The sequence below is a fragment of the Quercus robur genome, chromosome 4 (assembly GCF_932294415.1).
Source record: "Quercus robur chromosome 4, dhQueRobu3.1, whole genome shotgun sequence".
In the NCBI taxonomy this organism is placed as follows: domain Eukaryota; kingdom Viridiplantae; phylum Streptophyta; class Magnoliopsida; order Fagales; family Fagaceae; genus Quercus; species Quercus robur.
In genome coordinates this window covers 22,587,891-22,659,979 of record NC_065537.1, presented here as the reverse complement: position 1 = coordinate 22,659,979, position 72,089 = coordinate 22,587,891, and the positions used below count along the sequence as shown (strand labels likewise).

General features: G+C 34.5%; 3 protein-coding genes, 1 non-coding gene and 1 pseudogene across 8 annotated transcripts; 1 reads left to right on the top strand and 4 right to left on the bottom strand.

The window, feature by feature from the left end:
- Positions 1–13,588: 13,588 nt before the first annotated feature.
- LOC126720885 (putative callose synthase 8) lies at positions 13,589–35,596 on the bottom strand. The gene is made up of 41 exons (XM_050423730.1): positions 35,043–35,596; positions 34,063–34,163; positions 33,008–33,126; positions 32,810–32,897; positions 32,565–32,663; positions 32,308–32,427; positions 32,035–32,127; positions 31,868–31,959; positions 31,429–31,555; positions 29,326–29,463; positions 29,136–29,212; positions 28,897–29,056; positions 27,884–28,009; positions 27,674–27,791; positions 26,196–26,524; positions 25,491–25,543; positions 25,344–25,404; positions 24,412–24,493; positions 24,266–24,315; positions 23,957–24,043; positions 23,762–23,893; positions 23,581–23,675; positions 23,412–23,496; positions 23,170–23,330; positions 22,805–22,928; positions 22,611–22,702; positions 22,363–22,498; positions 21,850–22,001; positions 20,226–20,332; positions 19,941–20,132; positions 19,764–19,832; positions 19,413–19,581; positions 19,194–19,305; positions 18,944–19,063; positions 18,758–18,873; positions 17,262–17,345; positions 16,815–16,927; positions 16,507–16,736; positions 15,149–15,997; positions 14,147–14,332; positions 13,589–14,056 (listed from the first exon to the last, which is right to left on the bottom strand). The coding sequence occupies exons 1-41, from the start codon at positions 35,293–35,295 to the stop codon at positions 13,826–13,828; spliced, it is 5,928 nt and encodes a 1,975-aa protein (XP_050279687.1). The 5' UTR covers positions 35,296–35,596; the 3' UTR covers positions 13,589–13,825.
- A 7,736-nt stretch (positions 35,597–43,332) lies between these two features.
- On the bottom strand, positions 43,333–51,127 carry LOC126720884 (uncharacterized). Of its 4 annotated transcripts, none has more exons than XM_050423729.1 (6): positions 50,918–51,127; positions 48,706–48,869; positions 48,447–48,604; positions 47,895–47,961; positions 46,684–46,785; positions 43,333–43,671 (listed from the first exon to the last, which is right to left on the bottom strand). In XM_050423729.1, exons 2-5 carry the CDS (start codon positions 48,838–48,840, stop codon positions 46,687–46,689), a joined length of 459 nt encoding a protein of 152 aa, XP_050279686.1. In that variant the 5' UTR covers positions 48,841–48,869; positions 50,918–51,127; the 3' UTR covers positions 43,333–43,671; positions 46,684–46,686. The 4 variants fall into 4 exon arrangements, with proteins under 4 accessions (XP_050279686.1, XP_050279684.1, XP_050279683.1 ...); XM_050423727.1 differs by lacking the exon at positions 43,333–43,671 and adding an exon at positions 46,209–46,552; XM_050423726.1 differs by lacking the exon at positions 43,333–43,671 and adding an exon at positions 46,209–46,547.
- Positions 51,128–54,221: 3,094 nt separating this feature from the next.
- Positions 54,222–61,590, bottom strand: LOC126720883 (uncharacterized). 2 transcript variants are annotated; one of them, XM_050423724.1, is made up of 5 exons: positions 61,290–61,590; positions 56,996–57,075; positions 56,780–56,838; positions 56,325–56,373; positions 54,815–54,938 (listed from the first exon to the last, which is right to left on the bottom strand). In XM_050423724.1, exons 1-5 carry the CDS (start codon positions 61,578–61,580, stop codon positions 54,821–54,823), a joined length of 597 nt encoding a protein of 198 aa, XP_050279681.1. In that variant the 5' UTR covers positions 61,581–61,590; the 3' UTR covers positions 54,815–54,820. The 2 variants fall into 2 exon arrangements, with proteins under 2 accessions (XP_050279680.1, XP_050279681.1); XM_050423723.1 differs by lacking the exon at positions 56,325–56,373 and having other exon boundaries at positions 54,222–54,943.
- Positions 61,591–66,283: 4,693 nt separating this feature from the next.
- On the bottom strand, positions 66,284–66,355 carry TRNAW-CCA (transfer RNA tryptophan (anticodon CCA)). The gene has a single exon. It is a non-coding gene; the product is annotated as a tRNA-Trp (tRNA).
- An 850-nt stretch (positions 66,356–67,205) lies between these two features.
- Positions 67,206–71,772, top strand: LOC126721569 (uncharacterized; annotated as a pseudogene).
- Positions 71,773–72,089: the final 317 nt, after the last annotated feature.

Genomic DNA, 72,089 nt, shown 5'->3' with positions numbered 1-72,089 from the left:
ACTAAAAAACTGGTTTGTTTTTAGTATTTGTATTCAATTTTCATTTTTAGTATCCTAATGGATTTGAATACAAAAAATGAATACAACATTTTAGCGTTTTCGTTTTCTTTGAATACGAATACAATGGCATATTTGTAAATATTGTGAAAACACAAAGTTACTTTTTTTTTTTTTAGTGATGTGATGTGTGTGAGTGAGAAAAGTTACTTAAAAAATAATAATAATGACCAAACCCAAGTATGATATATTCTATATCCAAATTATGTATTGTACGTGCCAGTTAGGTTTGAACTTATATGAGAGATAAAATAAGTTATCTAATGGTATATCTAAATGAAAAAGCTTATAAGTGACAAAGCTACAAGCTTTGACATCACAAAGGTTAGAGAAGGAGAAAGTGATTGCAAGAATGGTAAAGTTGAATGTACATGGAAAACCCTAAGAAAGGGATGAAAAACCATGGTTTGAGCAAGAATTCTGTTCAGCTTTGTATTATATGAAAAGAAGAGGTAACTCTTGTACAATAAGGGTATTCTTCCTTAAAAGAGAAACATTGTTTTCTACCTTCCTATCTTATCAATTTTCTACTCTCTTCTTAAAAGATCTACTTAGGTTCTTATACCAAAAGTCCAACTGCATGTTCCTCTTATAATCTGAAGAATATGGATGAGTACAAAGACAGGTGTCAAGTCATCATTTTCCTATTTTTGGACCTTTCCATAGCTAGGGTACTATTTGGTGACTAGAGGAGAGAGAATACGCCAACATGGAACTGTGGCATGCGGGTAGGTGACTCTGCCACTGCCTGGGGAACAACTCTTAAGTAATAAGAGGGACATCAGAAGTACTATAGGTGATACGAGTATCTCTGAAGTGGTCCAACATGCACTCAGTCAATAAGGGTTGTTCCTATATCTATTAACCTTAGAAAGTCACTATCTCCCTTTTGTGAGTGCTTGAGTACCATGTCAGATGCATATCTTATTTCCTTCCCAAGGCAGTCACGCCATTGGCGCGGGCCAAGGATAGGATTTTGTAGCTAACGTTTCCTCTTCCTCTACTCATAGCCACTCCACGTGTAGGATCTAGATCCAACCACATAGACATTCCCTCATGCCTTGGTTGGTGTAACGTATATTAGCCCCTTGACTGTCAATGGCATTTAATGGCTAAGGCCTTTGATAGTCACATTGGTTCAGGCATTAACACTTAGGTAATCATACCCCGTGACATTTGAACATGGACATGTGGCCTGCAGGGGTGCTTTTAGTCATTTTGGCGTCTCTCCATTTCTTGTGTTTTGGCAAACAGACAGTACTCCTCGTAAATGTAGTGTCTCTTCACTTAACTGCAGCTAGTGATTTAAATAACGAAGATCTCTTCTTCATTCTTTATTCCTTCTATATCTTCATATTTTCTTAGAGAAAACCTTAATCAACACAAAAATGTTAAACCTCTCTTTTGCTAGTTCTAACTCCCTAAAACACACTTCGAGTTCTTCTGAGGGTGCTCCGGGCTCCCCAGACAACAACATTCTCTCACGACCACCGTCCTACATATCCTTCTCTCCCTTTTCCCCATATTCCCTCTGCCTCCTTAAGTCTTCATCCCTGAAGAGGTTCATCCTTTTAACTAGAGTGAGGATGAAGAAGAGGACTTTGAAGAACTTCGGCAGCAGGCTAAAGAGGAAGATGAAGAGGCAGAGTACAATGCTTTCATGGTGTCTCTCTCTAGGTGTAGGAGAAGGTGTAGGCCTTCTCAGTTAAGTTCCAAGTCCAGTGCTTTGGACCTTTATGGTTTAGAGAAGGTGGATTCCTCTTATATCTTTGATTCAGGGGACGATGAAGGTGAGGAAGAGGAAGAAGAAGAAGAGGATGAAGAGGACGAGGAGGAGATGGAGTATCTGGCTCCAGATTATCCCCAAGAGAACTATAGGGATGACTCAGATGCCTCTGTGCCTCGGTCTCCTTAATTTGTTCGCCATCAACCCTACAGCTTATTTATTTATATGCAAGCCATATTATTGGCTTAGGTTGTAGGATTTTAATTTTATTTTGAAACAGCTGTTATTTTGTTTTGTTTTTATTTGCATTTTTGTATGGGAAAGGGGTAATAGGAAACAAGGGCCAAATCATGTAAATCCCCCTTTCCAATTTTGTAATATTTAAACACAAATTAAATATATAAGAAAGGTAGTTTGTTTTCATTATATGTTTACAACTGCATATTTGCATTTATGTTATGCCTTATGTTTATTTTATTACATATAAAATCCCTACATAAAAGGCACATAATGTAAACATGTCAGTTAACAAAAATGAAATAAAGTAAACCGAACTTGTTGGTGAGGAGTAACGCCTTTCCACTTTGTTTGTGAAGGTGGTTTCCTTGATTTTATCACCATTAACTGCTCCCTTGTTAGAGATTCAGTTTTTCCCCTTGTTGACATGTGTCAATTTTGAAAAGACACCTCATTTTTTGAATAAGCTCTTTTTAAAGGGAAAAGAAAAACTTCTTAAAGTATAAAAGGAAAAGAGATATTTTCCTCCCTTATTTATCTCATTTCTTCCTTATTTTCTTCTTTTTCAACCTGAAACCTAGAATCCTTCCCATACACAAAACCATGGGTGTTAAACGTGGCTTGAGATCCAACTCTGCAAAATTTTCAAAACCTTCACCTTCAAAAATCAATAGGCCGCTGCTAGGGGAAGATGAAAATCCTTCCACAAAGGAACAATGGATTATTCCCTCCTTTTTTGAAGATTATCTGTTTGAAAAAATTCTTGATTAGGACTCGGTTTCTTGTTCTGAGGATCCTCCCTACACAGCATGTGGAGAGCCTGATGATCTCCTAACAATGGATCTGGATTTGAAGCACATTCCTAGACTCAGCACTTGCAGAGGAGACTTTGCTTCCACCATAGATGTGGTCTTCAAATTCCACATTTTTGTTTCTAGAGGTTGGAGAAGTTGGTGTCGAAGGGTATTGGCTAATCCTCCCTTCATGGACATTTTGTAGAGGGTGCATCTTGTGCCCACAATACTTTTGTTTTCTGGTTTGGAGATCAGTAAGGACAGTGAGAGCCTTCTCTCTCTTCTATATCAGTGGAATTCCACTACTCACACCTTCTTCACAGGGTGTCAAGAAATCTCTCCATCTCTAGAAAATGTCTATGAGAAATTGAGACTTCCCCTGTTTGGAGATGGTGAAGTAGTCAATATTTCTTTGTCTCCTAGTGAATCTAAAGTCATGAAGTTCCTCGAAGACGTAGTGAAGAAGAATTTAAAGAAACCAGTTTTGAAGGTAGCAAGAAAAGGGAAAGCCTCTAGCGAGGAAGTACTAGAAGACATTAGTGTTGGCAGAGACAAAGGCTCTACAGCTAACTTTTGGGGATGGATCAGGTACTTCTGGAGGGAGCATGCAGATGGCGTGGATGAGGAAACCAATGCAAATTCCCTGAAGGAGGGAACTGACTTTGTTGTAGGAGAAGGTAACTTAAGCCCCTACGAACTTGAAGCTTTTATTGCTTTCTTATTATCTCATCATCTGTTTAAGGGATATACTCATGAGAAGATTTTAAGTAGACATTTCCCTTTAGTTGTTAAATTAGCCAAAGAACATTCCTTTCTCCTTGCTCCTTACTTTTTAGGAACTCTGTATTCTCACCTAGATCATTTCACTCTTGACTTGCAATGCTCATGGGATAGATTTCAAGTAGAAACCTTTATACCTGTTGCCTTTTTGCAAATATGATTGCGGGAACACTTTAGGAATTATGCTCCTGTCCCTAAGGTGTTAAGCTATTATAAGATCAATTTGCCACACTCTTAGCATTGGAATAAGATGATAGTGTCTTCAAATAGTTTTTTTTAGCAAAGTGTGGACAGCCAGACCTTACTCTGCCTTGGAGGGTGGGCTTCCTCCACTATTTACTTCTTTAGAGAGTGTCTTTGTTTCTTGTTACAAGGATACTCCTTGGACTGAAGAAGAACTTTCTTTTGTTGCCTGTGCCTTTCCTTCTCACATTCAGGCACGTTTTCAAGAAGAATATGAAACCCAAGCTTATAATCCCCATAGGTTTTCCCTCTAATTTGGTTTTGACCAAAGGTGTAGTGGGGCACCTTTCTACTTTAACCTTGCCTATCGTAGTGGCCTCCTTAGGCTTTAAAAAGGAAAATCTCATTGGGACATTGGTATCAAGTCCTGAAATCTCTTTTACTTCCCAACCCAGAGCTGGACTACTCTCACCTAGATTTAGGTCATGATGGTCTGATATTAGGGAACGTGTTAGGAATTTTGGAGAGAGTGGTGCCCAACGGGTGGATGTCCCACCTATCTTTTAGGGTGATTGACTTTGTAGCTCCCTACCAAAGCCAAACTTTCAAGCACTAGGAGGAAGAACACTACAAAAGTTTCTTTCGTAAAGAAACCTAAGGTACACACTTTCTTTTCTATGATAACTTTGCTTTGTAATGTACTCTCTTAACCAATGGCATAAGTAACTGTTTCTTTCTTTCTCCCTTTTAACCTTTGACAGGTTACAGAATCCGTTCCTCGAGCTCAACCCAAAACAAAAGTCATTCCTTCAACCCAAAAGGCTTCTGTACAAGAAATGACTTCTGATGAAGAAACAGAATCCAACGCTGAAAGGAGGGATTCAAATCGGGCGTATGTCGAAAGTCCTTAGGAGAAAGAAGACTTTACAGAAGTTACCTCCAAGGACTAAGAAAGTGAAAACACCCAAACAGACTTTGATCCACTGTTTTCATCACTTTCTCTTGATTTGAGAGCAACATGTTCTCAACTACTCTCAAAATATCCTAAGACGATGTAGGATACTAACAAGTGGACATTGTCTCTAAAGAGCTTTCTTTTAGGACAAATTGGGTCCATAGTGTCCCAACTGCAGTCAAAGGTTAAAAAGGATTATCTGGCTTTTCCCCTTGATGACTTCCTTTCCACATTGAGTGAGGCCGAGGGCTTAAGTGTCAATGTCGGCTGGCTAAAGAGCCATGTCATTGCATTGAGGGACTTAAAAGAGGCAGGACCCTCTGTTCATGCTTCTTTGTCCTCACTCCGCGAGTTGAGAGCCAAAGAAAGCTCTTGTATCAACAAAGTGAAGGAGACAGAGTCAGCTTTAGGGGTACATGACACTTCAATCACTTAGTTCCAAGAATCTATTTACAGACTTCAAGTGGAATTAACATCTAAGCAAGAAGTTAGTTCTGCCCTTCAGGCTCAGTTAGAAGGTGTCACAACAGAACACAATTCTTTGAGGCAAGAAATTGAAAAGTTGGAAGTGAGCTAGGAGCTCTGAGCCACCCAGACTCCTCTTTTGAAAACATCAGTTCTCTCGCAAACATTATTTAGTATTCAAGTTGTAATATTTTATGGTCTTGAAGGGCCACGTGATTGTATTATAAACTTTGCTACACTTTATTTAGTTAAGATATTAAACTTTGCATGCATATCATGAACTGTAGAATATGAAGTAGCTGAATAGAAAGACTTTGTTTATAATAATATGAATACTGTGGAACATAACATTAGTTTGACATCATGGCACCAAAAAAATAATTTTACAAGATTAAGCATGGTACTTCTTAAGGTGAGCTCCACTAATAGGGCTATATGCCTTTATACCTGCCTGATCCTTTAACCAATAATGTCCAGTCTGATGTGCTTCTTCCACTATGTAGGGTCCTTCCCATTTTGGGGAAAACTTGTGCTTGACAGCTCCAGCTACTCTTCGTACATGAGGAGCAGTTTCCCAAACAAGTTCCCCCATTTGAAACCTTCTTTCTTTATTCCTTTCCACAGCTACTCTTTGTTTTTAACAATCTTTTGTTGGAGGCCTTAGCTTGACCATTTCCTTTGGGATAATAAGGTGTCAATGTCATGTGAGAAATGGATTATCATTATATTAAACGACATACATCCTTATTCAGGAATAGTGTGCCATTGTCAGAAATAATTTTACTTGGTACCCCAAAATGACATATTATATTCTCCCTTAAGAAATTAGCCACTGAGTTTCCTGTTGCTTTTCTCATGGCCACAGTTTCCACCCACTTGGTAAATAGCTCAGTGGCTACCAATATCCATGTACATCCTTCAAAAAAGGGATTTATAGGTCCTATGAAATCCAGCCCCCAGCTATGGAAAGGATATGAAGCCACAATTGGATGAAGATTCTGATGGCTGGTGTGTATCTCATTTCTCACCTTTGGCATTCTTGACACTTCTTAGCAAATATTTAGGCATCTCTTTGCATTGTAGGCCAATAGTATCCCTAGTGTAAAGCCATTTGCCATAGCCTTCTCCCACCTGGGTGTCCTACTGGCTCTCCTTCAAGCAAATCTAAGAGAATGCCTTTGACCTCTTTAGTGGAAATACTTACCATCCACCTTCCTTAGAAGCTTATTTTGAACAACTTCCCTTCCACTACTTTGAATCTTGTAACATATCTCTTCAAATTTTCTCTTTTCAACCGATCAGCAGGTAGTACACCTTGTAAAAGGTATCTCAAGTACGGATCTTGCCCATCTTCTTCTAGCATTTCGCCATTAAGCACTTCTGCTTGGTTTAGGGGAACAATGGAACAAGTCTTGCAACTTCTTTGCTCTTCCTTAGCATCATTGTCTATTTCTGACCAAAAAACCCCTAGCCTTTGCAATCTTTTATACAGGCCAACATTGAGGTCTACACCGTAAATATCGTAGTGTAACCTGTGCAACCGTGTCAACCCTTCCTGCCTTAAGACACACTTCATTAGCAACCCCTCTGCCCCTCTGAAAAATAGATCCCCATTAACCTGGAGGAAGTCCTTCATGTTTGATGGTAACTTTGACCTAATATACTTTCCCTGAGTCATTGCTTTCAACAAGGGTTCTCACCAATTTTGTGGGAGGCATAGCTCATCTTGGACCAGACCAGGTTGTTTCTCCACTCGAAGTGTCATCTTCTCTTTCTTTAGCACAGACTTGGTGGCTAGGGTAGCTAGCGAATTAGCCAGCTTATTTTCATTCCTACTAATCACCTTGCATTCTATGGAAGTAAAGTGTTTCATAAGCTTCTGGACCGTAGCTTTGTAAGTAGCTAGACTAGGATTCTTTACTCTATAGGTTCCCCCAACCTACTTAATGACTACTCGGAATTCCCAAAAACCTTCAACTTCTTTATGCCAAGTCTTTCGGCAGCCTTCAGTCCTACTAACAAAAATTCATACTCTGCTTCGTTATTAGAGCAGGGGAAACGTAGCTTGTAAGCAAACATATGTTCCTCCCTTGATGACTTTAATACCAGTCCTATCCCTCCCCCCTGAAATGTAGACAAGTCATCAAAGTGCATTGACTATTCTCTTTCCTTTGTCACCAAGACCTCCTGTTGGGGGAGTGAAAAATAATTTGTCCCAGGAAAGTTAGCCAGCAGATCAGTCACTACCTGGCCACTGATGGCAGTTGGTCTTATGCACTCGATCTCAAGGCATGCCATCAGGATGGCCCATTGCACCATTCTCCTCGACAATTGAGGGCGGTTTAAGAGATACTTCACAGGATTGCTCTTTGTCACCAACTATACACGATGCCCTAAGAAGTAATAGTTAAACTTTGACAAAGCAAAAGCTAAAGATAAACATACCTTTTAAGCAATTGAATATCTTAGCTCTGGTCCCTTCATAAGTCTGCAAATATAGTACACTGACTTTTCCACCCCTTCTTGATCCTGAGCTAACAATGCTCCCAAGAACTGTTCTATGTTGGCTATGTACAACAAAAGAGGTCTGTCAGGTAAAGGGGCCACCATTATATGAGGATCTGCCAATATTGTCTGAACTTTCTTGAATGCTTTTTGGCATTGATCACACCATATGAAGGCCACTCCCTTCTTAGTTTGCTCCACCAAAGGCTTTAGAATTTCAGCTAAACTCGGAATAAACCTTCTTAAATAAGAAACTTTTCCCACAAAGCGTCTCAACTCCTTCAAAGTTGTAGGGGCACTGAGGGTAGGTATTGCCTTGGCCTTTGTAGGGTCTAAATCAATCCCTCTATGATGGACAAGAAAACCCAGGAACTTCCCTGAAGATACTCCAAAAGCACATTTAGAAGGGTTCATCCTTAAGTTATGCTCTCTGCACCTTTCAAAGACTTGCCTCAAATGCAATAAGTGCTCAAATAGATTCTTTTCCTTTACCACAATATCATCAACATAATTTTCTACTCGCTTATGAAGTATATCACCAAAGATCAAAGTCATAGTCCTTTGGTAGGTAGCACTTGTATTTTTTAACCCAAAAGGCATCACCTTATAGAAATAGTTCCTAAAAGGTGTTCTGAAGGCGATTTTCTGGGCATCTACTTGCTCCATAACGACCTGATTATAACCATAGTAGCCATCCATAAAGGAAAAAAGTTCATGACCAATAGCTTCATCCACCAAAATATCAACATTGGGGAGTAGGAATTCATCTTTAGGACAAGCCTTATTGAGATCTCGGAAATCCACACGGATTCTTATCTAATCGCTTTTCTTCTTTACAGGAACTATGTTGGCCAACCAACTGGGACATTCAATTTCTTCAAAAAATCCTGCCTTTAAAAGCTTATTTACTTCAGCTTTTATCTTTTCTTCCACATCTAAACGATACTTCCTTGGTGGTTACTTCACAGGCCTAGCATTAGGATCCACCTTTAACTTATATGTTACCAAGCTCGGACTCAAACCTAGCATTTCTTGATAACTCCAAGCAAAAACATCATTGTATTCCCTCAACAAGGCTATCAGCTTCCTTCTTTCTTCTTCAAAAAAACCCTTGCTAATTTTGACCAGCTTTTCTTCTCCTTCTCCATCGTTCAGATCGATCTCAACAAGTTCCTCTTGCACATTCTTGACAACATCATTTATGTACTTAGTAGCTTCTTTCACAGGCTTCTTAACTACATGAACCTTCTTTGGCTGTTAAGTTAGATTGGGTGGATCAGGTTCGCCATCCTCCTCATTCCCTTCCCCTAATTGTCAAAACTGATATACCACCATGCCATCAGGCCTGGTGGTTCTTCTTATCTTGGAGGGCCTTTCTAGCTCCATAATCTTGCCATCATCTTCTTCTTCTTCTCTTTACAAAGCAATGGGGTTAAATGGAAGAATTGTTTTTTCCCCATCGGGCTCATAGTCTTGATATAAGCCTGCTTCAGCAAAATGGAGCTCTGCTCTATCAAAAGACATCCTAGTGGCCTCAATGACCACCTGTTTATTCCTCCAGACAGCCTTCACACATTGATGATATGTGGAAGCCACAAACTTATATGCCTTCAACCATGGACAGCCTAGAATGATGTGGTAAGAAGTATTTCCCTCCATTACATGCATGAGGTAGGTGCTCAAATTGGCCCAACCCTAAGATCTAGAGACACATGCCCTAGGGTACATTGTTGCAAAGACCTTATCCCTGCTACCTGAAGTGGCTCTGGAATAATTTTTCTCTCGAAATGCCCAAAGCATCAAATGTTGGGAGAGGCAGGATGTTGGTGGATGCGCTAGTGTCTACCAAGGCCTTTTTGATTTGAGATGCTTCCAAAAAGGTAGTAAGATACAGAGGTCTATCGCCATCAATAACTCGGTTGGCTAAATCTCTTTTAGAAAAGGTGATTAAATCTTTTGCTTCTTGGTATGCCACTTGCATCAAACTTCCTTTAGTAGTTGCCATTTCGTGATTTCTTTTCATCACCCTAGCCAAGGCTTGGGCTGCTTCTCTCCTAGCCAATGGCCTAAGACCTATTCCTTCAAGAAAGGAATATTTCTTATCATCTTGCTGAATTCTTGTGACCATTTCTTCATCTTATAAAGGCGAAGGTGCTGAGCTATTGCTAGCCATATTCACAACTTTTTCTTCCATGGGGTCCTCACAACCCATGAAGAAAGTCATTGCCACCTCTGGCCTACGCATTCTTGGGTCTACTCTCTTCCCTTATTTGATAACCAAATCACCCTTGGCTACCCTATCATGGAAAATGTTCCTCAAGACATAACAATTTATGGTATGGTGGTCACACCTCTTGTGGTACCTGCAGTAAAGTGGACATTGTTTTTCTTCCTCCATGGGTTCATGTTTGCATTCAGGCAACACCACCATGCCATCTTTTAACCAAGCTTCTAGGATACTACACAACTCTTCAGTGGAAACAGTAAAAGGAGGAGGAATACTACCTCTCTCCCTCTTCTTACTCTTGGTTGCCTTTTTGGGCTCTTCTGCCACAGCAACTTCTACCTTATTGTCTTCTCTCCTCCAAGGCTGTCTAAGAGTATTTGTAGTCTGCAAAGTCAAGCCCTTTGAAGGCTTCCTTACGAACATACTTGTTCTTCTTGAAGCTTCTACAAGCTTTATAAAGCTGGAAATCTGCAAATTTTCAAGATAAGGTCGATATTCGTACAGCATACCAATGATACAAACATCTACTAGCCTTTCCTCCTCCACAGGGTCATAACACAGCAAAGAAAGGTCTCTGAACCTGCGAATATATGCCAATAACCTTTCAAATACCCTTTGCTTTTCCAATTGCAGATTTGACAACATGAGCTTCTCTTCCAAATCAAAGAACTTCATGAACTATGTTGCCATGTCGTTCCAACTCAGAACCAACCCTGGTGCAAGGCTAGTGTACCAGGTACAAGTACGACCTTCTAATGACTTAGAAAACTCTCTGAGCCTCAAGTCATGTCATAGGAGTGAGCCATCAGTGCATCTACATACCACCTGATGTGTTCCCTAGTGTTCCCTGCCATGTCATCATACTTAGGAAAGATGGGAGGAATATAGTTGACAGGATAAGGCTTTCTAGCTACTTCCTCAGAATATGGAGGTCTGGTGTCAATATAAATAGTACTCTCCGCTTTCTTAGCTTCAAAAAAAAAAAAAAAAAAAAAAAAGCAGAAATATCCTCCTTAGTTAAATAAGGAGATCCCCGAGGACATTGACCACCTTAAGGGACTTGAGGTATAGATGTCTCTTGACGTAGAGATTGGAACTCTGCCCACATAGCAACTTAAGAGCACTGGAGGTCTTCGATGGCAGCCACAATATTCTTGTTCTTGGGCTGACTAGCCTTACCAGAAGACTTTGTGCCCCCAGAATGCATGGATATATGGTCTACGCTTGGTTCTGCTGATTTTCACTTGAACCAGCTAGTATCCCCGTAACTTTCTTTCTTAGAGGCATGGAGAAGATGAAACCAAACAGAGGTATACAAACCAACAGAAAACTCACTCAAAAGTGTATACAAACCAGAGATTCCCCAATGGAGTCCCCAAAAATGTACGTGCAAGTTAGATTTAAGCTTATATAAGAGATAAAATAAGTTATCTAACAATAGATTTAAATGAAAAAGCTTATGAGTGACAAAGGTACAAGCTTTGACATCACAAAGGTTAGAGAAGGAGAAAGTGATTGCAAAAATGGTAAAGTTGACACAAGATATACGTGGAAAATCCTAACAAAAGGGATGAAAAACCACGGTTTGAGCAAAGGATGAAAAACCCTAAGAAGAGGTAACTCTTGTACAATAAGGGTGTTCTTCCTTAAAAGAGAGACCTTGTTTTCTACCTTCGTATCTTATCAACTTTCTACTCTCTTCTCAAAAGATCTACTTGGAATCTTACCTTAAAAGTCCAGCTGCATTTTCCTCTTATAATCGGAGGAATATGGCTGAGTACAAAGACAGGTGTCAAACCATCATTTTCCTATTTTTTGACCTTCCTACAGCTAGGGTACTATTAAGTGACTAGAGGAGAGAGAATACGCCAACATGGCACTGTGGCATACAAGTAGGTGACTTTGCCACTACCTGGGGAACAACTCTTGAGCAATGAGAGGGACATCAGAAGTACTGTAGGTGATAAATGTGTCTCTAAAGTGGTCCAACATGCACTCAACCAATAAAGGGTGTTCTTATAGCTACTGACCTTAGAAAGTCACTATCTCTATTTTGTGAGTGCTTTAGTACCATGTCAGATGCATATCTTACTTCCTTCCCAAGGCAGTCACGACTTTGGCATAGGCCAATGATAGGATTTTGTAGCCAACATTTCCTCTTCCTCTACTCACAGCCACTCCACATGTAGGGTCCAGATCCAACCACATATACATTCCCCCATGCCTTGGTTGGTGTAATGCAAATTTATTCAAAACAATTTACCAAATACCACCATGTGTGAAAATAAATGCCTTTTCTTATATTCAAATTCAAGATTTGAATATAGAAAATAAAAAGTGAATGCACCACTTTTTGAAACCAAACAGGATGTTTAGTGACTGGCAATGGAGGTTAGGGACAAAGAACAGACTAGAGAGAGCGAGAGTGAGGCTTTTTTTTTTTTTTTTTTTTTCCTTCATAAAGATTGAATTGAATTATACTGGGTTGTTATAGTGTGTGACAATGTAATACTATTAGGCACTAATACTATGGTCTTTGAAAAAAATTAAAATCAAATGGCCTGTTTTTGGCTTCTATTAAGAGTGCCAAGAAAATGAGATTTTTTCTTTGTGGCTTATATAGTTTGTGTGTGTGAGAGAGAGAGAGAGAGATCATTTCCGGTGATGATTGGAAAAATGAAAAAGTACCAAGAGGAAATAAGATTGAAGATATGTTTTGTATACATGTGGATTTTTTTTTTAGTTTAGGACACGTGGCATTAGAATAATTTTTTATTTGTATCGCTAGTTACATCAGTATTTTCTATTCTTGACTTAATAACAAACACACAACCCTTAAATGTTATAGACTAAATTGACACATTAGGGACCAAATTGATACACAATACAAAAGTTAGGAACCAAATTCTTAATTTCCACAGAGAGAGAGAGAGAGAGAGAGAGAGAGAGAGAGAGAGAGAGAGAGAGAGAGAGAGAGAGAGAGAGAGAGAGGAAATTTAAGAATTTGAGTTCATGAGAAACTAACACATAAAAACACCTTGCATTCAAGGGAAATTTGCCATATAGCATAATTTCAGAAAATTATTTCGTTAGCAAGCACGTTTTTGAAGCTATTTATGAAATAGCATCTCAAGTCTTTGAGACTCAAGTTTGGTGACAAACTCGAGCCTTTAAGACTCAAGTTCTAGGGCTGAGGTGGAGCAATTTATCCATGTGAAACTCGAGTTTTTTAGACTTGAGTTCTATAGAAGTAGATTTGAAGAAGAAGAAAAGGAAGCCAGAGCCAGAAGGAAGAAGAAGAAAAAGAACAGATTCAAAAGAAAGAAGAAGAAGAACAGAGGAAGAATGGAAGGAAGAAGAAAAATAATAAAGGAAGAAGAAGAAGAACAAATGCAGAGATCTGGAGAATGGTGGAACTCGAGTTACACATGGATTTTTTTCCATGTTAGATTGCCACCACTTGCAGCTCAAGTCTTAGAAACTCGAGTTTTAGACCCTCAAGATACTAGTTTGCTAAATAGTTTTGTAGACTTGACAACTAATTAAAATGTTATAAAAAAGATGATGCTAAATGCAAAAAAAATTCCTTGCATTCATAAATTGTATGGGTTTAAATGATTATACTGGAAGTGTCTATATACATATGTACAATGGTCACATAGTGTCAACGGTCAAGTTTGCATATAATGAAATGGTAAATATCAGTAATCCATGTGAACCCCCATTTTTTAATTGGTATGTGTCTCTATGAATTTTTTTAATGAATAATTACATTTTTTGTAATACTACTTAAATAAGTTAAAACTTAAAAGTCTTAGTATGAGGAATTGTTAGTATTAACTTGAAAATTTACATATATACTATAAACTCTGCATCAGCTTCCAATTCCAGAAATATTATTTTTGCTTCTTTTTCCCTGCAAGAATTGGTTTGATTTGCAAGTGCCTTCTGTATGCCTCATTGAAAAGGAAACGAGTCTGGAATGCAGATATGATTGGGAGCCACGCCAAAATAGCTATTGGTGCTAAAAGAACGACACCCATTCCATAGTCAAAAGCTTTAGCAAGTACACGGATAAAGTACCACAATCCAGTATTCTCTATCTTGGGCCTCGCAGCTTGTGCAATCTGAAAAGAAAAAAGAATGAAGTATCAGTTGACAAATGACCAATCAAGAACAAATGTGCCAAGAAAGAAGTTTCCTTTAACCAAACTTACCAATATCAAACCCCATCCGGTCGGAAAAAATGCTAGACAACACACAATTAAATCCATCAAAGATAGATCACAGATGTTGGAAAGAGTAAATATTATGGACAGAACACCCAAGAAGAGGAATGCTTTGAATAGTCTAAACCACAGGTGATGATCAGCACTGAAAAGTTGTCTTCCCAGGTTGACTGCCTGCATTGTATATTCCCAATTATGTCACAGACTCGAGAAAATCATGCATGCTGTTATGGCAACTAGTATATAAGCAAACAAGTAAACCTAAAAGGTTGTTGTATCACAAAATTTTTATAGCCAACCAGATGTTGCCAGAAAGAATTGTTTTACAAGAAAGTAGTGCACTCTTTAAGGAATATTCTATTCCTTCTCAAATATGGTCCTTATTGTAATAGATAACATGTGTCCTGGGTTAATATGCAAGGAATTTTATCATTAAAGGATGCAGTCAGAATAAAGACTATAAGTTGGGTTTAGACAGTGTCTGCAGATAAGTTTTGAAACTAGGTCTGCAGAATGATGTTGTCATCATACATTCACGCTGTAAATAGGTGGTTCTTCAGATATTAAAGAAGAGTTACCAGAATCAGGTTCTATAAAAATATATATATGTTATTTGGTAAACTGAGGTAATTAAAACATATAATTTCAATTGCATCTGAAGACAAAAGAGCATGCATGTTTGTTTGTGACTTTGTGTCAGGCAAATCACAAAAAAGGTTATCTAAGACATGCACTAATCTCAAATGCCACCAATATCTCATAGGTCAGAAATTATTTCAAGTAAATAATCTAATTATAAATTTTTAAAACTATTAAATTTTCATATTTTCTTCATGAAGTAATTTCTGCTAATCAAATACTCTCAATAGGTTCAACCAAAATAGTTACTGAGACTACGAGATGTATTTCATGTACACAACATATTATGCAAGAAGATTAAGTAAAGCATATAGACTAATTCCCTGGTTAAAGGCCAAGGCAAGAATTTACCTTGAATAGTAGGAAAACTGCAATAATCACAACCCATGAAAGCACATAGACCAGAAAATTTTTGCTCTGTTGGGATATGTCAAGGTGATAGACCAGACCATACTGATATATGAAAAACCGAAAAGAGAGAAGTATTTCTATCAACCTAGAACCCAGCCCTGATCGACGAAGATGAGCTTGTTCATCATCCCACCAAGATTGCCAACTTTTATCTTGTTGAACTCCTATACCACCCTGCTGCCTGATCCACTTATTCCAATCTTTCCAGTCATCAACTATCTTGTCCCAACTGAACCCTGAGGGATTAAAAAGAATTGGTGCAAACAACCAAGTAATTGACATGAACCAAATAGAATAAGTGATTAACACATAAGCCATGCTGCTCTCGTAAGACCTCCTAAACAAATCATAGACAATCAACAAGAGTAATATTTCAAATCCTTTGACAAAGTGGCTTCTTGAATACAATCTGTAGTTTTCAGTGAAGCTAGTATGAAATACCACGACCTTACGCCCAGTGGGTCTGTACTTAGCACCCCCATGCAGAATTGTTCGACCATAATGGTGAGTTTTTGTTCCAAGGGAGAAAGTAAAGAAAACAGAAGCCAGCTGCAATTGCATAAGGATAAAATCTTTAATGGCTGTAAGAAACCCTTTCTCAAGTCCAATCTCCATCACCATTGGTAAGCCAGTTAGGAGCCCAAGCTGAATAAATGATTGGGAGGCAAGAGCTGTTTCTAAGGATTGTATGTTCCGCACTTTAGCCTCAATAAGTAGTGCTTTCTCCAACCCACTAAGAACAAGGTACAGCTGTCCGTAGAGGAACACATAAATTCCAATTACTGATATCTGTGGATTTGTAAAGCAAATTTCAAGTCAACCACAAAATGACATCAACAGTGAACAGAAAAGCAACATATAAGAATGTTGTATCAACTCCTCAAAAGGCACACTCACATTTTCACATATAATGAAGGAAAAAAAAACATGGACTTCAATAGAACACACAACTTGAACATTACAAGACATCATTTCCCCTTAACACAATGCATCTGCATATGTAGAAAACCAAAGCACTGACGAACATCAAGGATGTTGGCAACTCAATATTAATACAAGTATTCTCTGATTATATAATTAGTATCTTTCAAATTTTCACTCCAGCTATCATATTCCTAGCCAAATATATTTTCCTTGTAAAGTCAGATATGTTAGTAGATACATAATTTTAGGGAGTGAAGTTCTGCATGATAAGAAATTTAATAAGTAATCTTCTCAGGGGGGGAAAAGGAAAAAGTAATCAGTTAACTAATGCTAATAGAAATAAAGGGATGCTTTTGCAGTTTGAAATGGTTTACCAGGCTACTGAAGTAAAACCCAACAGTTGTGAAATAACAAGATAGCATCCGGAAGAAATCAAACTGCCGTCCAAGGCGGTGTACATCACGACTTATAGTTTGTTCACTGTTTCCATCAGCTACCTTGGCTTCAAACTTTGAGATCTGATTTAGGCCTACATCACGACCTTTCCCAACTTGCATGTACTCATGATATGTAATACATCCCCGCCGTAAAGTAGAATTAAATCCTACACGAGATCAGATGCATGTAACTGTGAATCAATTTTTACCATATGTTGGGAATGTAATATTACAGTAATTCTTACCTGCAAAAACATCTTCACTTAAGTTAATTGTTTTGGATGCTTTACTTATACCACCTCTTGTGATGTGAAATATCCTATCAAATACATCTGGATGTCCATAGTGGAATCGTACCCTGATATTAGAACAAAATTATAAGACTGAGAACTAAGCAGGGGCACATAGGCAAGCGCAGTTGAGTTAAAAAATACAACCAAAGGATCTAAGAATACTTAAAAAGACTATATTATGGTTGCAAATATATAACCAGTAAATGTTTATGCTGTTTTGAGATTACCAAGTCAACCAAACTTGTTTGAGGTTACAAAGATAACTAAAAATTAAACCACTGAGACAATGCTTACTTGACCATACCAAGCAAATAATCAACCCAACATAGAGACATCCACATGTACACATGCATGCCTTATCTTCTAAGAATGAGCTCACAGAAATGATGTATCCCTTACCTGAGAGGACTGGCAAGAATCCGTTGACCGATGGTGACAAAGCTGGTCTCTTGATATGACATGAACCATGCTAGAGAAGAAACACTGCAGTGGAATAGAAAAAAGAAGACAGCCTATAAGTTCTGATATTTCTAATATAAATTCTCAGAGATCATTATATTTCATATACAATTTAAAATAACATAAATGCTAGTTGGCGATAGTTTCACTATAAGCTGATGATTATAGATTTCCTTCTTCCACAAATGTCAGAATAACAACAAAACTTGAGCAAGATAGGTCATGCACTTTGAAGCTTATCCATTAGCAGTTTTAAAATATCATTGGGTTGAAAAACACCTAAATAAAACAAAAATTCAGATATTCTTTCCAGTGCATTTAGTAACTCACTCAAACAGATTATTCAAAGGTTTTACAGGTGAACAGACTAAGTCACAATTTTTCAGGCCTAGAAATTACAAATCAATTCATTTAGAAGCCTACTGACAGAGACTTGGTGTTCATATACATGCTAGTGTCAGCATCTTTAAGTCCTGCATTAGAAGTGATCAGATAGAAAGGTGTTTCTGAATTCCTAGTGCTTACATCAGCTAGTTAGAAAAAAAAAAAGTTTGCTTATGTATGAAGAAATTCTCAGCAGAAAGAGAAAGAAAAGTGAAAAAATAATAATGAGAAAAAAAAGCTTAGAGGAGAAACGGAAGAGAAAAAGCAGTAGAACAAAGGATTTACTATCTGATATACTGCCACTTATCCCTAAAGCTTAAGTTATTATGAAATGGTGAATTTAATCATTTAACCAATATTCTAAGTTCTAACACTCCCTCCCCTGTGGGTCCATATTCCCACTTATCCCCCAACATGTGTGATTTTTAATCTTTTTTAATGGGAGGTACAGTGGAGATAGGGTTTGAACTCAAAACCACTTGCTTTGATACCATGATAAACTAAAATTTGTCCCAAAATTTTAAGATATTAGGAAATGATGAATTTAATATTTTGACCATTATTCTAATTTCCAACACTATTCTCTCAATAAATTATTTTCATGGAACACATTATATTGTCGGAGTAAAAAATACTCAAGTGATAAAACCTCCTCCTGAAATGATATATGCTCAAGGCCATAGATTTTATATCTCAGTCATTGTATTGATATATTTTATAAATCTAAACACCCATGGAGTCCATAAAATGGTCATGATGCTTATACCATAGCAAGAATTAAGTTCCCATATTGAACTACACTACCGAACTTATCATGAGCTTAGTGAGTGTTCTTGAATTTGTTGTTTAATGTGAAAAAATATTAAATTCATTCAACAGCCTATTTGGGGTTTACATATCAGTTCAACCACTGCAACTCATGAAGTTGTACACTTCTTGGAGTTACTTATCCAACTCAATTGACCATCACTCATATTCCCATTGAATGGTATTGACCACTTAGGTATGTGACATAGTAAGTGAAACATAAAACACAAGAAAAAAAATCTAACCTTCCTGTGAATATGTGTTCCCTCAGACCAAGTATTGTAGGAGACCTCCTCCCTTGGTGACGATGAAACTCTTGCAGAATATTTCTAATTTTCAGTGCTTCTTCCAAATAATTATCCTGAAAAACCAGACAGCATAAGAACAAATATGGAAATTGTTAATATTTAGTCACTTGAGAAGGAGCCTACTTGGTTCATATCGATTGCTTGGAGAGCTTCACCACGAGTGAAGATTATGGCTTGGTTTTGATTTTCAGGCTTCCCTTCTCCAATATCTGGTGGGCCTGGAAGCTTTATGCGATATATAACCTATAAGAGATAACAGCATACTCAACAACTAAATGTTTATTTATATATATAATTAGATTTTATAATTCACTCTAAGAAGAGACAGTGTGAGGATGCAATCATGCATTTAAAGTACAAAGCCTAATATTACCTGTTCATAACCATTGGCAGCTTTAACCAACAATGAAGAATAAACCTTTCGAGGTTTTCCTGAAACAATCTCTTCTTTCTCCTCAACATAAGCAACACGGAGAGATGGATACCTTCAAGCAATAAATGCATATTCTGAGTTATATGACTTCTAATTTTATATATAACATGTACAGATTGAATACTTCTGCAATCATTTCTTTTTTGGGTAAAGGAGTACTTCTTCATCAAGTCAATTATGTCATCTGCATGGGGATCTCCAGAAGCTTTTTGTGATCCAAATGATTGACAAGAAATAACGTATGTGAATTTCATGTCTGCTACTGCATCTAGTTGAGCTGAGAATGTATGGTTTCCTTTTGCAGCAGTATCATAACCATCAAGAATATCTGGACGAGAATAATCAGTAAGTGGCAAAAGATTGTAGTCAATCCATTGTTCAAAAACAATCTCAAGCATAGCTAGTAAGGCATCAGAATGGCCTATCACTCTATTAAAGATATAATGCATTGATGATCTCATTTCAATCAAAGACACCTGAATATTATGAGCCATATTTACAATCACAAACCTTCCTCTGAAGCCATGTCAATAAATGCTTGTAATTTTAAGGCTTCTCTATAGTACATCATTCCTCTAACTGCAATAACCACAAGATAAAATGGAGAATATAATGAGTACAATTACATAATCTTATGTTTAGTATAACTATCCAACGTTACAAAGATTTCTAGCCTTTTCCATTCACCTGTTCTACTTAATGTTTGTCCTCGGAATGAAGCCCAATTTCGCACTTCCTCCCTAAGCTCCTCCTTTGTCTCTTCCTCCCCAAGCTGCTCCTTTGACTCTTCCTCCCTAAGCTCCTCCTTTGATTCATCATCCTTTGATTCAACATCCAGCTCTTCACAACCCATGCGTTCCAAAAAGTTTTTCCACTCATCTAAGAAAAAGGATAAGAAATAGCTGTGAGCTAAGAGTTGAATCAGAATAGATATGACTAAAATATATTAACAAATTCCAATCTTATAGTAACCTGGAAATATCTTTTTCATATAAAAGATTATGGAAACCCCTTGCTTGCTTGAATAAAGCTCCTTTTTTGAAAAATTAATATCTTCCATGTAGTGTGGAGTTATGACACTGTACCAATAAGAACAACTATAAAGATTAGAGTAGATGTTTATATAACTGCCACAAAAAGTGGGGAATAGAATGATAAGATATCAATTTCAATTACATACAAAAGATTGCACCTGTGGAATGAATGCTAAAGATAAGTTGAATTTGTCAGATTCAAGAAATTGCTTTATGGTATATTAAAATCTCATCACTTATGAGTTATGACATACTAGAATTCTTATACTACTTTCACAGATACGCCATGTGAAAAATGAACATGTGTTACTCTATAAATGCATAAACACTGGCTAGTTAGTGATGTGCCTGTGAGGGAAGACATTCAACAATTTGGACTCTAACAGTGTGAATACTTTAACAAGGATTTTGCTTTCTTCCTAAAAGAGTATGATATTTATCTGATCAATTTTCACAATGCCTGCACCTAAATAAAGTTTTTATTTAAACACAATTATTAAGCTATTATTTCCAGCAATCATTGATTTGTAGCAGATTGGACAAGTTACATAATATGAGTTCTAAAACTGTGACGTACCATATCATCGTTTTCCAAAATACTTGCTTATTGGGCCTTTTCAATTTGAGCATCTTGTAGGAATTAAACAATTTTCAGTTTCCTAAGGGGTGTGGAAACTAATAAGGACTCTTAACAGAAATGGAAAAGAGATGTAACTTCTGTTTCTTTGTAAAATGCATTCGTGCAAATAAAGGGGTTGATTACATGGTTCTACAGATACTATAATACATGTCCTTCAACTCTTATTTTGGTAAATCTATTTTAGTGACTGATTAAATTTTAAATTGAGTCCTTTACAACCCAATTTGTTAAAGTGGCCTTATAATTTGGATGTTTGGTTTTTCTCAATGAAATAAATTATAACATAATCTTACCACCAACAACTCATAAGAGCTCTCATGTTATTTTAATAAATCAGCTCTCTTCTCTAATAACCTTGAAAAAAAAAAGGCATAATGCTTTCTTCTACCTACAAGTGCTCTTTGAAATCCTATGAGGTGCAAGTACTGACAATCACTCCTCATCTTGATCCTATATGGAATGTTATTCTTCGCTGATTCCAAAATCTAGTGTTTGCCTACTTAGCCTTCATAATTTTTTATTCTTATATTTTAGTACTTTTAATCTTTCATATTGCACCATAACAGGGAAATTGTACAGATCATATGGAAAGGAAAACAAATTATGAACTTTAGACCCAAGCATCAAGAACAGGAAAAGTTAAAACTAAAACAAAATATTTTAGTTTTATTTCTTCTGAAGCATAAGTCGGAGATATGGACTACATGGTGCCCATAAAAGTAGGATAATTAGCATTAGTTTCAATACTATTGACAATTATATTTTCATTCTATTCAGCAATTAAAAAAAAAAAAAAAAAACTTTTTCAAAGAGAACTAATTACATTGTTGTATATAGAAATGAAGTGGCCTAGAAAGTAAATACATGAAGTAAACACATGTTGAATGTACCAAGAACAAAAATGGGAGATAACAAATTTGACCTGAATGAAAGCATATTCCGCACTTTAGGAGCACTGGGCATATCCATAAAGAGAGAAGTAGCAAAGAATGAAATACGCCTCCTTGCCTCTAAGTTTGAAGGTATGTCCATTGCAGTGTCTTTGATGGTAAGCAACAAATGAAAACGCTTGATCTGCCATTGAAAACTTTAATTAGTATTTATCTAATTCTTACAACTGCAGGCCGCATATTATATAATGCTAATCCATGTATTGAGGAAGTGGACAGGCAAAGCTGTGCATGTTAAAGATAACAAGCCATGAACACTGATGTGAACAGGGGATATGGATAGACATGACTGATGCAAACATCAAGCAGCAGTGGTGTATCACATACGGCCAAACCGGTACAGTGCCTATTATAAAGAAACCGTGCTTCCAAGATTACAAACCAAATAAATGATTGAAGCCTAGGTATGATGAACAAGCCCAAGCAACTAAAAAGAAGAATTAAAGGAAAACATTATTGAAAGAAGTAATGAACATCACAATCACCTGTTCATCCAATGGATTGCTATTTGGCAAGGGAAAATGGATAGATTTCTTGTCAGCAAATGATGCAAATAATTGTGGTGCAATATCATTGAAATCACCCTCTATCTTCTGGGATGAGTAGAGAAAGTCCAATATTCTGCCCACATTTAAAATGAAAAATAGTGAACTTGAGCATTAGAATTAATCTATCTTGATGATGATAATAATAATAAACTCAAAGATGGTACTAAACTCTAAGCACACCAAACCTGGAATCATTCATCACATCATTGTTTACAAGCTCAAAAATATCTTGGAGAGCTTTCACAACTTTATCATGATGGCTTTCATTTCCCTCGATCTTAAAACATTTGATACTAAAAGTCAATATGCTATCAAGTATTGACTAAAAAATTCATTATAAACATTATTATAGTAGCTTTGCGGTGGATGCAACAATTACCAGAAGTTCAGCTAATTCGATACATTTTGTTAATACAGTTGGTAGTTCTTTCATCTTGAAGTCCTGAAGAAGACTCGATCTTCCAATGCTTTCTTCGATTGCATTTACTATGGCAGATATTATCCTGGAAAGCGATGCAGAATATAGCATTACATCCACAAGGAAAAAGGTTAGAAGTGAGGAGCTAGCAAAATGGCATACACAACTCTCACTACATTTGCCTACCAAGGACCCACAGGGGTGGGAGGGGGGACAAAAGAAGTAAAAATTTGCCATAAAATACTAGCTAAATCTATAAAAATTTTCTATCCACAAAAATTTTTATATGGAACAGTATGTTTAACCAAAAATGTTGTCATCTCTACCTTTTTTCCAGATTGCCCACAACAAGAATTTGAAGTATGTACTTCAATGACTCATAGCACTCCGTTACAGCAGAATACATGTACTTATCTTTCTTAATCTTTCGGAAAAGAGCCCCATCCTTTCCCTTAAAGTCTTTTGCAATGCTCAAGGCTGTTGAAAACTAGTATAAATAGGAAGACATGTTTACAAGTGAAAAACAACACAGAGCAAAATCAGAGACAGTAAAATATAAGCAATATACCTTATAAGCAAGGAGGAAAACAGGCCAACGAACAATGCCAGAAAATATTTCTGCTGACATAGGAATTCTCATCAAATCCAACTCCCTGCTCATAGAAACATACCTGTTTCAGGTATTTTCTCATGCATCACGCAACAATGCAAAAAAAAAATTGAAACAAATAAATCACCTGTTGCTTATCAAATCCTCTGATCGAAAATGACTAATAATTTGGTTCCATAGTAGAGCAAACCTGGAATCGTCAATTTTTCCATTTTCCAATACCTGAGACAATCAGTTTAATCATCAGACAAGTAAAGAAAGAGATACTTAAAGTAATTCTATAATATTGCATTGTGAAAACCTCATACCCTCCGAAATCGTTTTTGAAAGAAACCATTTCTTTTCTTCTGATCATTCCTGGATGGGGGTGGAATAAGGCATACATTGAATGCATGAGGCAAGGAGTGAAATCTGCTTCTCAGCATTCCCAATGTCCGAATCTGTAAGAAACAAGAAGAGTGAGACCATGATCACATTACTTTGATAAGAAATGTACTTCTTACCTCACCAAGGTGATGCAAAATTCCATAAACTCCACCAAAGATTGTACAGAAAACAGAATACCATATCTGTGTGTCCATGAAATACACCTAGAATAAACAAAATACAGAATAAATGAATGTCCAAGTATCAGAAATATCATGCAAGATAAAAGTATGCTTCTCCCAGAGCTTTCAATATCATTCTAAGAAGGGTTCAGTTTCATTGATTGACTTTTGTACTTTTATAATTGACAGCAATCTTGTTTCCATCTCAGACTTCTAAATGCGGACCATCAAAAGGACTGTCATAGATATTGTAATCAAACTCACAACTATTATGGGAGCCCATACAGCAACAATTGCACCAGCATTGCTTTTGACTGCAACAGGGGAACAAATTTTTATCAGACATGTTGACATCAATGGTATTCAAATTTACTCTTTTGGCACATAACATAGAAAGAAATAACAACTACCTTTTGGGAAGAGCTCATGCCATTCATAATTTTTCACACCAATTTTCATAATTTGTTTTGTTGGTGCCATGAGTGGTCTTATCTGCATTTTTATATTGGTAATAAGAAACAACTAATCATTAGAGAACTCGCATCTGAGCATTTCTAAATATGGTTGAAATGAGAAAGATAGCATATACTGTTTGACGCAATAAATCTGACTAATGAGAGATAACATTGCACTTTTAAAGCTTCAGTCACAATAATATGAAAATTAAAAAAAAGAAAATATTTAGGGAAGATTCAATTTCTCCTCAGTTAAATACTCTTCTTCTTTTTTTTTATGGTTTTTTAATTTTTGGGAGCATTGGAGCCCCATGCTAATTTCCCCGTTAGTACGTGCGTAATATGCATTATTGGTCTACTTCCTGACAGCTTAAATTCTTGGAACTGATTGTTTCTAACATTCTGAATAGCTTAGACTTTAAAGATTGATACTTCTATCATAGCAAGGTTGCAAGTGAGGCCTTTCGTTCAAGCTTAGTGATCCTCATTAGCACCAACCTTTTTTTTCTGGGAGAGAGAGAGAGAGAGTTACTTTGTGTCCTATGCTTAATAGCTTAGTGTTTTGGAATTGATGATCCTCAGCATAAACCTAAGACCTTTCCCTACAGCATTCATAATGGAGCCAATGAGAAATGGGTGCTACCACGTTTGAAAATAGTAAACACATCAAGTCTTTCACATGAATGCTGAACCAAGTACCAGTTTATGTGGATAGGTTTTGCATATTCTCGAATTACACAACCATGCAGAGACATTAGATTTACAGTCATGAATAAATATAAACCACTGGAGAAGGTGGATCAAGTTTAATTTATCTCATGAGACTTATTACAAATCACAATATTTTATTGTCATCTCATAATATAGACAGTCACATTACTACTCACCTCAAAAAAGTAGCTGAACAAAAATTTGCTTAACAATACTAGTATCCAAAAAATTGTATACCTATATAGCAAGAGAGAGGATATATTAGGAAAATATTTACATAAGTACAGTACCAACAAAATGTAGAATGGCTATATAGTATATACTTCACAACTGAAACTTGGCTTTCTTGCATCCCACGTCCAACATATATTCCAGGCTACACGATAAAAAGCAAAATTTTCAAAAAAAAAAAAACAAAAAAAATCGCTAAGTCAACAAAACCAAGCTCAATAAAATTGAAAACATAAGATAACTCATATGCATCATACAACTATGAAGTTGGAGGGGGGCGGGGGGGTGGGGATGGGTGTTAGAGAAACTCAAGTATGATAATGATTTATCTTTACCGCATTTAAGAAGAAAACTCCAAACGAATGCCATTTTTGAATTACTAAATTTTCTCGTATGATATATGTATCAAATAGTCAAAAAAATTTCAGTTAATTTCTATTGTACCACTTTTTCCACATCAAACAATATCCACAAAATTCTCTAGAGAAAAGAAGGTTGAAAGAGGAATGTGTGACTAGAAGTACACATAGCTAGTCCCACCATCCTGTCATAGTGAACGATGAAGAAAGTATGATAAAGAATCAAAGATACATTAATTAAAACTCAAGTTCTGAGATGGATATAATCTCAATGATATTAAAAGGGCAAATTAGATCTTCCTAGTGATAACAGTAATTGTATGGTATCATGATCTTATAAGTCGCATCTTATTACTACATGTATGAAACCCCAGATTCAACAGCAAAAGATTGACTTGAATATTGCAAGAAAGTCACTAAGATATATCGTGAACTTACCTGAGTCCACCATCTTAAAACTGTCCATATCCGGTAGTTTGAGACCTCAATATACTTGCTAACAGCAGGAACGAAAAACAACACCATGTCAACTGCATTTGTTGTCAAGAAAATTGCAACAGCAACCATATAGGAAGAAAAGCACCATTCTCCAAGCCAGCTCCCATATTGTGTGGAATAACAAGTGTATTTTCTTCTAGATTTAGCATAGCACAGAGGAAGAATGAGAGTCCAAATCACTGCAACAGCCATCTTCATCACATGTTTCCTCTTCTGAGAGCATAGCATTGTGCCTCTAGCTTTCCATGTACAGGTAATGTCAAGAATTGCTGCAAGCACATATATCTTTTAGCCATCACTCTAGGCTAGTAGCTCTTATTCCCTATCTGGCCAGGTGATAGATGCTTTTCTGAACTCAGACTTACATAAAAATAAAAATAAAAATAAAAACCAAAATATTTCAACCAAAACCTCCGACTTTTTAACGTGATGTTGTTACCATACCAGAGAAAGACCTCATCTGGAATATTGACTTAAAAGTGAGAAATGTATAATATGTCTCTTGACTTTCTTCCATATAAAGAAATCTGTTCAAGAGTTTTAAAAATTGGCTAGTGCATAAAGCTTGAAAGACCACCTTTTAGATGAAATTTGAAGGGTGCATATGGTTTGAAAAAGAAAAAAACACTTACAGATATTTTCTTTACTTCTTTCTATACTTCTTAACATTAAGTATAACGTATTTAAATTAAGAAAAAGGACCATAGTAGAGAATGACCTACTTGAAAGATTTACTCAAGTAACAGATGATATTTTAGATAGCCTACCAGGATTAATTAGGTAAAAAAAAAATCTTAGTTGGTAACAATATCTAAAATGGAAAGATGACTAGAGGATATGGCACTAAAGAGAGCCCACTATCTTCAAAATTTATACACTTTTCAGAGAAACCGAAAAAGAACATGTTCATGAACTAGGTTAGTTTTAATGAGAAAATATCTTTTTTGTTTGAAGGATAATAGTACAACCATTACACATGCTAAACTATCCTGCCAAAACAAACAATGTTACATTGCTGTAAATACTGCATGTTGTCTTCTGATAACAGAACTCAAAGTAGGAAGAACAGCCAATGACCTTTAGGGAAATTGGGAAAAGCAGACAACCATTCAGTGAATTTCACAAGGTACATTGAAGTCTAAGAAAAAGTGGGTTTGATATATAAAGCAACACCAAATATAGCTGCTTCTGACAGCAAACCCATTAAAATGTAACAGGCACCTTTAAAAAAGCTTTTGTGATGGTTTATGCACATAAACCAAACATATGGTGACTCAATGCCAATCTTTTGATAAATATTACAATTGGGTTAAGAGGAAATTTGGAAAAAGAGGTAAAATTTTGTAGAACCTAGTAAAATTTTATTTTTTTCACCTTATCTGTTTTAATAATCCCACAGTAAGATGCTGGTATCATACCTTGAATGAGTTTAAGTATGGCAGAGGTAATGAAGATGCTCAGAATGTCCTCAAATATTACTGTGTCAAACATCTGAAGTGGAGATGCCACATCATGGTATGCCATAATTATCATTGCCTAGGAAGAACAGAAATTATCAATCAATATGGCAAAAACCATCACAAGAAGCATGCAATCCAAAAGGCATGCATTATAGGTTCTAGACACACCTGAAGGGATAGAATGAAAAAACTCCACATTCTATCAAAACTCCTAAAAATCTGCCAAAATGAACGGATCTCTACAAAATTTGTCTTCCCTAACCATTTTTTTTCTTGAACTTCCTCCATAGTTACCTGTGGGAAAAGAATATGTGAGAGACTTTAAGAATAGGGTATCAACTAAAGCAGAAGAGTCATGCAATTGGAAGAAAAAATCCATAAATAATATTCTTTTTCCCACGCCCATTGGATAAAAAAGGGCAGAACTAGAAGTATTGGTCTTGTATTTGCAAAAGACAAGAACAGCCTCAGCTGAGGAAAGGTGAAAGCAATCTTACTTTTCCACACTAGTCACATAGGATAAACTCCATTGAAACTCATGCATCCGATAACTTGAAGCAAGATAGTTCTATAATGTTTATCAAAGATACAAACATTTTATAAAATTTTGGTTCCAAATGTGTTTCTATTATGAATATGCTATAATATTTATAATGTTGATGACACAATCTATTTCCACATACCAAGGATCACTCATAATATATTAGATCCTAGTATTAGCTGAGAATTAATTCCGGAATCAAGTATCATTTCATGTGATAGAAAAATGGCCAGTTTTTTAAATTTCAGGTTTCCATCTCTTAAGCAAGCCAGAAACAGTGAATTTTGCTGTCAAAATTCTTGAACCCAGAGACTTCTCCAAGATTCTCACTGTGCAGAGCAAACAGCCATTCATGTCATAATATCCGGGTAGGACATAAGAAGTACTAGAAACTAGAAAGTAAATTATTATATCATGTGAAACGAAACAAAAACTTATATATTTATTTTTATATAGATAATTAATATTTTATTAAATGAAGAAAGAATTATACAACCACTTATATATCTATGTCTATACTAGTAAAAACATGCTTTATTGTCTCTTTAACGAGTTATATATATATATATTTCATTTAGCAATAAGGAAAATATTATACTATTTATTGCAATAAATAGTAGTATTAATAAACATAATTTACCCCTAGTTCTTCATCTTCATTCACTTCTCTATTCATCCTTTCTTCTACGGTATTATGTGATGCCAGAGTTTTCTTAGCTTTAGGTTTGCTTGAAGGTTGTACACAAAAGAAATTGTGGTCCAGACGCATGGGCCAACCAATTTGAAAACAATCAGGAGACCTGCAGAAATTGTAGATATAACTACCTTCTTCTAATTTCTTGAACCCAACTTGGCAAACAAACACAGAATTATTCTAACCAGAAATACTCATTCAGATCATCGTAGTTCCTCCATGTAGAATGGTCAGCTGTCCCATTTTTGCTTTTCTTTGCTTCCTTCAGTTTTGGACAAGAAAATTAGTTACATAAAATAAGAATGAAAGAAAAAGACAAGAAAATCAGTTCTAGGTCAGGAACAAATACAGTAATAGTGTACAATCAAGAAGTACCTCACTTATAACCCTGTATATGGGGCTAACTACATTGTTAAGGAAGGATTCTGGCTGTCCTCCATATGCTGGCATAACCTTCTCCCAAGTTGTTAAGTTCAGATCACCACTTAACATACCATGCAACTCATATGCCATCTTAATCAAATAAAGAAATAAAATGAATAATAAGACATGAAACATTAATATGTAAATTAATTTTCACATGCATTACCTTAAATGTATAACTTAAGAGTGCAAAGGAAAGCATCAAGTTTAATAAAGACACTAGTTGCTCAATTAGTGAATAGCTCAAGAGGTATAACTTTTCGTATACTTTAATTGACCATTAGACTAAATACTAGTTCTATGTACTAAACTATAGTCATGCTCAAAAGTCAATTATCATGTATGTTAAAACGAAATTTCAAATAGTTTGATGAAACAATGGCAGAAGAATTAAAAGAATTCAGATTTTCTTGCCACATATTGTATGTGGAATTGAAAGTCACTATATAATGAAAGGCTTCCATAATTCCTTCAAACAGATTCAGAAGTTAATTCAAAAGAATTATAATCTAGAAAGACAGTACAGACCAGACAATGATTATTTGGAAATTAATAAAGCAAATGTGTCCTTAGTGCAGTTTGCTCATAGCCAAGCATTTATTTAAGGCATCATTGTTGGGTTACATGTGTGAGTGAAGTCCCATATTGAATAATAAATGGAGCTTAACGCATGGGTTTTTTAACTTATGAGTTGGAGGTAGAGTGGTATCAACAGATTTGATACCATGATAAATTACTAATTATCCCAAAAACTTGAGCAATTAGAAAATGATGAATTTAATTATATAACCAAAATTCTAATCCTAATAATAAGAAACTTAGAGATGTCTTAATGTACCTTTGTCGTTCTGCATTGTTGTAACAAACTTTTGTTTAAGTTCAACGTAATAGAACTGGTGTATTCTTAATATAAATGCTGTGAAGTTGTAGGTGAGATGATAATACAATGGAGTCTTTCAGAAACCATGGTCTAACATATTCCAACAGTTTCCAGGAGTACTCAAATAAACAGGTTTGTCTGGATTTTTTGGTTAGTGTAGTTTGCTTTCAAACCCAAGAATAAGTTTTCTAATCAACTAAGAAGCATGGATATTTCAAACTAGCAGCTGTTTCTGTATTGGAGATGTATCCAATTATTTTAACTCTCCCTCTCACTCACTTTCTCTCTATGAAAAGCCTCTACTTTTGTTTCATTATTTAGACGTATTTTACACCCTTTAGAATTTGTTGTTGATCTTTAAACTATAACATAGCATAATATGTATTTAAAAATACTTATATAATGATTAATTAAAGTATCCCTGCAGTATCATACCCTAAATTTTAAAGAATTGACATATCACCATGTGCAGAACGTATCGTATATGTATCCCATTTATGTATTTGTGCTTCCTAGCTAGTCAAGTTAACAATACTATGTACTATTGAAATGTAAACATGTAGAGATGTACTTCAAGTTCGACCTACAATAAAAAGACCAAGCTAAGATTATTTACACTGAGAACAGCAATAAAGTTTCAGCTCACATGGTGAAAAATATAACAGAGGCACTCTGGCATGAAACGCAAGTTTGCAGCCTCCCCCAAGAATAAGTTTTCTAATCAACTAAGAAGCATGGATATTTCAAACTAGCAGCTGTTTCTGTATTGGAGATGTATCCAATTATTTTAACTCTCCCTCTCACTCACTTTCTCTCTATGAAAAGCCTCTACTTTTGTTTCATTATTTAGACGTATTTTACACCCTTTAGAATTTGTTGTTGATCTTTAAACTATAACATAGCATAATATGTATTTAAAAATACTTATATAATGATTAATTAAAGTATCCCTGCAGTATCATACCCTAAATTTTAAAGAATTGACATATCACCATGTGCAGAACGTATCGTATATGTATCCCATTTATGTATTTGTGCTTCCTAGCTAGTCAAGTTAACAATACTATGTACTATTGAAATGTAAACATGTAGAGATGTACTTCAAGTTCGACCTACAATAAAAAGACCAAGCTAAGATTATTTACACTGAGAACAGCAATAAAGTTTCAGCTCACATGGTGAAAAATATAACAGAGGCACTCTGGCATGAAACGCAAGTTTGCAGCCTCCCCCCATATAAGAATGTAAAGCCCTATATATAAGAGTTTATATTGATGTGCTTCCTGTTTCACAAAAGGCAACCTGCACAGACAAATAATATATTGTAGTAAAAAATAAACTGAAGGACTAAAATAAATTATAAAAAAAGAAAGTTGTGAAAAATAAAGAGAGAAATGGGAAAACAGACTAGGAGCATATAACAAAAAGGATATTAAAAAAATAACATGCGTAACAAGCAATAAGAAACAAATTAATTGCAATATTTTTCCAAAAATAATAACTATGAGTAAGAAAGATAGGAAATTACATTATTTTGTTATCATAAGAACAATGGACTAAGATTTATATTCTCTTTGATGCAAAGAAAGGAGCAAACTAGATCACATATCTTACTTTATGTTGCTTTCTCTCCCCAAAAATTTGCACCAATTTATGTAATTTTTAACGAACTTTGCCATCAATTCATCCACAGCACCATCTACTAACTGTCAAAATAAGATTATCAAACATTACAAGGTAAGAAAGTAATATCAAAATTTACAAACTAATAGAAAAGACACCTTTGAGTTAGATGTCTTCAGATTTTTTTGCCGAATGTGCTTGTTAGCAAGGAGTAGAATCAGATGCTCCCTCTGGTTAGCTACATTATATTCCTGATCAAAACACAGTAATGATATCAGGGAAAATCTTCAGTGTCTGAAAGCGGCAGCTTAGAAAATTGAGGACTATTTCATCAAGTTCCAAGTTGTCAATTTCATATTTCTTGTGAAACCATGTGATACAGTATAGAAGAATAAGAAAGGAAGTAAAACCAAAAATCAAGAATAAATAACCTGAAATCCAAACCAATACTGAAGAAAATCAAACAAATCTCTGACTCTCCCCCGTTTCTGAAAATCTTGGACTGAAGGTAAACCACGAATATTGCGGATGGCTGCAATTGCAGCCACAATCTGTATCATTTCATTAGTGTATTAGCATACTTATTCAACTCTACTACAACTTAGGCAAGAAGCACCATGTCCTGATATGATCACTCAGCAGATTAAATGGATAAAAAAAATTTTAGATTATCCATCCGGCATCAGACCTCAGGTAGTTGCATAATCGGTTGCTGGATGCTTCCATTATCAAGTGGCAGAATGTTGTACTCAAAATTTGTGTGGATGCTCTCTCTATCAGCAAGGGCCTATTGTGAGGTAACAAAAAAATCAAACTAAGAAAAAAAATTATATCTCCTCTGGAACTGTTAATGTTTTGTTTAGTCCAAAAATACTAGAAACAAAATAAAAGATAAATGAATACACAAAAGAGAGGGGGTGGGGGGTGGAGCACCTGAGGATCAGCTGCATTTGTAAGTGCCTCCAACACTTCAAACAAAACAGAAGCAATATAACGTGCATGAATCCACCTCTCTTTGTCACTAATTGAAATAAAGTCCTCAGATTAATTAGGCTTAGGGAACACAACCTGGAACACTTTAAATTTACCTGAACAGAAGCACACATAATCTAAAAAAAGAGTCTTGATTACCTGATTTCTAAATCAAGTACTCCACCAGGTTTGATCAGATCTTTGTATGCATGATATACACGTTTGAGTTCACGTATATCACTCATTTCTTTCCTTTTCCTAATTGTGATTCTTTCATCCTATGATTTCAACAAAGACGAGAGACATGAAAATTTAGAACGGAAAATGCTGAAATGAAACAAAGAAATAAAAGGGAATAGACACAGTTGGAAAATATGATACTCCAGAAAATAATTATGCTTGGTGATGCTCTTAATGTTCCAAGAGCTCACAAAAGGGAAACTGCATTGCTTCACAACTAAGAAGGTTCTGCTTAAATTGGTTTCCAGATAAGGAGCATAAAACAATGACATGTAATCCAATATAAGTAGTTGGAATGACATTAGTGGTGAAAAAGTGATTTGAAGCATCATCTCTACCATCAATCTTAATTTGTACTACATAATCACCTTCTGAAAGTTTAAGAGAGGTTTAAGTTATCAGCTTTAACTTTGACCATGGGTCAAACTTTAAGTAACTAAAAGAAACTAATTTAGTGGAAGATTTTTTTTTTTTTTTTTTCATTTTATTTAGTAATTTAGTGGAAGGTTTTGAAAGAATGAGAGTAGTAAATGGGGAAGCTAGAAACATTCCCCGATGGATTAAGTTTCTTTGTTACTTCTGAGGCTTGAACAAATACGTATTAAATTAAATGCTAAACTATTATAGATATGTTACAGGTTCATCTTACTCTTGCTCCACTCTTTTATTCTAGCGTGAACAAAGTGAGTGAGAGGTAAGGAAGGGAAGCATAAAATTATGTTAAAGACAGGGCTAATGCTTAAGGTAAGTAGCAGAGATCATAACCATTAACATTAAAAATCAAAATCAAACTTTCATTGGCTAACTGTAAGTATTTATATTATCTGGTGAATACAAGACAAGACTAAACAAAAATAAAGCTAGTTGACCACATATCAATGCAAGCAAGATGTAAGAAAAGGAAATCTATGAAACCACCTAAGAAGGAACTTCCCAGATTTATAGGACAAGCTAGCTTCAATGGGGGTGACTACCTGCTCAAGTCGTTGAAGTAGTGACGTTTTAAATTGTCGAACACGCCGTCCGCTCGAATTGCGGTCCGTGTAATGTGCTATCATAAAGGCATGGAAGCGGCCTGCCAAGGAAAATTGTCTAAGCAATGCAAAATACACTATGCCATAGTTCTAAGTAAAACTTCAATCTTTTTCAGGATTAAGTTCTACCCCTTCTTCTAGAAAAATTATTCAATACACCCAGAGCAATGTTCTCTCCTCTCACATGAATGGTGGGACTTACTATGAATTGAATTAAAAAAAAAAAAAAAAAAAGAACCACTATTATGTGAGAGGAGAGATCATTGTTCCCGAGATGCTAAATAATTACTCATCTTACTAAGTGTCAATTCAAAGAAAAGAAAGAAGCTACTGGGAGGCTCCCTTAATCTAGATCAAATTAATTCCAACTTCTTACAAGAAACTCTTTTTTTTAAGTACTTTAAATTCATGTGAAATAATGCCACACACATTATTTGTCTCTTTTGCTTGCTGAGGAAAAAGAAGAAGAAAGCAAAAATAAGAAATGCTACTTAAAAAATCATTAAGCTTTGAAATTCAAGTAAACAGAAGATCCCTCCTCCAATTGTTCCTGATCCAATCATTTGGCCTTGCTACTAGTTTAATAAAATACCATTTATGGAAATGGGTTTGTCCAAAATAGTGATTAATTTCATCCAATTCAACCTCAATTAGAACAAGAATGGTATAGCCTTTTTTTTTTTTTTTTTTTTTTTTTACAATTGTAATTTATTTAAAAAAAAAAAAAAAAAAAACACTTTTCTCCAATTGTTCAATACTTGTGAACCAACATAACATGCATTAATTAGCTTAAAACATTCTATTCCTTCATTCACATTCAAAGCCAATAATATCCAACAAAGAACTAGTAATTAACACAATAAAATCAATAAATAGATCAAACCCAATTGCCCAAAAATTCACACAATTCTTGAACTTACAAAGATAAGCAATACGAGGCTCCTCTCGTTCAATCAAATTAGCAACACGAAGAAACCTTTGGATTCCGGATTCCAAAGTGGGAGGCAACCTTTCACTCTCAAACGGCTCAGGGACATAATGATCATCAATATCATGTTCAGAACCAAAAATAATTGGCCTTGTAACAGTTGTTGGTGCTGTGTACTCTGTGACCGTGTCATAGTCACCTTCATAATCATAGCCAGGGTCTGCAACCACAATCTCTGACGACATTGGGTTGTTTGGAATATTGAGAAAGAGTAAGAGTAAGAGTAGGAAAGAGACATGGGTGCAGTGTATATATTACTACTAATATGAATGTATGTGTGTAAGATTTCTTTGTGAATAAACGTTTGCTTAATGGGTTTGCTTTGGCTTTGAGTCTGCTTTTCTTTTTCCTAAAGCTTTATGTTGTGATTGGAAAGAAGATTGTGATCTTTAGCTTTTGCTTTTGAAGCTTTTTCTTCTTTGGTCTGAGAGAAGGAAGGAAGGAAGAGAAAAAGTAAGGAGTTTGGTTTGGTTGGCCTTTGGGATTTGGAGTTGGGACTTTGTAATTTGTATTGTAAAGCTTTTGAAAGTGGACGTGTGCGAGTCCGAGTGATTGTGAGAGAGACAGAGAGTGTGTGTGAGACGCAGAGAGAGAACCTGAACTGGCTGTCGTTGTTAGATACGTGAACTTTTTTTTTTTTTTTTTTTTTTGAGAAACAAGATACGTGAACTTTATGATGTTTGTTTGATTGATTTAAATACCATGTTTGTCACATGAATATTCATGCCCACTTTTTTTCTCTCTCTCAGTTGAAAATATTTTTCATGTTTTGTGTCAAAATAAACCCAACCTAAGATTAGGACACCAGGACATGGTATTTTTCCTACTGTTTTTTCAAATTAGTAATATATAACTTGTGGGTTCTAGTTAGCTCAATTAGTAATTGTTGAATAAGAGACCAAAAACCAAATTAGCGTCTTGGTCTAATGATAGAAAGAGTAGGGCCACTTGTGGACTAGAATGAAAATGATGTTATTCTCGTTACAACAAACTATATCAGCAATTATGAAAAATGTTGTATCTTTTATTTCTTTTTTCTTTTCTCTTTTAAACTTTTTTGTTACTAATTTTTTTTTCTCAGACTGTCTCACCAATTAATCTTGATCAAAAAGTGAAAATGTTTTAGCTAGCATGCATCCAAGACGCAACCCACCCACTCAATCCAATCCAAACCAACTTGACGCTTGATTGGGTTTGATTCATTAGTTTGGATTGTGTTGGATTTTTTAAGACTTTGTTTAAATATGTTAGTTTGATTAATTTTAGTATCTTGATACTTAAGTTTGATAAAATTAGAATTTTATGTACAGTTTTGTAAAGTGATTAATTAAAAAATGAGTTTAAATAGTTGAATGAAAGCCTAGTTATTTTATTAGGCTTAATGAAATGTCCTCAATCTAACACCACTCAGTAAAGGCATTATGGGTTGGATAGGAGATTTCTCAATATGACAGGGTTGAGAAATACATTAAACTTCAACCCATCAACACGGAGTATGGCTTTACAGTAGAAGTTCTCATATTGTTTCACATGATATTTGGTAAAATTTAAGTAATTCAATTATTCAAAACATTACGCTTCAACAGATATATTGTGCCCACAATGATAACCACATTAAGACCCCATTAGTACACATTGCATTTTATTAGCACCATGCGCATGGGTTGATAAATCTAACACTTATGACCCCTTTTTATTAAAAAAAAAAAAAAAAAAAAAAAAAAAAAACCCAACCAACCAACCAGTGTCAACCCTCACATTCCTACGTTTGCAGAGAAAAATGGGGATCTCTGATCTAAACTGATAGGATGGATCTAGCCAAATGGGTTAAAATAATAATAACTCTGGAATCTACATCTAAGTTAGGATGCAACGGGGCCACGGTATCAAAATTGTGATTCTGTACAGTGCTGTTATATTAAAGAAAACAAAAAAAAAAAAGGTGGACGAATTTTACTTTACATATATATTTTTTTAATGAGAGAATTTTATGTAATTATATAAAGAGAGAAAACATGGTGCGATCATATCTGGAAGCATGTATACATCGAAGATATTCATTAAAAACAGTATCTTGTGAGAACATAAAAATTAATGTTATTTCATGGCTTTGTTTAAAAAATAAAAATAAAAAATTGAGTTGGGAACTTAGCCAAAAAAGAAGAATTTTTATTTATGAAAATATAATGGTTGACTCTTTCTTAATTTATCATATACGTTTTTAAATGTTCACATCTTTTCATATAATCATTTTAATATATATTTTGAGAAATGATATGTCTACAACATTTTTACAACATTTTTATAACAAATCCTTAGTGGCAAATTGTTACTAGTTGTTATTGTTGGGGCAAAAAAGTAATCTTAGCATTAGTTTGAAATTTGAACCAATAACAACTAACCACCTGTGATTTGTTGTAAAAATATTATAGACGTACCATCTCTCATATATTTTTGAATTGATTTTTTATTGCATATATTAGGTAAAAGTTAAACCAATTAAAACTCACTTGGAATAAAATAACTCAACACTAAAAAAAAAACTTTGATTCAATTATGTTTGAGCTCTCTAAACCTTTTTTTTTTTTTTTGGTAAGCTCTCTAAACATATTTTAATTAGGCTACAAATTATGTTTGAGCTTTCTAAACATATTCTGATTATGTTACATACTCTTTATATATAAATTCTCTAATTTAACTTTTTTTTTTTATTAAGAAATATTTAAATTTGGATCATTTGTAACTATTCTTCTATTAAGTCTCCATGTGTTGACACATTGGTGAAGGAAAAACTCATGGCTAAAAATTAGCTAGTAGGATTTGTTCATAATCTACAAAGGGGCAATGACTCACGGTAGAAGAGGAGATTGTTGGGTACACATATACAAGTAAAATTTGAATAATATTGATAATAATGAGTAGTTAATATAACATAGTTGAGTTTAAACTCATAATTTAAGGATTTTGGATAAGTAGTAGTACTATCCTATGTATTATATTAACCTCTAAATTGGAGATCTTCATCAGTGTTATCTTACCAACACTATGTAATACACAAATCAAGATAAGGAGTATGTAACAATATATGGGTGAACTAGAATACGAGTCATTCAAAATTATGCTAAAAAACTTATAGATTATATAATAAATAATATCTGATTGATGCAAAATTTAATGTGTATTAAAAACATGAAGAACATACAAGTTAATGGTTAGATTTTTAAAATATATAATGATGTGAATTTTATTGAGTAATGTTGTAGCCATAGGCTACAAACCAATTTTGTAACTAAATTTTACTAATATAAAAAAAAGCATTAGTTTAGAATCGAAAAAGCTTATCACTATAATCAATTATAATTTCATAAGCAGTAATTAATGATCTTGAAGGCTATTGTGCATGTTGCCATATCATAATGAATTGCCTTTCAATTAGCTCAAAACCAAAAACCTTTTTTGTTCTCTCTTAGTTGTCCTCCAATACCACCATGATTAACTAAGAACCAAACAAAATGAAAGCTCTAGTGCTAAGGAAAGCAAAGACAGTTAAGCAGATTAATTTAAGCAAAATATGTGAAATTTGCCGAAGTCATCAACCTTTATGAGTGGAATAGCTTTGTTCATTCACTTTTTCCTCGCAGAAAAAAAAGAATCAGTAAACAATGGCCACGTTCATGGCATGGTTGTTTTTCACTATTGTGTGCGCTGCATGGTTCACCAACTTTTTTGTAACCCCATATAATTGACAGAATTATTTAAATATTATCCTTACTTTAATTAATACTTTTTGTAATACTACAAGCCAAGAATGAAATGAAAAATAGTCAAAAGTCTTAAAAAGTGGCCTAGTGCTCTGTTTTGGGCAAATTTCTTCCTTGTTAAGATTGTCATTGTAAGTCACTGAGTCGACGTCTTACTTTAATACTTCTTGTCATACTACAACGCCTTGCATTGGTTTGAATGACAAGCTTTGAAGCCTATATATAGAGCTTGAGGTCGGCTATAATATTTCACTCACGAACTTTGTACCCAAAAATAAGAAGAAAAAAAGGAGCCCCTTTTATTTAAGCCACCTTGGGATCGGCACGATCTCACTTACAAAAGGTCAAAGCATGACACACACACGTATATATATATATATATATATATATATAGAAAAGAATGTAAGTATTTTTATGTAACTTATTTTTCAACTAAAATAAACTAATAATAATAAACAATCACATATGCTGTTTTACCAAGATTTGTACATGCAGCACATGCATAAACAATTCTATGAAAAATACCCAACGCATACAGCATATTGTTAAGCAAGTAAAAACAATGAGAAAAATTCGAATTAACTATATCCATGGTTTTGAAAATTAAAACGGTGAAAGAGTTAAAAAATGATTTGGTTCCCAATTTTTACTAGTTGAACCTTCAATTTTTACAGTTTTTATCAAACTAGTTGAAGGTCTAATTTTCAATTGAACCAGCCAATCCAATCCGATCCATTTTTAAAATCATGACTATACCTAGTTGTAGAAATTATTTAATATAGCAGGAGGATAATCATGAATCCTCCCAACAAATAAGAAGAAGCTATTTATTACCAATGTCTAATTTCAAATCATTAAAAATTATAATGGTGTACTTATCTTGACTTGGTGGACCACATTATATAATAACAAGATGTTAATAATTGCAAGAAAGTTAATTAGTGTGTTGATGCACTAGCTAAGTTAAGTTTTAAGCATTTTGTTACTTTTGTAACCTTTGACCACTCATCACCTATGAAGAAAAAATTGTTGACTCTAGTTAGGATAGCCAAGATATGTAATACACTTATTTCAATTTCGTTTAATCTAATATTTTAGCTCCTTTTAATTAAAAATTAAAAATAAAATTGCAAGCAAATTTAGCATGGAAATATATGGCACTTAATGATTGACATAGCAAATGTAGGCCCAACATGCTGACCAGTTCGTCCTTCAAAAGAGTTGAGCCATGGACCACAAATGGATGCTCCACACCTGTAAAGCGATCCATGATGGCCCAAACTCTCTCTTTCCGCCCAAACTTTGTTTAAAATAGCATTGGTTATTTTTGTTCTTTATATTGACAAAACTCGCTTCGTTTCGACAGATCGATCGCCCCCCACCCCCCAAAACAAAAATAAATTAAATAAAGCAGAAACCATAAAAGTATGTTTGGTTGGGGTGTTTAAGGTGGATAGAAAATAGAAAAGAAAATAAATAGAAAAAGTTTTTAGTTGGAAAGAGGAGAGAAAGATGAACGGACCTAACTTTTTTTCTCCTGCCTCATCAAAACTCAATCTTCTCAAAATGGAGAGAAAATAAAAGTTAAAATATGGTGCAAAATTTTGGACTAAAATGCCCATATGCATGTTGGCAACGTTTCTTTGTTTTGCCTTTTTTTTTTTTTTTTTTTTTTTTGCGCCATTTTTTCATTTAATTTTCAACATCAGTTTTGTTTTTTCTTTTTTAGGTGCTATCCGATTCTCTCTCTCTCTCTCTCTATCTATCTATATATATATATATATATATATAAAATAAAAATATTAAAAAAAAAATTTTGTTTTGTTTTTTTAATATGGACGTACAATTGTAAATTTATACAAATTACATTTTCTATCCTCCCATTTTTTTTCTCAACTTAAAAAAAAAAAATTTTCCATTTCCATTTTTCCACCCCTCCAACCAAACACAAATGAAGGAAACTAAATTTTTTCTATACTCCTATTTTTCCATCTTCTTAACCAAACGAACCCTAAGTGATAACTCTAGTCAACCTAAAATCTCGTTACTATCACATATATAGTCGCAATATGTGTTGACCCAATTACAAGTCAAAAAATTCGAGTTCAAATTGCATATTTTCCTTTGAGTTCAAATCAAGTTATTGGATCAAGTCCAATTTTGCCACCTCTAAATCCTCTCTTGGGTCTTTGTGAATATGGAGTGAGATAATCTTTCTATTTTCTTTTGTTGTTAAGGCAATATTATATGTGTATTTTAAAAAACAAAACCATTCTATTATTTTTATTAAAGGAGGAAAAGGGCCTATCCTTACTAATTCTACTTGGGGCACATAAATTTTCACATCCTATCTCACATTACATTGCGACTTCACCTCGACTAGGCCCATCACAACACAAAAGCATAAGTTGAATTAAACCATCCCCCACTTTGGTTCTATGTTTTTGAGATTTGAATCAGATTAGAAAGGCACTTGCTATCCATCTTCTTGTAAGAACTAAGTCTTTTGGCTGTTGGGTTTTAGAAAAATGGAAACATTGTATTTATTCTTGGTTGGATAATAGGATTAGCTACTTTAATGATAAATTGGAGTAATTCTTTGACCAATCTCATTTTCCTAAGTTTACTGAAGTGAAACACCCTTTAAGAAACTTGCTAAATTTGTAGGAACAGGTCAAACTACGCGAAAAATAGTTAATCTACTTATTTCAGATTTTATGGCAATTCCGAATTTTGTGGCATATACCACAGGCCAGATTAGTGTTTTTAGTTGTGTTTGTGGTTAATACATGGGCTTGTTCAAGGACCTTTAGCTTTTACTAGTGTTCCAAGCTTATTTTGTAAAACTTGAGTTTAGGTTGATCATGGGTAAGCTCAAATAGCCCACTCTTTACACTCCAAACCACACTCCTTCGATTTCAAATAAAATGCACGTGCTTTGAAATTTATGAAAGCAAAACTTTCAAACTACACAGCCTCAAGTACTCATGGTTATCTTAGATAACATGTCAAAAATTCTTCTAGCATGTTCCCAGGTAAAAATAAAATCATGTAGACAGAGCCGGTCAATAGCATGTCAACATGCAAATCTCCAAGTCTAAAACTTTTATATTTGAGGTCGAAACAATAAATAACTAAATTGTCAAACACATGATCATTTGAATGTTTTTGAGGGGAGAAGGGGCATAAGAGGATGGCCCCGCTTATTAAAATATAATTATATAGTGGCAGAGGAGTATCCCCATATGGACCTACCATTACTCCCTACTACTCACAACTCGTCACGTGGGCGAGTTGTGGCAAAAACATAATTTTATACTTTATTTATGCTGATGACATATCATTTGTTAAAAGAAAGTAGCACTCATGAAATCATAACCTTGTGGGACCATGTCTATAACATTTTACCTTTTTTTCCTCTCATTAATGTGTTTTTCAGTAAGACTTTTATAACTCTTCCAACTAAGTTTTTCATATGCCTATGAACATTTATTCTACCCAATACATGACATGGTCTAAGGTTCAAAAGAATGAAAAGGAACTATTGAGTAGAATTATGGACTCCACCTAAGGAGGGATACAAATATACTACTATATATTTTACTATATAATTTCCATAAATTAATGTATCACTATTTTCATTTAATTTAGATTTCCATAAAAATTAAAAGAACCAATTTTTATCTTTTAATGTTCGACTCAATTTGATTTCTTCACAATCTTACCAATAGAGAACCAAACCAGAATCCATACAAGAATATATAAATAAATGAGCACTGGAAAAACTTGGAAGGAAGATTTATAAAAGTCATCAATACTATCAAAAAGCATTGACGAAAAAACGTGGGTAAAAAGCTTTATTCCTGTCCCATGACTCTATGAGTGCTACTTTCCTTTAACAAATTAATGATATGTCTTCCAATAAGTTCTCATTTCCTTTGTTGTGTCTTTTTTATAGCAATTTCCCTTCCTATGTGCTCTAATTGGCTGTCCAGGTTTTTTTTTTTTTTTTTTTTTTTTTTTTTTTTATTCTTATGAAATTGGCTGTCCAGGTTGACACCAACAACACGTCCTTTGCCATCTTCCAATAAGTCCTCATTTCTTTTGTTTAATTACTAACAGTCTACTAGTAGGAGACGGTTCTTACGCAAGTTTACTTTTTTATTTATTTATTTTTAGCTGAATCCATACGCAAGTTTACCAAGTTATAATTAGTTTTTGAATTAACGTTGATTAGGATTGAGGTTGATAGTGTGGTTTTTATTTTTATTTTTTTGCTAAAACATGGTTTTCAAAAGTTCAAATCACAGAGATCAGGAATGAGGCCCAAAGCCGAGAGCCTTAAAGCTCAAATGACATCTCTTGGTGGAGACGTCCAAGTTAAAATCATTTTCCATTGTTGTAACTATTGAACTATCAAAAAAATGAAAATTTTATAAACAGCATTAAAAAAAGAATCCATTCTACCAAAGAACCTCTATACATTTTACAACTCTGTAAAAGGATCATATAAACCTGGCATTCTTTAAGTCACTGTGTACACCATATAGGATAATAGAAAAGCTTCATCAAGTATCTCTAATTTCATCTGGATGTTGTACACCATATAGTTACTCTATATACATCAGCTGGATGTTCTTCTCTGTTCTGTTGGATTCACGGCAACTTCAACAAAGCTGCCAATGCCCTAAATGGGGTCTTAGTGTAACTCTAGTTCCTATTTTCCTTTAGCAATTTGCCAGATGTGAGTTCTGCTCTCAGGAGGGTTTGTGAGTTGTTTTTGGGGTTGCTGTTGGCCGTCTTTTCTTACAGAGAAAAAAAGGAAAAAAAGACAATTATGAGTTGACAAAATTAATTGAACCATCCATACAGGACAATATGCAACGTCTTTTGATTGAACTTGTTGAACTAAAAAAATGAACCAAACTTGAATATGTGATTAGCTTAATATTGAGATTGAACTTGGCTCATGTTCAAAATAAATTAAATAAACTAATTTTTATCTTGTAATGCTTGACTCAATTCGGTTTCTACATGATCTTACTAATAGAGAACCAGACAAGAATCAATAGAAGAATATATATATATATATATATATATCACAATACTCCGGATTTTGCGGAAGATTTTGATTCCCCTATTTGTCTAGCCTGCACAACGGCCAGATCTATTACAATATTCAAAATAGTTTGAAAGGCACAGGCCATGATGGTTGTGAAGAGATGATGCTCTGACAAAAGCTTCCTTTTGGCCAACACAAGATGTCACCTTTGAAGTCTTTTTAGAAAAGAAAGGAGCATCTACGTACTTGGTGGAGGCATGCATGCTTCTCCTTTTGCCTTTTGCCATGCTTCTCCTGACATGTTGGACCAAATAAATGACAAAAGTTCAGAAGTTTTTATTTCAAAAAGTGGAAAAAATACTATTCACAGATTACTGTTCACGGATTACTGTTCACGGATCACTGTTCACAGATTACTGTTCACTTTTACTGTTCATGACACTGTTCACTCCGAAATTTTGCCTATTTAAGGGGGGTTGTCCCTTAAATTTCAGGGTTTTTCAAGTGAAGTTTTGCTTCTGATTTCTCTTCCCTTAGAACTAGCCTTCTTAGAGAGAGAACTCACCCTGCTTCTACTACTACTATCTTGTTTATAACCTTGTTCATCCTTGTTCACTACAAGCCTTGTAATCCTACAAACCTTGTAACTAGGACTAGTTTAAGCTTTGTAACTGTTGAAATCTTGTATTCACCACTACTACTGTAAGTGTTTATCTTACTTTCAATAAGAAGTATTTTCAGTTCTATGTTCATTACTTTACTTGTTGCTACCACCACCTTGGACGGATTACCGCCATACCGAATGGTTTTAAATTGTTTTCATTTATTTTAAACTATTGTTCTTATTTACTTTGAATTATTTTGACATATACTGCTTGGCTGGTTCTACCGCCTTATTATTGTTCTTACATTCAAGTTATTTATTTTCAAGCTATTTACTTTCAAGTTCTTTACATTATTTCCATTTACTATATTATTGTGCTTCCGTCTCCTTCTCTTCAGCAGCGTGTCCCCTTCCCATATATATATATATATATATATATATATACCCATGCATAAAAACATTTTTCATGCATTGGGTAGAATAAATGTCCATAAGCATATGAAAAACTTGGTTGGAAGAGTTATAGAAGTCTTATTGAAAAACAAATTAATGAGGGGGAAAAAAAGATAAAAAAGTTATAGATATGGTCCCACGAGGTCATGATTCCATGAGTGCTACTTTCCTTTAACAAATGATATGTCATCAGCTTAAATAAAGCATAGAATTATGCTTGTGTCACAACTCACCCACGTGGCAAGTTGTGAGTGGTAAGAGGTGATGGTGGGTTTATGTGAGGACACTCCTCTACCACTCACAACTCGCCATGTAGGCAAGTTGTGGCACTAGCATAGCTCTAAAGCATAGCACATTGACAAGAAGGACTTGGTAGGAAGACCTAAGACTTATAACAGTCATGTCCAACTCATACGCTTCTTGGGAAAAGCCATAGACATGGTCTAAGGTTCAAAAGAATGAAAAGGACCTATTGAGCTGAATTATGGACTCCACCTATGGAGTGATACAAATATAATACCATAAATTTTATTATATAATTTCCATAAATTAATGTATCACTATTTTTATTTAATTTAGATTTCCATAAAAATTAAATGAACCAATTTTTATCTTTTAATGTTCGACTAAATTTGGTTTCTTCACAATCCTACCAATAGAGAAGCAGATGAGAATCCATACAAGAATATATATAAATGAACACTGGAAAAATTTGGAAGGATGATTTATAAAAGTCATTAAATACTACCAAAACGCATTGACGAGAAAATACGGGTAAAAGGCTTTATTCCTGTCTCGTGACTCTATGAGTGCTACTTTCCTTTAACAAATTAATGATATGTCTTCCAATAAGTCCTCATTTCTTTTGTTTAATTACCAACAGTCTACTAGTAGGAGCCGGTCCTTGTACAAGTTTACTTTTTTAGCTGAATCCATACGCAAGTTTACTAAGTTATAATTAGTTTTTGAATAATGTTGATTAGGATTGAGGTTGATAGTGTGGTTTTTATTTTTTATTTTTTAGATTTTTCTGCTAAAACATGGTTTTCAAAAGTTCAAATCACAGAGATTAGGAATGTGGCCTGAAGCCAAGAGCCTTAAAGCTCAAATGACATCTCTTGGTGGAGATGTCAAGGTTCAAATCATCTTCCATTGTTGTAACTACTAAATTATCAAAAACAAGGAAAAATTCATAAGCAGCATTAAAAAAAGAATCCATTCTACCAAAGAACCTCTATACATTTTACAACTCTGTAAAAGGATCATATAAACCTGGCATTCTTTAAGTCACTGTGTACACCGTATAGGATAGTAGAAATGCTTCATCAAGTATCTCTAATTTCACCTGGATGTTGTACACCATATAGTTAATCTATATACATCAGCTGGATGTTCTTCTCTGTTCTGTTGGATTCACAGCAACTTCAACAAAGCTGCCAATGCCCTAAATGGGGTCTTAGTGTAACTCTAGTTCCTATTTTCCTTTAGCAATTCACCAGATGTGAGTTCTGCTCTCAGGAGGGTTTGTGAGTTGTTTTTGGTGTTGCTGTTGGCTGTCTTTTCTTACAGAGAAAAAAAAAAGGAAATAAAAAAAAGACAATTATGAGTTGACAAAATTAATTGAACCATCCATACAGGAAAATATGCAGCGTGTTTTGATTGTCTGATTGGTGAGTGTGTAAGGCTAATTCACCTTCTATACATCCTTGTATAACAATTGATACTTCGGTATTCGCTCTGGTGGCAGAGGGCAACTCACTATTAGCTTGCCTTTCATGGCCCCTCTATATATTGCCTACAAGAATAATGTTAAGACAGGAAAAAACATAATGCATCCTTGAATTATACAAACATCTAGAAGCATCAGTTATTTACAAGATGAAAGTTGTTTACATATTATCCTTTATATAAGCAAGGAGTGTATTATATAAACATAAGAAATCAGTATGACAAATAGTTTAAAAAAAAAAAAAAAAAAAAAAAAAAAAAAAAATTGTCATAAAGAACAATAGAGTTGCAATGTTTCCTAAAGGTGACCCAGATTTGCCACTGAATGAAGAACAACATTTCTTGTCCAGGGTTAGTTACCATCACATTTTGTTTGTCCATTATTTTGGGAGTGTTCTACTTTCTTAGCTTATGCCACAAAGTTTGAAATAAAGATGTGAAGAAAGAAATGCTACCACCAAATCTGCAATGTTGCCCAAAGATAAACCAGACTTTCCACACAACCATACATCAATGTACTTCTTGTTACACTACACATTTTTTCTATTGAGAGATTTATGTTGTAGGCCATATGCCAATGCCACAACAAATATTAACTGCTAGGGCTGATGCTTGCCTCATCAATTTAGTCAATGAGGTTTTCCCATATTAATCTAGCACCTAAAACACCTCCAACTTTTAATTTTCAAGTATCCAATATCTACAACTGGAAAGAAAATTTTCCCCATGCCTCATCATATTAAGCGACAAAAGTCATTTCCACATTGATTCAACACCTGAGATACCATTGATAAGATCAAAGTTGTAGTTTAAATTTTCAAGTACTCCACCTCTACTGCTCAAAAGAAATTACTTTAAATAAACTTGCTGCAAAATCATGATTTAGAACAGAGGACTTAGTCTTGTGATTAACTCTACAAAGGATTGGTGAAAAGAAAAGGTCTTCTGGATATTGATGTCACTGCAAGGCAAGGTAACTCACAACAAAACCTATGAAGAATTACATTTATGCATGTGCTAATGGAGATTGGAAGCAGCTTCAAATTGTTTCAGTAACAAGGCATACTAGTTTCACACGAGCATAAAAAGAAAATGATTTTTCACTCCAATGGAAGACTAGCAATTTATATAACTGACAGCCTTAAAATCGTTCAGTTTTTGAGGAGCTAGATATACCTCTACAACATCAATAAAATCCTGCTTCTTGTGAAATGCGCCAACCCATTTAGTGTGATCTGCAGTCCTGCCAACCAAAGAAAACAAACACAAGAATCTGAGATTTTAAGTCCCTAAATCTGCATGACATCATTTTCAGAATTCAAGCCATTTAGCTTATAATTTTAGTTCAGAAACAGATTCTCATTCTTCAAGGGCATGATCAAATATTTGCAAGTCTAAGCAAACAAAAAGAAAAAAGAAGAGAAGACGAATCACACATTGTATATGATAAATAAACTACTAGTCAGAAATATTAGAAAGGGTTTTTTAGACATCCAACTTGGTTGTTGGAATAATTTTATTTCAAACAATGAACAAAAAAACAGTCATCATATGGATAATTTCTCAAAATAAATGCAGAATTACATTCCTGGAAGATAATCCATGTACTCAAATAGATATATACAATTACAATATCCAACCTAGAGTTTTGTTAAAAATAAATAAATAAATAAATAAATAATAACAACAATCAAAAAATAAGAAGAGGGGGGAAGATAATTCATGTACCCAAAATCCATTTTCATGTGATGAGCATTGAAAAAGAAAACTGTTGAAGGTATGAAAGTAATGTCAAAATACTTGACATAAACTTGAATTTCATTGGAATCAATATCTACAAGTGCTACACTTCCAAATTTGGATACCTCCCGAGCAGATTTAGAAAGCTGCATAGAGAAAAACAAATTGAGTTCATTCACTTCATAATATTTAGAATAAATAAAAACTCAAAGAGAGAGAGAGAGAGAGGGAGAGAGAGGTGGCATACAACGTCATCAAGTTGAAGGCAGACAGGATCAGAAGCACGGCCAAAGCGGAGGACAAGGACCTTGTCAATGGTGTCTCTGATGATTGCATCCACCTCTTGTTTCTTTGTCAGCACCGTCAATAGGTAACTACTCATTCTCTCCACTTCAAGATTTTGGGGCTCGTCTGTTATATTGTCATTTTTTTTTCAGGCAAAAGATTACTTATAAAAAAAATTATTTATAGTATCATATTCCACTATGTAGAAGAAAAACTTATAAATAAACAATAAATATTTCTAGTCTCTCCCCCCCCCCCCCCCCCACCCCCCCCCCACCCCCCCACCCAACACCCCATTCCAAGGATGTAAAATGCAGAAGGTAATGGCATCTCAAGAAATATAGAGATGTTGTATATGATTAGAAATAAAACTAAAGTGAGATTCCTAACCAAGTTCTCATAGTCTAATATTTTACCTATATATCAATTATAACCATTGAACATATCCAAATTCTTCCCAAAAAAAGTAAACACTTGGTACATTTTTTCTCATAAAAAATAACAATAATAATATAAGCATTTATTAATATGATGAATAAGATATAGAAAAAATTGAAATTCAAATTGTTACCCAAATTTTGAATCATCGCATGTGATCAAATGGCATTGAACAACCAAAAGAAAATGGTCAAAAGAAATACAATGTGTAAATTACCAAAGTAAAATTGGAAAAAGCTTGTTGAACCATATTTATATTAATGAAATGACATAATAGAAAGCAAATTTAAAGACATGCAGTGGCGAATTATAGTTGAGCATGTACCTCTTTTCACACCTCCAATACAAATCCAGTACATAATTCTAGCATAATATGGATTGCAAGAAAATCTATCAACTATTTTCCTCAAAGCTAGAGTACAGTGACAATCTCACAGTTGTGTTAACGAAGTCAAATACCCATCTTCAGTCTTCGCTTACCCTTGAGTCTGGGAGTATCATATACTAATACCAATTTTATTACAAGAGTTTTATAGTTTAACATGGCAATGAATGTGATTGATGCTACATCAACAATATAACATATTTCTTAATTAAGGTATTAGCTTGTAAGGCTTATATGGTAGTAACTAGTAACCTTAGCATCCCTGATTCACTAAATACTAAAAGGGGGAAAAAATCTTATAGCATGAAGATCAAGAAACCGAAACAAACTTATAGGTTCACATTCAACATTTTATGCTCTGATTAGTGGTTGTGACAGTGTAGGGAGGACAAAAAATAAATTTAATAAAAATTCTAATAGAATCTTCAAATTTTAAGCTTGCACAACAAGGGAAGGAAGTGTTGAAGGCCTACTAAATTAAATCATCCTTTTCTTCCTAGTGTGACGAGCCCAAGGTTTCTTTTCCACATTGGTACTTCACCAACAACTTTCAGCCAAAAAAAGCTGATCTACAACATTCAAAGCCATAAAATAAAATAAAACAAAAGATAAACTTATGTTCCAGTTCCCAGTCTCAGAACACAGGTATCCATATGTACCATAGCTTCCATAATCGATCAAAAGGTAATTACCGCATAAACCTTATGGTGGCCTTCATGCAGGCAGAATCATGTGTTTATTTTCTCAGGCAGAATGAAAACATCTCTTTTTTCTAATGAATCCTAATAATATTATTGATGATCAAAAGCATAATACAGAGCAAAGAGCCTAAGAAGACTCAAGAAACGCGCAGAAAGAGAGTACACTCATGTCTGCAAAGACGCATGAAACCCATTACAAAACAGCTCACACCAACTCTAGCTAAAGACAGCACTAGACAAGACAAACTAACAGAACTACATTAGCCCATCATTGAGCAAGATAGAGAATAATGCCCCAGTTAACAATATTAAGATTTAGATTTAGTTCAACATTTGGTCATTAAAATAGGATATAAAAAATAATAGCAAGCACATACATCAAATAACAATCATGCACCATTATAAAATTCCACAAGATAAAATTTAAGAGAACTTTTTAAAAATCAGATACATATTTCTAAATTATCCAATGGGAAAAGAGCCATAGAGATGAGCCAAATCAGTAATATTTATCCTTATAAGGAAAAGTCCAGTGGGACTTTATTCGTATCTTCATGAATGACTTGCAAAAAAACAAAAATGAAGACATGGGTTTGGATGTTTGGTACTTTTGGTATCAAATTAAAATGAAAAGTTTAGGAATTGCATACCGTTTGTGGAGAGATTCCCTCAGAAATCTGTCAACAGAGAGAGAAGAAAGCTCTGATTCACTCTTCTCCCAGGTCTTGCTGTAGCTGCGTTTGCGTTGCGGTGAAGAGAGAGTTTCACTGATAGAGAGAGCAAGTTCGGGAGGAAGGAAGAAAGAGAGACAGAGAGGGTGCAGAGCTCGGCCAGGAAGAGAGAGTGAGAAAAGAACATAAAATTAAGGATAAAATTAAAATTTAGGTTTTAATTTTATTCAATCTTCATCAACCCCAGCTTTTTTCTTTTCTTTCCTTTTTTTTTTTTTTTTTTTAATTTCTGAAAAACATTTTTAATTAAAAAAATTTAAAAATTTAAACAATTAACAGCAACATTTAATAGAAATTAATGGAAAATCTAATTGAATAAACTTGAAATTTAAAAGTCTGAAACAAATGAGAATTTTGATCATGAGTTTTGCATTTTTGCCAAAAATTAACTTTTCTTGCTAAAAATTTATAAGATATAACAATATATCATGTTGTAAATTAGAAGTATTATATTTATAAAGATTGTGTCCAAACTCCATATAAAAATAATGTTATTTACTAATTTAATTTTTCATAAAATAAAATAAAATCAAATAAAAGAATTGCAGGGTGTATATGACTAGCTGTCAATAACTACCTAGGCTTGATGGGAACTCCAGTCCAAGTCTTGGCATGAATTTTGCGAGATCTTTAAGTCTTCTTTCTCATCTTTTATGGGGTCCATCTTTCATGAGTTCCACATTCATGGTGAAAGTTTTACTTCAAAAATTCTATGACACTATCTCACTGTATTATTTTTTTACTTGGGCACGGACAATTTCATTGCTTCCATATCATCTCTATGTGCATCTCAATAGAGGATAAGATTTGAGGAAAATAACTTCTCTGTTAAATTCACCAGTTCAATTTCCATGCGAGTTTTACTTTGCATAATTCTGCTATCAATTGTGTTTTCGATTATTTTTCATTAAGCAAGTTTTACTTTGCATAATTCTACTTTAAGTTCACAAGTTCAATTCATAAGTGCATGATAAGATTTTAAGCAACAACATCTTTGAAGCATAGGCAAATAAAAAATCAACTTATTCCAAAGCAAAAGTCTCAATTGGTGCCATTTGATGGGTTGAAACATCTTGCTGACAAAAAGGTTTCAAAATGTTTAAAATGAGTTTTACTTTTATCATTTTTTTAAAATTATTTTACAATCTGTATTCACCATAATTTGAATAGAGGATAATATCTTTCATTGTGTAAAGTGGGAAATATCATCTAATTTGCATTCTTTTATATAAACTGGAAAGTGTTGATACGAATATGCTTTTCTATGTATTGTTTTTTATGTTTTTTAACTAACATAGTGTGGATTCTTATTTTGGACTGTACCTAGGCCCAAGTGTATCCTCTAGTACCTATCTCAGGATTCCTCACAGTGTTTTCCCCTTTTCTACTTTTCTAAGTTTTAAAGAGATCTTTCAAAGGCTTTTTTAGCTTTGATTAGTTATTGTTGAATGGATTTGCTGATGGCTTGATCTCCTTTTATAGTACCTTTCTAAGGTTTTTGGTGTGCCATTAATTCCCTCCATTTGCTGCCTTGGGTACCAAAACCAATGTTGTGTCAGCAACATTGATGGTTGTTATTTTCCTTATTTTCTCACTACATTCTTCTTTTGAGGTTTCCCCTAGGAAGTTCCCAGCTGACCTTTTATTTTTGGGGGGTCCTGAGGGCTGACTTTCAATCTTCTCTTCCCAAAGCTTCTAGATGGACCTTTCAGACCCCACCTTTTAGCTGCTTCATCTTTTGTCTTTTCCTCTTAATGAGTAGGTTCCTCCCTATCAAGCTGAAAAATTCTCAGCCACCTTCCTTCATGATTCATCTTCCTGGGTTCCTCGAGATACCAAGCTTTTTTTTTATCAAGTGCTAATTCCTAAGTCATCAACTCTTTTCTGAGTCACAGGCGGCTGATGGGACATGCCTACCTTCGTTCCTTGTGTCCATAGGCATGCTTTCCTTGAGCTGTCCAAATCTCAACTGACCATTTCCTACATTTCCCGAGGATTCCCCTGGTCCTGGCTGTCCCAAGGTATTTTGGTTTAGTCCCTTTCTAGGATCCCCGGGAAACTCTCCTCATAAAGACCGGGCTGAGCTTCTTTTTTCCTTTTTCTTCATTTTCTAAGGCCCAAAGCTTGCCCATTCATAGGTTTGGGCTTCCTCTTACTTATTTTAAGTGGGCCTTAGTTGGCATATTGGGCCTTGTCTATCTTTGAGGGCCTCTTTAGTTTTGAATTTCAACACTTGTGATATTTTGGATCTCAACATATAGGTTAGGAATTATTGACTCAATCTGTCCTCTTTGCAATGAGGATAGAGAAACAATAGCAAAACCTCAACATTACATTTTTAGTAGTGCAAATATTATTAAATTGGTGCTAAACCCTTTGGACCAATTGAATAGAGCTAATGCTCATTCATCAACATGCCCCTCCAATGCCACCTTAAATGGCTTTCACACTAGAAGAAACTTGAGATCTAAGGAACCTAATCCTCCATAATAGAATAATAGTTCGTTTGGATTGAGAGGGAGTAAAGTAGAGTAAATTTTCCCAAAATTAGCCTATTTTTAGTCAACTCAACTCTACTCTCTCCCTCAATCCAAATGGGCCCTAAATTCGAAACCTTGTCAAGACTATAAACAACTTGGAGGTTAGAGTGAATGAACTTGTAGAGGCTAGTGATTCCAAGGATAAGATGAGATGCACTTCTACAAGAAAAATGCCATGACTTACTGTGCAGCTTCCCATAACCAAGTTGTGGTATGTAATAACTCTTCCCTCCCTCCTCTTGTTTAGGATACTTGAAACTTTGGATATTGATCTTTTGTCGGTTGAATTAAAGTCATTTTTTATCGAAGAAAAAAAAATAAGTAACAAGTTCACATAAATTTTACAAAGATTAACAACCCTTCTCATAATTTTAATAACATTAACAACATTAGAATTGTAGCCTTTTACTTTTTGTATATTTTGCCTTATTTGGGATTTCTTCCCTCCTTTTTCTTTGTCGAGCAGATAGAGTATCCAAGTCTTTTCCTAAAACCTTGACTGAACTAGGCACAATCTCTATGCGTATTTGCGTTTGCGTAAGAACAAATGAGATCGTTGAATCTTTGCTCCAATGACATGAGACTCAAATAAGAAATCCAGTCGATGTTCAACTGAGCTTTTATAACAATGAGTAGATGACAGATTATTGATTAATACAACATCACTTTAAAGAACAAGTATGGACCACTAAAACACAGTCAAACGTAGAATACATATTGCTTTGAACTACTATTTTGAATGTATAACGTGAAAATGCCCGAAAACTTTGCCTTCTATTTGTTCTAAAAATGCAACATATTATTTCCCAAAACCAAAAAAGGGAAAACAAAATCAACTCTAGAATTCCGTAGTGTCTAAAACAGTAGTTATTCCATTTTGGGAAAAAAAGGAAACTAAAAATCAGAATTTTCAGCACATATTAACATGAAATGAACTACACCACATCTTCCATTCAGTTGCTCAGTATGCTACACACCAGATTCTGAGATGGACAATTCCTGATAATGTCTTTGTTGCAATTTAAGTAATCTCAATTCCTATGCTGACTAAATCCTTGTCTTCCACCATCATATTAGCCAAGTTCCATTCTCTTGGCAGATCACAGAATCGGCATGTCTAATGCTTGCAACACATCCTTGAACTCAAAATCATGTGTTTCTTTGTTGAACTGTTCAACCAGCTTGTACCTCACATCATTCAAATAAAAAGATTGGGTCGTTTCCAACAGCCATTTTGCCTCTGTGTCACTAATCTTGCTTGTGAACACAACATCACCACGGATCAGCACCAAGTCCTTGCTTTCTGCAAAGTCATTGTAATAAGATACAGTAAAGTAAGGAGCTGATTGAGTTCCTCTTGCCTTGTAATCTTCAAGACCAGTGAAAAGTATGTGCGGCATCTGCACTGCAAGAAAAGTTCAAATAAGCATTTTAACCATAGCAAATACACTGAAGATCATCTTTGTTACTGATAATAAGTGGTAGTGAGCTGTAAAAAGTTCGTTACATGAAAAAGCACATCTATAGCCGTGGATGACTCAGATGCTGCTCCCTGTCCCATATTGAAATATTGCTTTTGTAAGAGTGTAAAAACATGTAACATTCTTAAAAGTTTTTTGAAAGCACTAGCTAAAATAGCCTTTTACAAGATATTAAATATATTGTTTCAAATAGTACTCCTACCAGGTTAACATAACCCTAACAGGTTACTTGAAATAGATTTTCTAGAACAAGATTGTAAAAAGAGAATAAAGAACTGGGGCTCAGCCATTTCAGGAGATAGACCAATCTAGTTTGGGAAAGAACTTTTGAAACAGGATAGTAATGTTGAACAGTCTTGTCAATTTAAATTTTTATTCTTTAATTGAATTAATTAGAAACATATCTCAGGGTATACATTAGAATACTAGTAAGGCAGTTGAAAAGTCTTGTCAATTGAAGACCCGAATAACAGGGCACTAGGCAATTGCAACAGGCACTTCCAGTACTCATTAGTCCAAAGAAGATGAATTTAGTTATTATGGAAAGTCTACTAAGGACCACAATAATTTTAAGTATAAAGAAAAGGGTAAATTCAGTCCAATAGGATTCCTCCAAGAAGGAGAATACCAAGTCAAATATAAACCTCATTTAGCAGTTTAATATGTGTTGCTCAAAGAACGGAATGTTTTCTTCAATTCTTATTTATGCATTATGCCAAGAGCCTTTTGGCTCAATTGGTTGGCACCTCCTGATGTCTATGACATCCACGGCTTAAACCTCCCCTCCCCCAACTATCAAATTATCAAAAAAAAAACTTATTTATGTATTATAAGTTTTCCTTAATCCCTAATCCCTATCAAAATATTAGTGTGCATCCAACATTATCAAAAAAATATCTTATTTATGTATTATACTTTTTCCTTAATGCCTAATCCCTATCAAGATATTAGCGTGCATACAACAACAATAGCAGGAGAACAATGAATTGACCATCAAAAATTGTAGATTTGATTCCATTGGTTACTATAGAATGATGTAAACCCTCAAATAGATGCTTTGTATTTTTGAGTGATTCAAAGTAGATGGTTGAGTATATACCCATTACATTGATTCCAAAATCTATTGTACTTCCTTCTATATAACAATTTTAATTATTATTCTTTTAATAAGTATATAACAATTTTTATTAATAAAAAAAGACTGTCTCCAAAACTATTTGTGCTATGACATATCAACTGTAAATTGAAACACATTCAGCTCAAGCTTTAATAGATAATGCTTTTGTTTTGTTCTGCAACACAGACCTTGCCAATGCATTTTTCTCCTTTGAACGTTCCATTGCATACGCTTCAGCTAATGTGTAGAAAACATCAAAAGAAAAGAATAGATACTTCTAATATATTAATGATCATAAAAAAATACAAGCTTGTTTGAGTTTGGTGGCAGCCTCTATTTGGGTTTGCACACTCACATGTGTTACAGCTCCTGGTCAAATGTATACATGATTTGCTAGCAAATAAATACTATTACATTTCATAACTAAATCAACCAGTAGATTAGTAATTTGCACCAGCATTAAGGTAAAGGAAAATCTGATGATGCGATTAATTATCTTAATTAATATCCGGGGTTATTTTTTATAAGAATTTCCAGGATTATATCACTCCACCAACAACGCTAAATAAAATTTGCTCAGCACATATACAAAGCTTAATAAAAACAGCATGTGTGATATAAAGCCAATAGTTAAAAACCAAACCTTGAGCAAACATTGTTGTGTAACCACTTCCTCTCCACAAAGGAATAACAAAATATCGGCTGCAAGAAAAGACAGAAGTATGGATAGCAAAATATGGAGAGAAGATATGCATACAGTACAAACATCAATATCTTTTTCTTTTTTCTTTTTTCTTTTTTTTTCCAATAAGTATAATAAAAGGTGCAAAGGGAAACAAGCATCATCTAAATGAATTACCAATCAGCTGCTCTTTGCTCCAACAAGTAATAAAGCTTTGCTTTCATAGATGCACCAATATGGCCTCTTCCCAAGTGATACTGACAAACATAACACCTCCAAAAAATAACTAAATATATACATAAGGAATAAAAAAATTATCTATAAGCTGGTCCTAGAGTTCTATGTCACTATAATTTTGGTTCAAAAATAGCAAAGGAAAATTCAATTCACTCATAAAGATTCTAGTTTCCATAGAAACCTTAACCTTCTCAAATATAGTCCCAGGCTACAGATTCTCTAAACAATCATTGTACAAAAGAACTCCTCATATGCTAATTAGTTGTCCAAGGAAATTAAGCTCATTCCATAAAACGCATTCTAAAGTTTGGCCAACAAATTTAGAAAGGCCATAAACTTGGAATGGATCATGAAAATACACTTCATTTGGAAAATGTTGACCACAATGTGGTTATGCTCACATCATATGAAGCAAAACAGTTATTGGGGTCTCACAAAATGCATATTATTATGACCAAAAATAAGGTAATAACATCAAAGAAGAGAGAGAGTAAACTGACAGCAGAAATCAGTTATACATTCTCTTAGAAAAACCCAAAGAATAGAAAAACCCAAAGAAGCATACACTAATTTAGATGGAAATCAACCCATGTAAAAAGCTACACCAAGTACAATCTTTTACTTCAATTTCCTTCACAACCAGATGCAGTTAATGTGGACACAAAATTTTCATGTTTCTTAGAAACAAAGAACACAAGTCAATGAGCTGAAATTTTAAAATTCACCTAATTGAGTAAAACATAGTATTAGCTTCATCAATGAAATAACAATCACTAATTTACCATACAAAATGTTGATTACTTTGCAAAAAACTTATTCACTTTAGTTAGTGGAAATAATTACATATTTTTCACTCACTCAAGCAATAATATTTATATTAATCTTAACAATTTACATTACTCTCTTTTTAATGACATGTAATATAACTGAATCTATTTCTTCAAAGATTATGACACATAATGACTATTATACATAGACCATAAAATAATTTCTTACAACATATTTCAAAACGAACCTATAAGTAACATACCCACACATCGTATCAACTAGTTCATGTATGCCTCTATGTTCTAACCTAAAACTTTAAAATTGGGTTCCTAAGATAAGGTTCTAATGTGGAGATAAGGTGTAAAGTGTAAAAGATTTGAAGTAGACCCCATGAATTGAAATCACACCATTTTTCTCTTCACGTGGTTACTGATCAATTTAGTTGTTGTCTATTTGAGTAAATGTGAAGTTGACCATGACAGCATTCATAATGGCAATCTGGATCACTCTTCCTTGCATGCTGCCAATAACAATGGTCAAATAAAGAAAATCTACTCTAAGACAAGAAATGCATTTTTCAAATCTCTGCCTTCCATTCTTAAGGATCTTCCCTTGCCAGACTCGCTATTTAATTGGGATTCCTTCTCCAGAGCAGCAGCTGATCACTTTTGTTTCTCATTGGTACTATTTCAATTTTCCATACATGTAAAGAACTTGCGTCTTCTTTTATGTTTCAGTGTTATTAGCACACCATTTCAGTGCCTGCTTAACCGTATCTTTAACAAACTTAACAAATGAATATGCCCTTCTTGCTTTCAAGTCCCATATCTCATTTGAACCTGAAAATCCCTTGTCACATAACTGGTCTACCACAACATACTTTTGCAACTGGATGGGAGTCACTTGTAGTGCTTGGTTCCAAAGAGTCATAGCTCTGAATCTTCCTAACATTGGTCAAACTGGCACCATTCCTCCTTACATTCTCTCATTCTTAGTTTCCATCAACTTCAGTGACAACAACTTTAGTGGCCCATTGCCTGATGAACCAAGTCATTTGCATAGATTAAAAATCTCATTAATTTGCAGTACAGCAATTTTAGTGGATTTTTTCCAACATGGATTGGAACGTTATCTAGGCTGTGAAACATACTTCTTGAAGACAATGGCTTCACAGGTAGAATCCCACCTTCCCTCTCCAACATCTCAAACCTTGAGACATTGAGTCTAAGCTCCAATGACATATAACAGAGAAAATTTGTTATCTTCAGTACCTGAAGATAATATACGTGCATAATAACCAGCTAATGGTTTCCATACCATCCACTATTTTAAATACCTCCTCATTGCAAAGCATCATTTCATAAATAACAGCTTAAATGGTAGCCTTCCAATTGATATGTGCTATCATGTTCCATTTCTACAATGCCTTTACCTTTCTTTCAACAAGTTAGCTAGACAGATTCCTTCCCATTTATACAAAGGCAGGAAGCTACAAATTCTATCGCTTGTCTTCAAATATGTTTACAGGAGGCATACCAAGAGAAATTAGCAACATTACCATGCTTGAGACTTGAGAGGTTGTCCCTTGGCCTATATAGTTTCAAAGTATAGTTTAAGGATAAATAATTTGGGGATTTGGGAACATAGCTATGTTTGAGGGGTAGTTGGAATGTGATGTGACAGTCCTACTCATTTTTTGTTTTCCCATCAAAGTAATACTAAAAATTAATCTATGTTAGTTGCATCTTCTAAATTGTTCCATTTTAATTCTTTATGTCTAATGTTTAGCTACTCTAAAGGTGAAATTCCTGAAGAGATTGGGAACCTACTCAATTAGGAGATATTGAGATTACAAAATAATGAACTAACAGGAGTTTTACCTTCTTCCATCTTCAACATATCTTCTCTGGAATATCTAATTCTCAGAAACAATGATCTATATGGTAGTCTCCCAACAGATATATGTTACCATCCTTCTGTACTCGAGGTACTTTATCTCACCAATAATAAATTTTCTGGAACCATACCTATAAAAATCAGGAATTGCACTTCACTACAAAAGTTGGACCTTGGTGAAAACAACTTGACAAGTAACATTTCACATTTCTTTTGTTAAGAGATCATATAATATCAAGTTAAATTGGAAGAACTCTTGATATGTTTATAACAAGTCATTCAGCCAAAAAAAAAAGTTTATAACAAGTCAGTTTATAATTGAGGATAATGCGCACATTCAACCTGCACCAATTATATGATTGTACCTGTAGGTAGTCTTGGGGCAATATGAGCCAAGATTGAGCCATTCAAGTAAAATGTTATCAGGCAGATTTATGAACCTCTGTTTTTGGATGATAACCACTTTGGCAGGTAATATGCCAGAAGGGAAATTGGATTTCTTTCCAATTTAAGCAACTTGAAATTGAGCAACAACAAACTTACAGGCTCCATTCCTCCGACCCTCTTTAGCATTTCAACAACGGAGTCCATTTCACTGGTATCAAATCGCCTTTCGGTCAGTCTTCCTACAGATATAGGCATTTCACTTCCCAATCTTAGAGAAGTATATTTAGGAGAAAATAAAGCTTGGTGGAAATCTTCGAAGTTCTATCACTAATAATTCAAAAGTTACCATTCTAGATATTAGGGGGCAACTTATTCACTGGTTATGTACCAAAGAACTTTGGTGATTAGGGACAACTCCAATTGCTCAAGCTGGGGTATAATAACTTGACTAATGAACATTTTCCAGAATCTAGCTTTATTGATTCTCTGGTGCTTTACCCAAATTTTATCATTAAACAAACTGCGGTACCAGCCTCTACCATGTTCATTATTCTTCCATTTCAATAGCTAAAAACTTAAAATTGCAGCTTTAAAGAAAAAAAAAAAAATACATCTTCAAAATTCGTTTATCTTTTCCAATGTTTCCTAACCAACCAAATAGATCTATGACAATTTAACCTCAAGTCCCTAAAAAATAAAATTTCCATCTACTTTCGCAAACTTTCTTGCCAAATAGAAACAGAGTGTAACAACAAAAAAAAAAAATAAAAATCAGCTTCAAGATTATAATAAGCAACCAAACAGGCTATCGGCTAAGAACAAATAAATTACATTTACTTTCCCACACTTTCTCTGTAACCAAACAGAAACAGAAATAAGCTCTGATAATAATCACATTCCTTTTGCTAGCAAGGTCAGCAAATATGCATGCAAATAAACATACACCTATAGTACCTAAATTGATAGTAAATTTCATCAGCCAAGAATTCATCTCAAATTCAATTCGTTTTCACTTGTACATTCCACAAAGTTAGTCAATCACACAAAGCAAGCGATCAAAGAAATTCATGCAATAAACCAAAAAAACCCATTTAAAAAAAAATACAAGAAAATCACATAAACTAAGATTCATAATAGGCAGAATAGAATAAAAAAAATTGGGATTTTTTGTGAGAGACATTACATCATCCCAGGCGGAAGCAATGTCCTCAGGCGAGCGATCCTTCACTCTCTGAATATCCATAATAGAGTCCAACGGCTTGTGCTGTAATGGCGAGAACCCAGTGGCAAAGCTTGAAGTTCTACAAAAACCGAGCGAACCCCATCTCATGAAATCGCCAGGGATCACTCTCTGTTGCAGTTTTTGAAGATTTGGTTGCGAAGACAAGGCGGTGAATGAGTGTTTTGGGACAACATAGGCTGAGGAAACATGGCTCAGTGTCTTTGAAATTCTTGATGAACAACGTTGCAGCATTTTGTCAAAATGTAAAAGAGATAAACAGGGTTTAGTTGTATATCACAAAATGACGTCGTTTTGAGTGTTTTTTTTTTTTTTTTTAATAACAAAAACTGATATAAAACGACGTCGTTTGGACTTAAGATTAATTTTAATGACATATTCAAAACGGCGTCGTTTTATCCTATGTTAAACTGATTTCTCTCTCCTTTTTTTTTTTTTTTCAAAGCAATTCTTTAGAAGATGGTTTTGATGCTCGACACAGCTACAAGGTAATATGCTTCTCCAGTTCTTCTCCTAGACCTAGTATGTTAATTTATTTGATGTTTAATGCCTAGGCTTTTATGCTTTCCTTTGATTGTGAATTTGCTTGAGGTATTTTTGTGGGTATTACAGAAATATAATGATTATATATGTTTGTTTCTTTGTTTATTTATTTTTATTTTTATTTTTATGAATATTTGAGTTGTTGGATGTTTCAATCATGTGGGTTGTTTAATGTGGTATTTTTTTTTTTTTTTTTTAACTGAATTAACCGCACCGAACTGGAATGGTGCATCGCACCTTGTCTAGACCGGTTCCTACCTCTTCACAAGTGGTGAAATTAGGCTTCACGAATTCTTGAGCTTCATGAAGACTGAAGGTTATACACAAATGAGTAACAAGCACTTATTCAACGAGCTGAACGGAAAAAATAAAGGGTGCTCTGAATTTTTGGGAAGTCATGACTCTCTTCTATATAAAGGATATGTATTTCACTTGTGTGAAATGCTTTGATGATGCCGATACCACCTTCAATATATCTTTGTGCTTCCTGTTTCCACAACAATACTTATCATCATGAGCACAAGCAGTTCTTAGATAACTTCATACTACTTGAAACGAAGAAGAAGGAAGCTTTAAAGAAGAAAAAAGCATCAACACATATCCAGGTAATAAATCAAAGAATCTTCTAACATACAATATCTTTTTGTTACTTTTAATGATTTTTGAGAAGGGGATTTTCTTGAATCTTAGTTAGAGCCCACTGTATTTTAATTGTCCTGCACTCCTATTGCATTTATTTAACACTCATAAATGTGCCTTCATAAAGTCAGTCCTTTGTACATTTTAAATGCAATTTATGTTTAAATTTTTTGAATAATGAGTAAGTTTAGACCTACACGTGATGGTACATAAGAATGTATTAGAATTATAGTTAAGTTATTGAATTCATCATCCGGACTCATAAGTGAAGGAGATTGTTAGATTTATGATTAAATGATTATATTCATCAATATAATAGTTGTATAACCCGGTATCAATTATCATCCTGGCTCTTGAATATACGCAACTTAATTAGTAGTATCTTTTTTTCTTAATGCAGGCAAGTGCAGTTAAAATAGAGCCAATGTCTTCTTCTTCGCTACAATTGGTTCCATTATATGCAACGGAGAGATCTAATTCTTTTTCTTTTTCTTCTTCCACCAAGAAATTAGAGGTGAGGCGAGGTTTTCTTGGCCATACCACAAGCATGAAAAATATGCATGTGGGCTACCGCTATTGAGATTGTATCATCTGCTAATGACAGTCTTATAAACCTTTCAATCAATCACTTAAGTATTTTGCCTCTGTTAGAGATATATTAGCCCATTAGCATAGGCCCAAGCCTAATTCTACTTTGTGTGCAAGCCAAGTCTCCTACTTGTACTAAAAGTCTATTAGTCTAGGGTTTAGTCTACTATATATACACATGTTATGATTCATTGTAACACAGGATTTGTACTACACTATAATATATTATTGATGTAGCCCTTTAGGGTTTCCTCCGTGGATGTAGGCCGTTAGGTTGAACCACGTAACTCTTGTGTGTTACTGTATTCTATACTTTATGCTTTCGCTTCCGCATCTATACTAGCATATTCAACATGGTGTATCAATACTAATATTTAACATGGTATCAGAGCCACCTTCTTGTGGCCATGGTTTTCTGTCCTTGCGGTATATTTAAGAGCAATCTTTGTCTTCCTCGGTGTTTTTCTTCGCTGCGTTCATCTTCTTTGGCTTCCTACTACTGCTGTCAAAACTCTCCGGTATAGTCAAGCCACCGTTAGAAGTCGCATCAACACTGCAAGACCATTGCCTTCCTCAAACTACTGTCACAGAGCCAAACTTCATTCAAGGGATCTTCTCAACCTTATCAAATCTCAAGATTTCATCAAGCTTCCATCTTGAGTTTGAGAGGGGGTGTTAGAGATATATTAGCCCATTAGCATAGGCCCAAGCCTAATTCTACTTTGTGTGCAAGTCAAGTCTCCTACTTGTACTAAAAGTCTATTAGTCTAGGGTTTAGTCTACTATATATACACATGTTATGATTCATTGTAACACAGGATTTGTACTACACTATAATATATTATTGATGTAGCCCTTTAGGGTTTCCTCCGTGGATGTAGGCCGTTAGGTTGAACCACGTAACTCTCGTGTGTTACTGTATTCTATACTTTATGCTTTCGCTTCCGCATCTATACTAGCATATTCAACATGGTGTATCAATGCTAATATTTAACAGCCTCAAACTTATGAACTTTTCATTTTAACTGCACCTTTTCAACTTAAAGAATAGGACAAGTGCAACCAATTAAAAATATTGCAGACAATATGATCAGGGGTTTCCATTTTTTTTTTTTACCTGTTTGATTATGCTTCTAGAATAAGCGGAGGATTGCATTGAGAGCACTTCAGATTGCAGTCAGAACCTTGTGTAGAATTATGTGATGTAATATGCATGGGGAGACCTAGTTTGTTCGTTCATGTGTGTGTGTGAGGTTTTCTTAATATAGTCAATGTTCTATGAGACGTGTTATGCTTATCGTGTGAGTGTGAGATGTTTCTCAAATTTATTAACTGTACTACTGTCTCATGTCCAAGTTATTGCACTGTGCCTATCAGAAGAATGAAGTTATTGTACTATATTCTTATGCACTAGAGTTTCTTTTTTCTTTGTTATAAATGAGTGGTTGTAGCCTTTGGGCATTAAAGGTTTGTTTGAATATCGTTTATTTTATTAAAATCGAAAAATTATTACTAAAAGTACTGTAGATAAAGGTAAAAATTAGTTGAAACAGTATAGTGAGCTCATGAATAGTATCAAAAAGTGCAGTGGAGTCATGAATAGTAGCAAAAATTAACTAAATAGTGAAATAGTTTATAATTTTAATCCACATCCAAACGCACTTTGGGCGAATATGTTTGCACGTTTTGCACGTTTTGCGTTTGGGAGAGACACTGTTCATGGACTAGCCATAAAGTGAAAAACGCAATAAGTTTTCAGCAATGGTGTTTTGCCTTTTTTTAAATTATTTTGCTACGTGTTTTCAGTAATAAGTTTTTAGTTTTCAGTAAAATAAGCGGTATCCAAACAAACTTTAAAACTTTCTTTAATAAAATTTTCTGAAGAGTTTTTCTCTTCTTCTATTTGCTCGTGAATTCCAACATTCTACTTGCGAATTCAAAGATTTATTCCTGAGATATACGTGTTATGTTTCTTATGACTACCAACTATATATATCATATCTAGCCCATCCTTAGTTTCCTAATGTAATATTTTCATGCTCACAAAACTATTCTTTTTAAGATTGGGGTATTGGTATGACCGTATGAGTTTGTTTCCCTCTATTTTTCATAGTACTACTTGTCCTTAGGGGCAGTGGTGAAGTGAGGAATTTTTCTCAGGGGTCCAATGAGTAAAACTTAATATATGTTTTTCATTTCTCATAAAAATTGCAAAAGGGTGTAGGGATTTTTGCATGTAAAATAATAAAGTTATATTACTGGAAAGAGAACTAAATTTTTAAAAAAATTAATAATAAAACATAACATATTAGGTAAAGAAAAATAAGTAAATATTAAATAAAAATTACACCTCTACTCAATGATAGTAGATTGAAGTGTAATTATATCTATATCTATACACATATATATATATATATATATATATAAACAGTTTTAAAACAATAGGTTGGGTCGGGTTGACTTGAAAGAAAAATGTTAGGTCACAACTCAATCCACTTCTTGCTTTAGATCAAAAAATTCAAGCTCGAATGACGTATTTTCCTTTGAGATTGGGTCAGGTTCAGTTTTGCCACGTCAAAATCTTCTGTTGGGTCTTTGTGAATATGGAGTGAGATGATCGTTCTAATGGCCCTATGAACGTATCCTGTCTTCCGAGTTCTAAGTGTCAGTGCTATTCTCAAAGCTTTAAGAAACATGCAATTCTCAAAGCTACAATTTCTTTTATTTTTAGGGTGAGATCCACACCAGAATAATGGGACATAACCATTCCTTCATTTCTTCCTACTGATCGACTAGGTTGTGGATGACCAATGGTGTGAGCTATTTGTGACAACGGGCCTTTGTTCCTTTTCTACCGCATAAATTAATGGACCTTCACATCACTCTTTTTCTGCTTACACGAAAACTTCAAAGCGCAAAGTTCATAGAGGTCTTCTTGAGATTTATTTATTTATCTATTTTAAATAACGAAAAGGATCTCAATTAGTGATTACTTTAATAAGAGGAATTTTAGTGGGAGAAATGGATATTTTCACGTTATGACTGTAAGAGAGACTCCAAGTTGAGTTTAACGGAGGATGAGAATGTTGTAACTATTTGGGCCTCGTTTTGTTTTGGGTCGGGTCAAGACGCAAGAGTACTTGAATAAGTGGGAAAAACCAAAAATTTGAACCCGACGTGAATCGAACACGCAACCTTCTGATCTGGAGTCAGACGCGCTACCATTGCGCCACGGATCCATTTGTTTATAAAGTGCCCTATTATCATTTTATTTAACCAAATATTAGACTTATCAATTAACCACTTTTAAGCAATTGATTGAGCCACTTTTAATAAAATAATTTCTAACATTTTATTAACTTTTTTTTTTCTGCTTTCCCATAACGTAAGTGGATTCTCAAAAAAATAATAATAATAATAATAATAACGTAAGTGGGACCCATTTTATTTTCTTAACTTTTTTTTTTGCTAAACATAACTATTCGCCCTAAAAATAATTAAGTAGTAAAGCTACACAATGAAGGGTATTGGTACTTTGGTAGCCAATTCTAACCAACATGCTATCAACAAGAATGATTTACTTCCAGTTTTCACCTTCTCATCAAAGGGGCAATGGAGAGGGAAAAAAAAAAATCTATATAAACCCAATTTTGAGGACATATTTCACTTGTCCCTAGGTCATGTTGACAACCCATTGTTGATCTTTTATACTTACAAATTTAGAGATGCCTTTTGTCCTCTCCGTTTTTGCTCCCACATGGCTTGTGAACTTTACCACAAAATTGGCCAACCCTTCCTATTGACAGAGTTCATGGGCAATACTGAATATCGATTGAATTCTTTCAACTTGATTCACCACTGCTTGTGATGACAAACTACGTTTGGATTATATTTGAATTTTTTGATTGGTTGGTCAATCAATGACTTGAAAGTACTTTTGGACCTTTCGCTTTGCTTTCATGAGCGGAAAGGAGAGTTTCTCGATCCCACAATATCATTATTATACTCCCCTCAAGGCTTTTTTGGTGAAGTATACTAACTTTTGTATCTTTTACTCTTAGTGAACCAGGGCTAAGCTTATTACAAACAATGACGGTGTCACGTACAGGTCAGGGTGTTCCTGAAGTATCTCTTACTCTTAGTGAACCAGGGCTAAGCTTATTACAAACAGTGGCGGTATCACGTACAGGTCAGGGTGTTCCACCCTGACCTGAAAAAAATTTAAAAAAAAAAATTTATATTTAAGATAAATTAGGAACACCCTCAACACAAAATTAGGAACACCCTTAGATTAAAAAAAAAAATTATCTGTTCAACTTTCAAGCAAAAAAAAAAAAAAAAATTGTAACAGAGCCAAGCCAAAATTTTTCCGTTCAACTTTCAAGCAAAAAAAAAAGCCCAAAAAAATTGAACTAAAATTTGAAGAAAAAAAAAAATCGAAACAGAGCCAAGCCCACGGCGAGCCCAACAAAGCAAACCCACCCATGGATTCTCCAAAAAAAAAAAAAAACCAACACAGAATCAGAAATCAAACTTACCCACCGTACCCACGGTCACGTCTCTAGCAGAGAAAGCAGAGAAAACCAATCCCCAATACACTAATACAGTCTATACAGAGCAAAATTAAAACAAACCAAAACCAATACTGTGTTTATCAAAAAAAAAAAAAAAAAAAAAAAAAAAACCCCTTAATATAGAGCCTTTGTACCAAAACCAAACCAAAAAAACCCCAATACTCGCTCGTCGACGTCATCGTCGTCGTCGCCGTAGCTCGTTCGTCGTCATCGTCGCCATTGCTCGCTCACCCCTCATCGTCGTTGCTCGCCCTTCATCCCAGATGGCAGATCGTAGACAGTAGGTCGCAAATCGCTTTGCTCAACTCCGGTGCTCGGTGCTCTGATCGCAGATCGCTCACCCCTCGTCGTCGCTCGCCCCTCTAGACCCTCCTTGAGCTTCAGCTCCCTCAAGGTATTTCTAGTTTCTCTCTCTTTTTCTCTCTCAGTCTCTCTCTCTTTATCTCACTAAAAGTATGATTTTCTAAAATAATGAATGTCTCTCTCTCTCTTTTTAGTCTTTATTCTTTAAGACATTTAACTCAGTAACTCTCTCTCTCTCTCTCTCTCTCTCTCTGATTGGCTGGTTGAATGAATCATTGATTGGCTTTACTTATATTTTGTTTTTTCCTGTTTTTTGTCTTTTTGAATTTGGCTTTAGTGTTTATCTTATCCGTTGGTGTTGGTCAGTGTGTGTTCACTGTGTTGGTGTGATATTAATCGTCTTTTAGTGTGTATTGTGATTTGTGAATCTGTGATTGTGAAATTTTCTGATTGGTAGGCTATTGTGATTGGGCATTAGGCATGAGGCTTGTGCTTGTCCATTGAGTGGGGTGGGGGTAAATGGGCTGATGGGCACATCACACATGGGGTCGGGAGCACAATAATTAAAGCAATGTAATGTGCTGCACATTACACTATTTTAATTATTGTGTTGCACATGAGATGTGTAATGTTAGGCTCTTTTAGTGTAATGTGTACAAGGAGCTAAACAATATAACAAATTAAAGCAGTATAATTAATGACAAACAAATTAAAGCAATATAGTTTAATGTTATGCTAAACAACAATAATTAAAGCTGTATAATTAACCAATACATTATAAAAGACAAATAAATTAAATTATGTTATGCTAAATAATAATTAATAATTTTATAATTAATGAAATAACAATATAACAAATTATAGTTTATAAAAGACAAACAAATTAATGAAACAACTAAACAACAATAATTAATAATTTTATTAATATTTCAAATGAACTTATAGTTTATTGTTTATTGTCTATTCTTTTGATAGAATTATGGACAAATATTTGATAAGAAAACCACGTACCCAAGATTCATCTCCTATGCAAGATTCATCTTTATCTTCTAAGCGAATTCATGTTGATTTTAACTTAGAAAATCTTCCTTCAGATCCTAGGCTACGACAAAAGATATCATCTTATCATCCTAATAATCATGATGAAATCAGAAGACATTATGTAACAAAAGGCCCTTGTCAACCTATTCTTCATGATTTCCCTGTATCATATTTTTCTGAAAAGCCCTGTCGATTTAGATCCGAATGGTATATGGGTAGAAAGTGGTTGGAATATAGTATAGACAAGGATGTAGTATTTTGTTTTTATTGCTACCTATTTGGGCGGTAAGATGTTGGTAAGCAAGGAGGATGTGAGACTTTTGTAACGAAGAGATTCAAACTTTGGAATCAGGTTGCGAAGTTAGATTCCCATGTTGGAGGAATTAATAGTGCTCATAGCGAAGCTCTCAAGAAGGGTGAAGATCTACTGAAGGAAAAGCAACACGTTTAAAGTGTTTTGGTTAAGCAATCAAATAAAGATAAACATGATTATCGGGTTCAATTAAATGCAATAGTTGATTGCATAAGATTCCTTTTATGCCGAGGATTAGCTTGTCGTGGTCATGATGAATCTCAAGGTTCAAGTGATAAAGGAAATTTTCTTGAGCCTGTACAATTTTTGGGGGATCACAATGAATCTATCAATGAAGTGTTGCAAATAGCTCCGAAAAATTACAAGCTTACTCACCCGGATATTCAAAAAGACATTGTGAATGCAATTGCACGTGAAACATCCAAAGCCATTATCAAGGATCTTGACAATGGGTTCTTTTCAATATTAGTTGATGAGTCACGTGATATCTCAATGAAAGAACAAATGTCCCTCGTTCTTCGATATGTGAACAAAAAATGAATTATTATAGAGCGGTTCCTTGGTATTGTACATGTTGCAAGTATCACCGCTTTGTCACTCAAATGTGCTATTGAATGTTTACTTTGTGAACATAATTTGAGTTTGTCGAACTTACGTGGGCAAGGTTATGACAAGGCTAGTAATATGCAAGGTGGTATCAATGGTTTCAAAACTTTAATTTTGAAAGAGAATAAGACAGCAATTTATGTCCATTGTTTTGCTCATCAACTTCAATTAACACTTGTTGCTGTTGCTACTGTTGCTAAAAATCACATTAACATTGCTGAATTTTTTTATGTGGTTAGTAATTTAGTAACTGTTGTTGGAGGCTCTTGTAAGAGACGAGATACTCTTCGAGATGCACAATTTGCCAAAATTAAAGAAGATTTAGAGAATGGTGTACGTAGAAGTGGGCAAGGTTTGAATCAAGAGACAAATCTTAAACGTCCTAGTGATACACGTTGGGGATCATATTATGGGACTATTCTGAACTTGATTTTGATGTTCTCTGCTATTGTTGATGTACTTGAGATTATTAAAGAAGATGGCCTATTCGACCAAAAAGTTGAAGCTCGATCTATTATGAGGTTAATTCTATCTTTTGAATTTGTCTTTGCCCTACACTTGATGAAAAATATTTTAAGGATCACAAATGAGTTGTTAATAGCATTGCAAAAAAAAAAAAAAAAAAAAAAATCAGGATATAGTAAATGCTATGGATCTTGTTAAAGTGTCTAAGCAATGATTGCAAGTAATGAGAGAAGATGAATGGAAATCTTTATTGATTGAAGTATCTTCTTTTTGTACCACGCATGATATTTCTATCTTGAACGTGGATGAAACATTTGTAGTTAGTGGGAGGTCACGATGCAACACTCAACAAAAGACAAATTTACATCATTATTGTGTTGAGCTATTCTACACAGTCATAGATATGCAACTTCAAGAGCTTAACAACCTTTTTTCTGAGGCAAATATCAATTTACTACTTTGTATGGCTTGCTTGAATCCAAGTTATTCATTTGTGGCTTTCGATAAGGAAAAGTTGATACGTCTAGCTAAGTTCTATTCCTCTGATTTTCTTGGGACAGATATTTTGGCACTTGACTCTCAACTGCAGAATTACATTTTTGATATGCGCAGCAACAACTTCTTTTTAGAGCTTCAAGGAGTTAGTGAACTTGTTGAAAAGTTAGTGAGCACAAGGAAGCATGAGACTTATCCCTTAGTCTATTTGTTTGTGAAGTCAGCTTTGACCCTTCCAGTTGCTATTGCAACAGTAGAAAGAAGTTTTTCAGCAATGAAATATATAAAGAATGAACTGCACAATCAAATGGGAGATCAGTGGATGAATGATTGCTTGATTGTGTATATTGAAAAAGATGTAGCTTGTAGCATTGATAATGAGACTATCATGTAACGATTTCAAAATATGAAAACTCGTAGAAGACAATGTAAATTTTATATATTTGCGTGTTTTTTGATTGTTGTTGTTATCAATATATAAAATTTTCTTTTTATTAAATTGTGTAATTTATGCTTGTTGAGGAACACCCTGACAAAATTTCCTGAAGTTGCCACTGATTACAAATGGGAATAAAACCAAGTAGAGGTGTAGTTCTTCACTTGGCTAGGTTGGATTAGACAAGAGAGGTGGATTTTGAGTTCTTTAAATGCTTTTACATTTGTTTACCTGCTTAAGAATTTCATAAGCACCTTTAAAAATGGTTAAACACTTATTGGTTGCTTGAGAGACAAATTTATTCTGTGTGGCTACACAACCAGTAAAGACTTTGAACTTCTTTGGTCATTTGAGGAGGTTCCATATTAATGTTGGCCCTGATTTTTTCAATGTTGGCTTTAACTCCTTTCTAGGATATCATGAATCTTAGAAACTTTCCTGACAATACTCTCAAAGTGCACTTTTTTGGGCTCAACATCATTTGGAATATTTTTATAGTGTAGAAGGTTTCTTGTAGGTCATCTAGGTGCTTAAGGGGGTCCTTTTTTTCCAAAGAAAGTTTCCAATTGTGGCATTTCCTTGTCCAATATCTATGGACTAGGTCAAAACCATATAACCTTTTTCTCTCTAAGGGAAGTCACAATTGTTGCTCCTACAAATGGCACTAGTTGATGATGATCCCGTGGTTATTGAAATTTCGAGTTTAGAAATGCACTAGATTTTGGATGGATTCCTCATTA

Coding starts and splice junctions, on each gene's coding strand:
- LOC126720883 (XM_050423723.1), bottom strand. CDS start 61,580: ATGCTGCAACGTTGTTCATCAAGAATTTCAAAGACACTGAGCCATGTT. Junction 57,076..61,289: donor TTGCTTCCGCCTGGGATGAT/GTAATGTCTCTC, acceptor TATGTTTGTCAG/TATCACTTGGGAAGAGGCCA. Junction 56,839..56,995: donor GAGCAAAGAGCAGCTGATTG/GTAATTCATTTA, acceptor CTTTTCTTGCAG/CCGATATTTTGTTATTCCTT.
- LOC126720884 (XM_050423729.1), bottom strand. CDS start 48,840: ATGAGTAGTTACCTATTGACGGTGCTGACAAAGAAACAAGAGGTGGAT. Junction 48,605..48,705: donor GCCTTCAACTTGATGACGTT/GTATGCCACCTC, acceptor TTCTCTATGCAG/CTTTCTAAATCTGCTCGGGA. Junction 47,962..48,446: donor CACATGAAAATGGATTTTGG/GTACATGAATTA, acceptor TTTGGTTGGCAG/GACTGCAGATCACACTAAAT.
- LOC126720885 (XM_050423730.1), bottom strand. CDS start 35,295: ATGTCGTCAGAGATTGTGGTTGCAGACCCTGGCTATGATTATGAAGGT. Junction 19,306..19,412: donor ATAATTGACTTGATGAAGAA/GTACTCCTTTAC, acceptor TATTGCTTGAAG/GTATCCATCTCTCCGTGTTG. Junction 16,928..17,261: donor ATTCTTGCCAGTCCTCTCAG/GTAAGGGATACA, acceptor TTCTAATATCAG/GGTACGATTCCACTATGGAC.